A 72,089-nucleotide genomic window follows, 5' to 3' on the forward strand; every position below is an offset into this window, starting at 1 on the left:
TTCATTTCAATAGTTTTCTACGGAACTATTGTGGTTTTTGGTTACATGTATAAGTTCTTTAGTGGGGATTTCTGAATTACTGGTGCAGCCATCATCCGGGCAGTGTTCATTGTACCCAGTGTGGAGCCTTTTATCCCTCACCACCCTCATTCTTCCCCACAAGTCCCCAAATTCCATTGTAACATTCTTGTGCCTTTGTGTCCTAATAGCTTAGCTCCTATTTATAAGTGAAAACATATGATATTTGGCTTTTCATTCTTGAGTTATTGCACATAGAATAATGGTCTCCAACTCCATCCAGGTTGCTGCAAAGGCCATTATTTTGTTCCTTTTTATGGCTGAGTCATATTCCATAGTACGTATATAATATATATGTAACTCATATATATACACATGTGTATATATATGCCAACATCTACTTTTTTTAAAATTTTTAAATTATGGCCATTCTTGCAGGACTAAGAATGGTGAGCTGGTATCACATTGTGGTTTTGATGTGCATTTCCCTGACCGTTAGTGATGTTGAGCATTTTTTCATACGTTTCTTGGCCATTGTATATCTTCTTTTGAGAATTGTATATTTATGTCCTTTTCCCACTTTTCAATGGGATATATATACCACATTTTCTTTATTCACTTGTTGGTTGATGGGCATTTAGGTTGGTTCGATATTTTTGCAATTTCAAGTTCTCCTGCTAGAAACATGTGTGCGCAAGTGTCTTTTTCATATAATGATTTATTTTTCTCTGGACAGATATTAGGTAGTGGGATTGCTGGATCAAATGGTATATCTATCCTTTTAGTTTTTTAGGGAACCTCCATACTGTTTTCATAGTGGTTGTACTAGTTTATATTCCCATTGGAAATGTAAAAGTGTTCCCTTTTCACCACATCCATACCAACATCTATTTTTTTTTTATTTTTAAATTATGGCCATTCTTGCAGAAATAAGAATGGTAAGGTGGGATCACATTGTGGTTTTGACTTGCATTTCCCTGATCATTAGTGATGTTGAGCATTTTTTCATATGTTTGTTGTTCATTATATATCTTCTTTTGAGAATTGTTTGTTTATGTCCTTTGCCCACTTTTCGATGGGATATTTTTTCTTGCTAATTTTTTTGAGTTCCTTGTAGATTCTGGATATTAGTCCTTTGTTGGATGCATAGTTTGCAAATGTTTTCTCCAACTCTGGGTTGTCTGTTTACTCTGATGATTATTTCTTTTGCTGTGCAGAAGCCTTTTACTTTAAGTCCCATCTATTTTTTATTTTGTTGCATTTGTTTTTGGGTTCTTGGTCATAAGTTATTTGCCTAAGCCAATGTATAGAAGAGTTTTTCTGATGTTATCTTCTAGAATTCTTATGGTTTCAGGTCCTAGATTTAGGTCTTTGATCCATCGTTAGTTGATTTTTATATAAGGTGAGAGATGAGGACCCAGTTTCTTTCTTCTGCGTGTGGCTTGCCAATTATCCTGGCCTCATCTCTTGAATAGGGTGTCCTTTCCCTACTTCATGTTTTGTTTGCTTTGTCAAAGATTGGTTGGCTGTAAGTATTTGGCTTTATTTCTGGGTTCTCTATTCTGTTCCATTGGTGTACGTTCCTATTTTTATACCAGTATAGTTTGAAGTCGGGTAATGTGGTGCCTCCAGATTTGTTCTTCTTGCTTAGTTTTGCTTTGGCTATGTGTGCTCTTTTTTTATTTCATATGAATTTTAGGATTGTTTTTTCTAGTTCTGTGAAGGACGATGATGGTATTTTGAAGAGAATTGCATTGAATCTGTAGATTGCTTTAGGTAAAGTAATCATTTTCATAATATTGAATGATACCCATCCATGAGCATGGAATGTGTTTCCATTTGTTTGTATCATCGATGATTACTTTCAGCAGTGTTATATAGTTTTCCTTGTAGAGATCTTTCACTTCTTTGGTTAGGTATATTCCTAAGTATTTAACTTTTTTTTTTTTTTTTGGCAACTGTTTTAAAGGGGGTTGAGTTCTTGATTTGATTCTCAGCTTGGTCACCGTTGGTGTGCAGCAGTGCTACAGGTTTATGTACATTGACTTTGTATCCTGAAACTTTACTGAATTCATTTATAAGATCTAGGAGCTTCTTTTTTTTTTTTTTTTTTTGGAGACAGAGTCTCCCTCTGTCTCCCAGGCTGGAATGCAGTGGTGCGATCTCGGCTCACTGCAAGTTCCGCCTCACGGGTTCACACCATTCTCCTGCTTCAGCCTCCCTAGTAGCTGGGACCACAGGCACACGCCACCACCCCCAGCTAATTTTTTGTATTTTTAGTACAGACAGGTTTTCACTATATTAGCCAGGATGATCTCAGTCTCCTGACCTCGTGATCTGCCCACCTCAGCCTCCCAAAGTGCTGGGATTAACATAATCCTAGACTTCTTGGAGGCTTTGTTCATATTTTCTTTTTTTGTCTTTGTTGGATTGGGTTAATTCAAAGACTTTGTATTCGAGCTCTGAATTTCTTTCTTCCACTTGTTCAATTCCATTGCTGAGACTTTCCAGAGCACTTTGCATTTCTAGAAGTGTTTCAGGAACGTCGTTTCCTGAAGCTTTTATTGTTTTTTATTTACATTTTTCCTTAAATATTTCTCCCTTCACTTCTTGTATCATTTTTTGGATTTCCTTGCATTGGGCTTTGCCTTTTTCTGGTGCCTCCTGATTAGCTTGATAACTAACCTCCTGAATTCTTTTTTGGATACATCAGGTATTACTTCTTGGTTTGGGTTCATTGCTGGTGAGCTTGTGTGATTTTTTCAATGTGTTAAAGAAACTCTTTCTTAAATGAGAATAAAAAAGAAATCTATTGATTGCAAAGAGCAAATTGTAACTGCACAGTGGGGAAACCTGGCAGACGCCACTTTATCCAAATGATCAGAGTTAACATCATCAGGAATGGAACTAATCACTATCAAATGCCTTCTAATACCATGAACTGAGAACCATAACCGCCCTTCTATGGAATTCTTGCCAAAAATGCATAACCTGAATCTAATCATAAGAACACATGAAATGACCCCAAATCAGATACTCTGCAAAATAATAGGCCAATCCTCTTCAATAGCAGCAAACATATGACAAAGACTGATTAACATCTCCAGATTAAATGAGACTTAAAAGAAAAGAAAGCTCAATACAACGCATCATCTTAGATCAAATCCCGGACCAGAATTTTTTCTTATTTGCCATAAGACATTTGTGGCACAACTGATAAAATTCAATAAAGTCTATAGATTAGATAATACTATCGGGGCTAATTTACTGATTTTGATGATGGTACTATAAATGTCTTTTAAGGAAATGCCTACTGAAATATTTAGAGGTAAATGGGAACCCTGTCTGCTACTTATTTTCAAATGTCTCAGGAAGAAAAATGGTAGAAGGAGGCACAGGGACAAGGCAAGAGAAGGCCATCAGGATCATCTGTTGTCAAAGGACTCTGGGCACACTGACATCCAATACCCAATTTTAAACTTTTGATTGTTTTATTATTATTTTGTTAGAGATGGGGTCTTACTCTAATACCCAGGCTAGGATGCAGTGACACGATTATCACTCACTACAACCTTGAACTCCAAGAATCAAGCGATCCTCTTGCCTCAGCCTCTAGAATAGCTAGGACTGCAGGAGCACACCACCACACCCAGATAATATTTTGTTTTTGTCTTCTGGGGGGTGGGTATTGCTATGCTGCCCAGGCTGGCCTCATATGATCCTCCCACCTCAGCCTCCTGCTAATATATAATGTAAATATTTGCCTTTCACTATGCTCAAAGCTTTACTTAGCTTTGTTGGGCCAGGCGTTGACTGTTAATTTGTGAAATGAAAGATGTGACTTCTTTCCATGCTTGGGATACAGAGGAGCATAGAGGAGCAGAAGCTTAGAAAAGCCATTATGTCAAGCCAACTAGAAACTATCAGAGGCATTGGTACAGCACTTTATTGCAAGAAGTGGCCGGAGACTACCAGGACAGATCTGTGGAACGTAGAAGTGTTCCTGGAATTCTCAGAAATCTTAATAGAAAGAAGCTAGGTTTAAAAAACAAAAACCTTTGTCTATTTACACATAATGAGAGCTCAGACAATATTAGTGGGTACTAAATATCTCAGTGACACTGATACCTGGAGAATTTAGATACATTCCAATTTCAAATAACTAATTTTTTCTCCTATGAAGTAGAATAAGTTAAACCAATGTCTTGACCCTCCCTCCATTGCCCCTTGTGTCAAATCTAGAAGTAAGAGAAAGAGGAAACAGGTGCTGTGGAGTTGTTGGTCATATAGATTCCCAAAAAAACAAGGAGAAGTTCATCCTGGTGTTCAGAACCAAATCATATACATGTAAATGTGATCAATGCCTTGAACAGGGAAATAGCTAAGAAGTACATTTTGGGGAATGAGGTATTTACAGCCTTATGCAAAAGAAAATAAAAGGCTGTAGGAGAGTGGGGTGTGATAGACATGGGGATGCCCTCCCCAGATCCCCTTTTAAAGTACTTGCTACCCAGATATGGATAGGGCGCTCAGCAAACAGCCTGAAAGTGTCAGTTCCTTTGAAATCTGCCTCAACTGCAGAGCCACCTTGCCTGGGGTCACAATCCCTTCCCAGAAAGTTCACAACTGGGCCCTGAGCAGGGCTACATTCCTCCTCACATGGGGATCCAGGTTGACAGAAGGTCCCTGTCTGAGACATTGTCAGTCTTGAGGCAGAAAGAAACAAGTGTATGGAGAATCTAAATAGTGGCTCTGAAAGCTCTTGTTCAGGGTAGCACACATCATTTCTACTCACATTTATTTGGCCAAAACAAATCACATGGCCCAGCTTGATTGCAGTGGAGTAGGAAGTGTAATCCTAAGAGTGTAAGAAAATATTTTGGAAACGAATACAGTCAGCCAGGCATAGTGGCCCATGCCTATAGTCCCAGCTACTCAGAAGACTGAGGCAGGAAGATTGCTTGAGCCCAAGAGTTTAAGTCCAGCCTGGGCAACATGTCTCTTAAGAAAAAAAAAAAAACTATCAAGAATATTTACTCATAAATATTCACTTTTATTCCTTTTATATACCTTTCCTTCCTTAGAGAAATAACAAAAATTCCATTCCAATGCGATGTCCCATCATAGACAAAGTCCAGATCATGTGGTGGTCCTTCTATCAGGCCTGGGTATGACTCCTTTGGAGATGTATGACTTAAAATACAAGTTATCACGCATACACACACATTATACAATAGTGAAATAAATAGTAACAGAATAACATTTAATAATCCTCTCATTTGATAGGCCAGGAGTGGTGGCTTATGCCTATAATCTCAGCACTTTGGGAGGCCAAGGCAGATGGATCCCTTAAGTATGGGAAGTTGAGACCAGCCTGGGCAACATGGTGAAATCTTGTCTCTAAAAAATATTACAAAAATTATCAGGCATGGTTGTGTATGCCTGTGATCACAGCTACTCAGGAAGCTGAGGTGGGATGGATATTGCACAATGGCACTCCAGCCTGGGCGATAGAATGAGACCCTGCCTCAAAAAAAAAAAAAGCACCTCTCATCTGGGAAGGGGAAGAATGGGAGGCACAGAATAGTCTCTGGTCCATAGAAATTTTGAAATGTTGCTGGGCAGACACTGTGACGCACTGTTACCCAGGGGTGGGGACTGTTTCCTAAGTGGTTCTGATTCTAGTCAGTAGTTCCCGATGGCTTTTTCCTCCATTTCACTCCAGCTTTACTGAGGTATGATTGACAAATAAAATTGTGTATCTTCACAGCGTACAACATGATGTTTTGATACATTTATACACTGTGGAATGATTAAACCCAGCTAATTAACATATCTATCACCTCACATAGGTATGTTTTGTGATAAGAACAATTAATTTCTACTCTCTTGGGAATTTTTAAGTATACAATACATTATTATTCCTTGTAGTTGCCATGCTGTACAATAGATCTCCAGAACTTATTCATTTTGTGTAACTGAAACTTTTGACCATTTGACCAACATTTCCCCATGCTCCAGCCTCTGTCCACCATCCAGCCCCTGGCATTCTTTCTTTGCTTCTATGAATTCGACTTTTTTAGATTCCACATATAAGTGGAATCACGTGGCAGTCGTCCTTCTGTGGCTGGCTGATTTCACTTAGCATAATGTCCTTCAGGTTCATCCACGTTGTTGCAGATGACAGAATTTTCTTCTTTTCTAAGGCGGAATAGTATTCCCGTGTGTGTGTGTGTGTGTGTGTGTGTGTGTGTGTGTGATACTTTCTTTAACTATTCATGCATCAATGGACAGTTTGGTTAATTCCATATCTTGGCAATTATTAATAATGCTACAACAAACATGAGATTGTAGATACCTCATTGGCCTACTGATCTCATATCTTTTAGACATACACCCAGAAATAGGATTGCTGGATCATATGACAGTTATGTTTATTTTTAATTATTTTTAGAAATTCGATTTCACTCTGTTGCCCAGGCTAAAGTGCAGTGGTGGCATCCTAGATCATTGCAGCCTCAAACTTCTGAGCCCAAGTGACCCTCCCGCCTCAGCCTGCAGAGCAGCTGGGAACACAGGCTCATGCCACCATGCCCAGGTAATTTTAAAAAATGTTTTGTAGAGATAAGATCTTGTTATGTTGCCCAGGCTGGTCTCAGATTCCTGGTTTCAAGTGGTCTTCCTGCCTTAGCCTCTGAAAGTACTGGGGTTACAGGTGTGAATCACTTAGCCTGGCCTATTTTTAATTTTTTGAGGAACCGCCATATTGTTTTCTCTAATGGCTGCACTAATTTAAGTTCCCACCAACAGTGTGCAGATACTGCCTTTTCTCCACATCCTTGTCAACACTTATCTTTTGTCTTTTTAATAATAGCTATATGGGTATGAGATGATACCTCTTTGTGTTTTTAATTAATATTTCCTTGATTATTAGTAATATTGAACACTTTTTCATATACCCATTGGCCATTGAAATGTCTTATTTTGAGATATTTGTCTACTCAGAGCCTTTGCTTGTTTTTAAATTGAATTATTTGTTTCCTTGCTATTGAATTGTTTGAGTTCTTTTTATATTTTAGATACTAACCCCTTATTAGATGTATGGTTTGCAAATATTTTCTCTCCTTCTGTAGGTTGTCTCCATTCTTTTGATAATTTCCTTTGCTGTGCAGAAGCTTTTTAGTTTTGTGTCATTCATATGTCTTTTTTTGCTTTTGTTGCCTGTACTTTTGGGGTCATATTCTAAATATTCATTGCCAAGACCAACATCAATAAATTATCTTTTGGGTTTTCTGCCAGTGGTTTTACAGTTTCAGCTTTTACATGTAAGTCTTTAATCAATTTTGAATTTATTTTTATATGGTAAGAGATAAAGACCCAATTTCATTCTTCTGCATTGGATATCCAGTTTTCCCAACACTATTTATTGAAAAGAGTATCCTTTCACCATGTATGTTCAAGGTATCTTTCTCAAGGTTGCTTGGCCTATGAATGTGTATATTTATTTCTGGGATCTCTATTCTGTTTAATTGGTCTATATGACTCTCTTTATGCCAGTACCATGCTGTTTTGATTACTATAGCTTTGTACTACATTTGGAAATCAGGTAGTGTAAAGTCTCCTGCTTTGTTCTTCTTACTCAAGATTGCTTAGGCTATTTGGGGTCTTTTGTGGTTCTATAGAAATTTTAAGATTATTTTTCTATTTCTGTGGGAAATGTCCTTGGAATTTTGATAGAAGTTGTAGTGAATCTGTAGTTCACTTTGGGTGGAATAAACATTTCAACAATATTAATTCTTCCAATCCATGAACATGGGATATCATTTCATTTATTAGTGCCTTCTTCAATTTCTTTCATCAATGTTTTATAATTTTTAATGTACAGATCTTTCACTCCCTTTGTTCAACTTATTGCTAAGTGTTTTTTTTTTGTAGCTGTTGTAAATGGGATTGGTTTTCTTCATTTCTTTTCTTTCCTTTTTTTTTTTTTTTTTTTTTTTGAGACAGAGTCTCACTTTGTCACCCAAACTGGAGTGCAGTGGCTTGATCTTGGCTCACTGCAACCTCCACCTCTTGGGTTCAAGTGATTCTCCCATCTCAACCTCCTGAGTAGGTTGGATTACAGGTGTCCACCACCACGCCCAGCAAATTTTTGTATTTTTAGTAGAGATAGGGTTTTACCATGTTGGCCAGGCTGGTCTCAAACTCCTGGCCTCAAGTGATCCACCCACCACAGCCTCCCAAAGTGCTGGCATTACAGGTGTGAGTCACCATGACTGGCTGATTTCTATTTTGCATAGTTGTTATCGGACAGAAACGTTGCTGATTTTTGCATTATTGGTTTTGTACCTTGCAACTTTACTGAATTTGTTAATTGGTTCTAACAGTTCCTCTGGAGTTTTTAGGGTTTTCTTGAAGGGAAACGCCCTGAAACCATTGCTACAGAATAAAAGATGAAATGCTCCTGATTATTGTAAATACAAAATTGCATGCAGGATTGTGTAAAGACAATGCAATGTTGGGCTGCCAGAATGAGCCAACAGCGCATGATGTGCTTCCCCTGCAGAAAACCTATAAACGGACATGCAGTCAGGGAGGTTTCACATCACCAAGATTCCTATCCCAGAAAAGCAGATGTTCATAGCCCTGGGAATAGAATGCGACTCCTGTGGAGAGCCTATAAACGGACACATGAGGGTGCCTGTTCATATGAATAAGCTAGGGTTATAAACACCCTTATCTTGCCATGGCTCTTCTAGGTCTCTTTAGGGTTAAGGCATACTCTCGTCTGAGAATTTGTGGTCTAACCAGTTGTCTAGCTTCATGTCCTGTTTCTATTGATTGTTTGCAGCCAGCTTTTGCTGCAACTGTTAGTGCTGATTAATATCTTGCTAAACATAGGTTATGAATAGACTGTGTTTCTGTTTTAAGGCTCTATTAAAAATTGCTGATGCACACACTATATTGTAACTTCTTATCTCTGTATATTGCACTTCTGCATACTGTTAAAGAATTACTTCATCCCCATGTGACCATCTCACCTCATAATCAAATGACCTAAATCCCTCACTAACCTACCCCTGCCCTCACCAAACTTAATAATAAATGCTGGCATATCCAGTGCATTGGCAGCATCGCAGGACCAGAAAGCAGTGACTCCCCTGGACCCAGCTTTCACTATCTCATGTGTGTCTTTTATTTCTCGACCTGCCGATCTGTCTGGGAACAAAGAAAGAGCCCCATTGCAATGCGGGCTGCTGGCCCGATCCCGCAATATTTTCTATATATAATATCATGACATCTGCAAACACAGATAATTTTATTTTGTCCTTTCCAATTTGGGTGCCTTTATCTCTTTTTCTTGCCTAATTGCTCTGGCTAGGAATTCAGTATCTCTTGAATAGAACCCATGGTTCCTGCTTTCACTCTCAGGAGGGTGTCATTAACTTTTTCCTTTTTTTTTTTTTTTTTTTTTTTGAGACAGAGTCTCACTCAGTCGCCCTTCTTCCACTTTTAAAGTGGAAGGTTTCCCTTTTCTATTATTTTCTTCAACCACATTTAAAGCAGGAACTGGGGACTATACCTTCCTTTAGAGCTCACCATCTTTCTCAACCTACTGCTTGCCCAAAGAATGTTGGAGTTCAAGGGCTGTGTTAGGTCTCAAAGCATCACAGTTTTTGCTTTCTGGATTTTAAAAATCTAGGTCTGGCTCCTTGGCAATTTAACTTTATCAAAAACATCTTGTTGGTTTTTTTTCAAATCTGTATGGTCCCAGTTAACTCTGTGTGCTAATACAATTCAATATTTTTGAGACGTGCTTTTCTCTTTGGATTTAATTATATTACCTTGAATTAGCAGGCTTTCATCAGAAAGCAATGCACTCAAGCTCTTTTCTCTGAGCAATTTTGTCCACTGAAAGGATTTATTGACTGACATCTTAGTTGATTCAGAGGTTTCCACCATAGGTTTAATAGCTACTTATTAACTGCCTCTTTGCCAAAGACTGAGTTTGAATTTCTGTCTTTGTTACCCAAAGACATTCTCAGATTTTTTATTAGTTGAAGAAAAGAAATATTTGCAACTTCTTATTCTAAAAGTCCAAAAATGTGTAGACCATTTTCTTCCCTTCCTGCTTGCAGAGAGTTTAGTGCTTTTCCAAGCTTATTGTTCCTCCCACCTTTTGTATTACCCTACCTATTAGCAATCAAACTATATTACTAGAATCTGTGTCCTTACTTCTTCACTCAAATCCACAGGCTCATTTAATACATTATCTTCATTCTAAGTTATTAAAGGTGACTGCTTTGTCCAGTCTTTCACTACTACAAAACAGGGGTTGCTGTCTTCCCAGCCTCCAATAATATTTTCCCCATTGCTCACCACTCAGCCCTGGAACCAAAGCCACAATTTAAGTTATTTTGTTATGCAGCATCCCCCTCTAAGCACCAATTTCTGTATAAATCAGAACTAGCCAGATTTTGCCGTGGTAACAAATTATCCCCAAAGTTTCCGTGACTGTTTAAAAATAACAAATGTTAATTTCTTTCTTAAACGACATGTCTGTTGTGGATCCCATTTGGCTCTACTCTTCATTGTTTTCATTCCAGGACCCAGACAAAGCAGCCACATCTGGGTCATTGCCTATCTTATACCAGGAAGAAAAAAGAACATGGCAGAAACACTCAATGGTGCTTCAGAATTCTTCTTGGAAGTAACACACGTTACACCTGCTTATATTTCATTGATCATAACATGTCACATTGCCAAGCCTGACACCAATGAGACACAGAATATGACCTACTTCTGCATAGGGACATCAACCTTACCAAACAATATTTCAATTTACCACACCATCTTTTGCTCCAAGATGACTGTACCAGATTCTGGCATCTTGTCCACATTTCAGCCAGCAGAAAAGAGTTCACACTCTTTTCAAGGGCACAATATGAAAATTACACACATTACCTTCCAATATTCCATTGGCCAGGCCTTGGGAACAAGCCATATCTATCTGCTTTGGAGCATAGGAAATATAGTTTGTGGTTTTTTTGTTTTGGGGTATTTTTTTTTTTGGTCTATCTTCCCCACTACCCCCAAAATCACACAGTTCTTACCTGGGCACCCCGATAGTGGGTTTTTTGTTTTGTTCTGTTTTTTTTTTTTCTTTAATCTGGTCCAATAATTATGTCTTACTTGGAATTTAGTCTCAACACTATTGAATAAATAACAACAATCCAGTCTCCACTATAGGCTCTGCACAGCTGCCAACGCTAACGTGGAAGATGGCAAGGAGTCCTGTGCCTTGTCTTCTCACTCTGGGAACACAGGCTGTGAGTTAGAACGGCAACAAAAATGTTCTGTCTCCAGATCTGAAACACAGTGGGCATGTAGAGCTGGGACATGGAGTGCCACACAACTGCCATCTGCAGGGTCCAGGTGATGGATGCCTTTATTGGATGTCAAACTGAAAACAAGCAAGAGAACTGTGTTCTCATCTGAGGAGAATGTAATCACTCCTTCCACAACTGTTGCATGTCCCTATGGGTACAACAGAGCCATCACTGACCTCTCTGCCAGTAAGACTGGGTGGTCCAAAGAATCAGAGATGGAGAGTAGTAGAAGGCTTTCTTAGTGCACTTGTCCTGACCCCTGGTGGATCTTGTTATCAAGTGTCCAACAAAGGCTGGAACATTCCAGGGCATTAATTCTTCAAATAGGATGCCATGGATCTGTCTTTTGGAACTCCTCAAAGGCAGAATTTACAATTTCATCCGTTTTATTTTCAGAAATTCTCTATAATTAAGAAGATAATTTACTAAAAATGGTCTTTCCTACCTGTGGTGTGTCACACACACTGATTAGAAGTGCTATAAAAAAGAAAATTCCAAATCGAATGACCTTCAAAATTTGCCTATTAATATACAATGTGTTATGAAAACAGTTCCATTCATTCAGAGAACTTCTGCATGCTTATGGTTGATCAGGTTTTAAAAAAGAGAATAGTAATAAATAAAGTACAGTTTAAAACCCAGAATTGGCAGGGTATGGTGGCTCATTGCCTATAATCCCAACAGGTGTGACTAGGGTGAGAGGAGTGACACAGGGCCGGGCAAATGCAAAGTTGGATCCGTTCTTCATTTAACATTTTTATATTTTATTCATCAAAAATGTTTGCATTAATTTTTATTTTAAAATATTGTGCATCTTGGTCACTGAGAGGTGGTGTTTCTTTGGTGCCCCCTTCCATTTTGCACTAGCAGGTGCCTCACTCTCCTGCCTCTCTCTCCTTACCCAGCCCTCCCCATAGGCTCATTGTCTTAAGTGCGGTGATGATTTCAAGGGATTCTACATAGGTGGATATCCATCATTTTGTACACTTTAAACAAGTGCAATTTCATGTATGTCGATTACAGCTCAATACAGCTATTTTTATAGTAATATATAAAGCAATAGGGCACAGGCTCTGTGCACTGGTCGCCTTTCCCTGCAGCTGTGGTCTCAGGCCTAGTTTGTCGCATCTCCAGAACCCAGAGGCCAAGACAATCCCCCAAGGCAACGCCCTTGGCGCGGGACCTGAGACTCCTGCTGCAGGCATCTTCTTTGGCTCCTCCTGGGCGGGGTGCTGCGCTCAGAAGCTTAGGCCCGCACCCACCTCCCTACCCTACGCGCCTCCCCAACCCCCTGCTACTCGCGCGCTGCAGAGATTGATGCCCACCCACTCCTTTTCCGGGCAGGCGAGGATTAGACGGGGTCCAGCCCCAGGGGACGCTGGCCTTCACGCCCACCAACAACTGGTCAGGGTGAGGACCCCCAGACCCGCCGGGATGAGGGGAGAATCTGAAGTTCGCAGGGTCTGCGAAAGAGGCTGGAGAAAGCTCATTTGGGGGAAAAAAAAAAAAAAAAAAAAAAAAAAAAAAAGACGTACAAGTGTCTACAGGGCCCTCAGATGTGGTTTAAATTCTCCGCAAGGAAACCGAGGCGGGTACTGAGGTCGGTCTCACCCTTTCCAGGGCGCACAGTGAGGTCAACCCGGGAATGGCTGTCACCGCGGGAGGAGAGCAGCCCAGGGAACGAAAGATGCGTCCAGTTACCAGGGAAACGTCCTGGACACGTGTGGTCATCCCTGCGGGAATGAGGTTGAGTGATTCCTTAGGTCAGGCACTGCGGTTAAGTCCTGCAATCCCAGCAAATTCACGGGCAAAGGCAGAGGCGGGAGGATTTCTTTTTCTTTTTTTTTTTTTTTTAATTAGCCAGGCGTGGTGGCCCTAACCTATAGTGATAACTACTTAGGAAACTAAGGCAGGAGGATCCCTTTAGCTCAAGAGTTGGAGGCCGCAGTGAGCCGTGGTCGCGCCACTGCACTCCAGCCTGGGCGACAGAGCTAGTTCCTGTTTCAAAAAAGAAACAATTCCTCAAATGTTAATTATGAAATATTTCAGACGTACAAAAAAGTGTACCCACCGGCGCAACCACTTCCACCTTAGCAAGTGAAGCCCCACTACAATCGAAGCGTCAGGCGTATCCTCCCGGGCCTCTTTCCCTCCCTCCCAGGCCCTTCCCTCTCCCGATTTCCCTTCGGCCCCTCCTTTCCCCTCCCTCCCCTCCTGACCTCGACTTCCTTCCCTTCTCTGTCTAAGGGGCAGGGCGGAAGATCGAGCCTCAGCGCTGCCCCACACCCACGCTGGATTTAAAGCCCACGCAGTAGGCGTCTGTCTCCCCGTGGCAGCGTTTTCTTGTCCTCCCCGGGACTGGGAGAGGGCAGCGCTCCTCGTTCCCTTTCCTGCTGCAGGAAAGCGAGACCGCCTTCAGCCTTCTCTCTGCGCCTCCCAGACCCTCAGCTCTCCAGTGATTCTGATGGCCCTGCACTGGGAGGGGGTCACCCATTCAGCAAAAAGTCACCGAGGGCCCAAAATGTTTTGCCAGAGAACTAGGACGGCTGAAAATGTTACCCTGATGGTACAAACGGAATAACTCCGTAGGCGCACATAATTAGCTGTTTTCTGAGGATATAGAAAGCCACTATGGGTGGAGTGGCTCACGCCTGTAATCCCAGCACTTTGGGAGGCCAAGGTGAGAGGATCGCTTGAGGGGAGTTTAAGACGAGCGTGGACAATTCAGAGAGATTCCATAGCTACAAAAAAAAAAAAAAAAATTAGCCGAATATGGTGAGCAGGCCTGTAGTCTCATCTACTGAGGAGCCTGAGGTGAGAAGATCACATGATCCCAGGAGTTTGAGACCAGCCTGGGCAACAAAGGGAGACCTCCTCTATACAAAAAAGAGAAACAAAACTAACCAGGCCTGGTGGCCTGCGCCTGTAGTCCTAACTACTCAGAAGGCTGAGGTGGGAGGATCCCTTGAGCCCAGAGTTTCCAGGCTGTAGTGACTGCACTCCAGCCTGGGCAAAAGAGCAAGACCCTGTCTCAAAAAAAAGAAAAAGAAAAAGGAAAGGAAAGGAAGAGAGAGAAAGAAAGAAAAGAAAAGTCAATGCATACTGCTGGTGAGTCAAGGAAGTAACCATGTTCTCCCGAAGTAGCAACCATAGTTATAAAATAACTATCATATGATCCAGCAATCCCATTTCTGGATGTATATCTTGTTTTATATTAAATTTCAATTTTCTAGCACCCTTTTCTGAGTATATATCTAAAAGATATGAAATCAGTATGTCAAAGAGGTATCTACATTCCCGTGTTCATTGCAGTATTATTAATAATTACCAAGATATGCAATTAAACTGTCCATCTATGCATGAATGGATACAGAAAATGTGTTACATATGCACACACACACACTCTCAAGCACACACCACACAAAATGAAATACTCTTCAGCCTGAGAAAAGAAGGAAATCCTGTCATTTGCAACAATAAGGATGAACTCAGAGGACATTATGCTAAGTGGAATAATCTAGGCACAGAAGGACAAATACTGCATTATTCCAATTATATGTGGAATCTAAAATAGTTGAATTAATGGAAGCAGAGAGTAGAAGAATGCCAGGGGCTGGATGGAGGACAGAGGTCAGGGAATGAGGAGATGTTGGTCAAAAGATACAAGGTTTCAGTTAGGATGAATAAGTTCTTGAGATCAATTGTACAGCATGGTGAGTATAGAGAATAATAATGTATTGTATACTTAAGGGTATTAGAAAGCAAGATCTGGATCCTCATTGTTATTTATTTGTTTAATTTGTTGATGTTGACTGTTGTGGAATTTTTTTTTTTTTTTTTGAGAGAGTGTCTTGCTTTGTCACCCAGGCTGGAGTGCAATTGTGCAATCTCAGCTCACTGCAACCTTCGCCTCCCAGGTTCAAGCTTTTCTCATGCCTCAGCCTCCCAAGTAGCTGGGACTACAGGCTTGTGCCACCATGCCCAGCTGAATTTTTTTGTATTTTTGGTAGAGGTGGGATTTCACTATATTGGTCAGGTTGGTCTCAAACTCCTAGCCTCAAGTGATCTGCCCACCTCAGCCCTCAAAGTGCTGGGATTACAAGCATGAGCCACCATATTTGATCTGTTGTGGTTTTTGCCAGATATCCTGTATACGTCTAATACTAGAACAATCTGAGCAACTAAATAAACAATGTAGCATTGGAATATAATGCAAAGTATTAAATAAATATCTGTAAGTCCATTCTTACAAGTAAAGGAATAATTCCAAATAATTTATGTAGATAAATTATCTACATATTTGATAAATGATTATATATATATATGTATGTGTGTGTGTGTGTGTCCTGATTTACTTGATTTTTTTTTCTATATACTTTCATGGTTTGGTGGGCCATTGTAATGGACTGAATGCTTGCATCCCACCCTTCACCCCCAAATTCCCATGTTGAAGCCCCAACCGGTAATGTGGAGCTGGGGCTGCTAAAAAAGTAATTAAGGTTACATGAAGTCGTGGTGGGGCTCTGATCTGCTCTTGGTGTCCTTATAGGGAGAGACCCCAGAAAGCTTGTTCCTTCCCTCCCTGTGCATGCAAACAAGAGGGCCTGGGAGCACACAGAGAGAAAATCAAGTAAATAGAAAAAATATATATAAATGATAAAATATCATTTATGTGGATAAATTATTTTGCAGGATATGCAGATATTGGCCCCCTCAAGAAAGTGGAGCTTCAATTCCCACCCTTTTGAGTGTGAGCTGCCCTTAGCAACATGGGAGGAAGGGAAAGTAACTTCACTGTGGAGAAACCTGGCAAACACTTCCTCTGTCTGCTGGCCAAGGTTAATATCATCAGTGATAAGGCATGTTGATAGCATATACGCTTGATGTGATGTGATGAGAATAACTCTTCATTTCTGTGGTCTTCCTCTTGAAAACCTATAATCCCAGTCTGAGAAAAAAATCAGACAAACCCAAACTGAAGGACATTTTATTTGTAGATACCTGACCAATACTCCTCAGAACTGTCCAGGTCATCAAAAATAAAGCATCACAGGTCAGAGGAGGGTAAGGAAACATGACCACTAAATGTAGTATGGTGTCCTGGATGGGATCCTGGAATAAAGACACTAGAGAAAAACTGGAGAATCCAGGCCGGGCGCGGCAGCTCACGCCTGTAATCCCAGCACTTTGGGAGGCCGAGGCGGGCGGATCACGAGGTCAGGAGAACAAGATCATCCTGGCTAACATGGTGAAACCCTGTCTCTACTAAAAAAAAAAATACAAAAAATTAGCCGGGCGTGGTGGCCGGCGCCTGTAGTCCCAGCTGCTTGGGAGGCTGAGGCAGGAGAATGGCGTGAACCCGGGAGGCGGAGCTTGCAGTGAGCCGAGATCGCGACACTGCACTCCCGCCTGGGTGACAGAGCGAGACTCTGTCTCAAAAACAAACAAACAAACAAAAAACTAGAGAATCCAAACACAATGTGGGGTTTAGTTAATAGTCATGTACTAAGTAAGGTTTGTTCCTTAGTTATGATGAGTGAATCACAACAATATGGTAATAAAAAAGGGAACTAGCCACTGCAATGGCTCACACCTAATCCCAGCACTGTAGGAAGCCCACGCAGGAGGATTGCTTGAGCCTGGGAGTTTGAGACCAGCCTGGGCAACATAATAAGACCCCGTCCTCTACAAAAAAAGTTTCTAAAAATTAGCTAGGTGTAGTGGCATGTACCTGCAGTTCCAGCTTCTCAGCTAGTTGGGGTGAGAGGATCACTGGAGTCCAGGAGTTAAAGGCTGCAGTGAGCTTTGATCACCCAACTGTACTCCAGCCTGGGTGAGAGAGCAAGACCTTGTCAAAATAAAATAAAATAAAATAAAGAGGAAACTAAATGAAGGGGACACAGGAACTTTCTGTACTATCTTTGTAACTTTTTCTGTAATTCTCCAACTATTCTAAAATAATAAGTTAATTTAAAATATAAAAACACTTTGTTTCACTTTATAATGGCTGGGTAGGTTTTCAGATCTTTAATGAAGTACGTCCCAGATGTCTAGAGGCAGAGTCCAGAGACAGGCAGGCACCCAATTGAGCCTGGTGCACTGGCTCACGCCTATAATCCCAGCAATTTGGGAGGCTGAGGCAGGAGGATCACTTGAGCCCAGGAGTTTGAGGCTATAGTGAGCTATGATTGCACTACTGCATTCCAAACTGGGCAACATAGTGAGATCTTGTCTCTCAAAAAAAAATGGAAAGTTAATGTTGCTTAATCTTTTACTGGCTCGTTTTGGCTCTCGCATGGAGTCACTGGCCTCAGTCTTCTCCTTTTCCCCCATTTAATCATTTATTTTACAAGACCATTTTTTTTCCAGTTTAATGAGACACAAACTCTCAACTTTTTATTTAAAACAGAAATGCAGTAGATCTGTAAGCTAAATCTTTTGCCATTCATATGGAAACAAATATCAGTAATCCTCTTTGGTCTAAACAAAATTTCATAATTATTTATACATTTAAAAATATATATTGTTTCAAATATTGTTAGTGGGGCAATAAATCATAAAGAGATACAACCAGTCAAAATTAGACTTTTAAAGAATTACTCTCAACGACATTACAACAACTCCAAAGTCCAGGGATCTTATAAGACTAATTTATTAGGAACAACATTTACAAAGATAGCTTTTTAATGCTGAGTTGTACCTGATTTAGTGCAGTCAGAAAGAAAGAAGCAGCATTTTTCTCCTTACTTTGCTGATCTGTCAGATTTTGCTTAAGTTAGGAGAACCTACAATTTCAAGGCTAGATAACTGGAATTCCATGAGTTAACACAGAAAGACAGGAGAAAGGCAGGGAAGTTCAAAACTCACAATCTGGGGGGAAATCAGCAGAGTAAGATTATTAATAAGTGAAATGTTGGGCATATGATTTCTTAATTTCCATTAGTTATGCAAATTTTTTATTGTTAGTATTTAGATTAGTGTTTTAGAATGTTTTGTAGAGACTGAAAAGCAAATAAATAATTGCATTAGTATTGTTAAGTATCAGTGTTTTCTGTTTGACAAATAATCATACAGCTGTGTTCTCGGGCTGCAATAACAAAACAGCAGAGACTGAGCAGCTGAAACAACAGAAATTTGTTTCTCACAGTCTGGAGGCTGGAAGTCCAAGACAGAGGTGCCAGCAGCAAGAGTTTCATTGTGAGGGTTCTCCTCTTGGCTTGTAGGTGGCTGCCATCTCTCTGTGTACTCCCATGCCCTCTTGTTTGCATGCACAAGGAGGGAGGGAACAAGCTCTCTGGGGTCTCCTCCTATAAAGACACCAACCTTAGCAGATCACAGCCCCACCATCACTTCATGTAACCTTCGTTACTTTTTTAACAGCCCCAGCTCCACACTATAGGTTGGGGCTTCAACATGGGAATTTGGGGATGAAGGGTGGGATGCATTCAGTCCATAACAATGGCCCACCAAACGATGAAAGTAAATGGAAAAAAAAATCATAGTTCAAGAATGACATAAAACTTCACTAGGTGTGTTACAGAGCAATGCATAGAACTAAACTGAGAAGTTAAAAACATAAACTCATTGGTTTTTAAAGACAATCTTTCCCAAGTTCGGTTCACCTTAGGGCTGATACACACCTTCAGAACCAGATTTTGGTCTCTAATATTATCTTCCACTGAAAGCCAGGGCAAACAGGTTTCTGTTCATTTCATTTTGGCCTATAATTTCTCTTTAAAGTGACCATTAATGTTCACTATCACAATTAAGGCTTCGTCTGCGCCATTCTGAGAACAAGCTCTGAAGATCACAATTTTAAAGGATTAAATATTCACAACGGTATTCTTTGTTCTGACAAAATTATTAATCTGACAGTGATTGAATTATCTTCGGACTCTCCCAAGCCCTAAATGAATACAGCGAAGATGAATGTGAAGAATTCAGGAACAATTGCTTCTGCTATGGACAGTAAGCTCCTAACAGACCAGGCTTCTGCAGAAAACAATTCTGGACAAATTTTTAAAAACAACAAACTACATGAAGGGACTTAAAAAAAGAAGCCCAGCCTTGGAAGAAAGAAAGGCTACACACTGAGCTTCTTATTTTTATGGCTTTTACCCAAAGTGCAAGACACAGATCCGCGTCGTGCAGGGCAGCTAAAGTTCCTTTAGAAAGCCACCATCTTTCTGGCTGAAAGAGTCAGGGGTCAGAACGGGGGTAACCACCACTGCCGAAAAGAGTTGGGTGAGGAACCCTGAAAGGAGAGCCAGAAATGGGGGAGCTCCAAACTCTTTGTGTCAGCTCTGTCCAAATCTCTGACTTGTAAACTAAAAAGAAAGGTTTCTACCATCAGCAGACCGTCACCCATAGACATTTACAGAGCATTTTGGGTTGGAGTTCTTCCTAATGGCCACCCTACAGAAAAATATATAGGTGTTGTTTTGCCCTGGAAGCCAGACAGATCAGAATATTGGGTAAGATAGCTGGGTCAGTTGTCCTTGGATGGATCCCAAACACTATGTTCCTTTCCAGGCCTGAGAATCGCCGGACACTGTCCAAAACAATGTGATCACCCAACATATCACATGCATCTCTGAGCTGCACAACCCTTTTCTTCCTCATTGCTTTCAAGAGCTCATACTTATAGCGTTCCACTTCTTTTGCAGTGCTGACAAGCACAGCAACATCCTTTGGAGAATAGCCCCTTTCAAAGAAGAACCTGCAGGTGTCTGCCACAAAGGTCACTATTTGCTCCACAGTCAAGTGTTTCTTAATTTGTAAGGTTCCCTGAACACCCTGGGACCATTCAGCTTCAAGAAGTACCTCAAGGGAACCAGGGGGGATGTTAAATGAAGGATTATTTCTAATTACTTGCATTTCTTTTTGTAAGTACTTGGCTATTGGATCTGCATTGCGAACTATTCTGGTGAGCTCTTCTCTTGGATACTGGTCTGAGAGAAGGGGGAGGCCACTGCAATTCAAGTGGCTGGTCTGAAAGTAGTCCAGAAAGATCCAGAGAATTCCTGGGCCGTCCTTTGCTCTCCGAGTGATGGTTTTTGCCTTCCCATACCAGTCCCCATCCTCAGAACGGAAATTCTGAGCTTCGTCAATGACGATGTGTTGAATGTGTCCAAACTTTCCTTTTATGAAAGTTTTCCGGGTCTCTGCTTGGCAGATATTTTTATCACTGTAAAAATTAAAAGAACACACTCAAGTTTTATCCAAAAAAAGCAAGGGGAGAAAATGAATGTATCATGTTCCTCTGAGCACAGTATGTTATCACAGATGATTTTACCACTCAATTCTCAAGAAGGAAGGTGACTTAGCAGAAAAAATTAAACCCAGATTAAATAATACTTAGAGACATAAGATCCAACTGCTTACCTGATAAAGTTCCTCAGAGGCTGGTTTTCACAAATGTAAAGAATTCTCTTTTCCTCACAGTGAAACACATTCCTGATCTTCTCCATGATCTTCATGGCCATGATGGTCTTCCCTGAGCCAGGTAAGCCGTGGACAAACAATTCTCTGTTCTTGCGGAGGCTTCTGGAGAATATCTCATACTGCTGGGCTGTGAGCAGATTTAAAACCTCACAGCCGAGCTGGTCACTCAAGAGAGACCTGAAGCCGAGCAAGACAATCACGAGGGACTGCAGCAGGGCTTCCATGTGCTGGGTGCCTGCAAGTCTATAGGACGCGGGGTAATCCATAGGAGACACTGCAGCCTCCAAGGCCTCTGCACTGTTCTCAGGACTCAGGCAGAGGACCTTGGCCCTGACACACACCTTCCCGGTGTAGCCCCCCACGTTCACCAGGTTCTGCTTCAAAGTAAAGGCGGTGAGAGTGCAGTAGTCCTGGCCCTCTGCATCCTGCTCCCTGAGAACGGTGTAGAGAATGGGGGTGCTGTTCTGTGCTATCAGCAGAGCATCACAGATGACTCCTGGCTTCTCCTGCAAGTTCAGGTCCACAGCCCAGCTTCTAGAGAGGATCACAATTCCCTGGGAGAAAGGTTGCATTTGCTTGTTTATTAACTCCTGTAGTCCTTCGTGCTCTGAGGTCAGGTCCCTCCAGAGGGACTCCGGAGTATATCGCAAATGTCCTGGTGGGACTGTATGTGAAAAGAATGATAAATTAAGGGAAGAGAAATAACCCTATTGATTATGATGACTAATTATAATTAACTAATTGATTAACTGGATTATTACTTATGAAAGTTTCAAATATTATTTTATAAATATTAATTATAAAGGAAAAGAACGCTTGGAATACCTGGTATACTTCATCTAAATCCATGTGTTTTTTAAAAGTTACAACCTTGGGAAATTCCTTAACCTAAGACTTTGCTGTCTCATCTGTAAACCAGAACTAAGAATAGCACATTTCCGATGAGGAGGAATAAATGAAATAACATAAAATGTTTGGTTCATTGTAGCTGCTTGAGAAATGTTGGTTCTCTTCCTCCCCTTTCTACTTTCGAGGTACCTGAATCTCAAAATGCCCCATTGCTGGGAGTAGCAGGAGCCCCTCCCCCGGCCCCAGGAAGAAGGTATTCATTAACTCCATATTTGCGGGGCAGAGGGAGTCATATTAAAGCCTTTATTGGCAGCGAATTTCCTGCAGTCCTGGACTAGAAGATCCTTAAAGCTATCTCTCCTGAAGCAGAATTCTTGCATCACTTAAAGATCAACGTATGGCTCCCCACTATCACAAAAGTCTTCCCTTTGTCACACACAAACAAGAAATAATTCTGTGACATGAGAATATACTTGCATTGGAGGATTAGGAACTTATTTCAATGATCATGGGTTCCAAAGTTGGGGGGAAGATAACTATTGTCCTGTTGTGGTAGTGTTAGAGTACAAACCCAAATCAAGATTTGCAGTGGTAATTTCAAATGAAATTACCCAGATTTTATTGGTAATTGTTTATTGTTCATTGTTGCTGGTGCTTTGTCTTTCGTACCAGGTGCTCATACAACTTGATTATGCCTGCAACCTGGATGACAGTGAGTAGGAGATGGCATCTATCATGAGACACATCCAGATTTTAGAGATGTTAAAATATAGGGGGAAACACACATCTTAGAATGGATAAAATAGGATAACTGAGCATATGTTTAAAATGAAGCTTTGGAAGCCAAAGAAATGTAAAATAAGAAAATACACCATTTGTTGATTGTACCAGGGAATTTGCACGTATCTCTGGTCCTCACAAATTTTCCAAGGAATATATATTTATTCCCATCTTCATATGAGTAGATAAGGACTCAAAGAGGTCAAGTGAGAGCTGGGTGCAGCTACTCAGGAGGCTGAGGTAGGAGGATTGCTTGAGCCAGGGAATTTAAGGCTGCAGTGAGCTATGACTATACCACTGCACTCCATCCCGGGCGACAGAGCAAGATAGTGTCTCAAAAAATAAAAAATAAAAGAGATCAAGTGACTTGCCCAACATCACACCACTAGGAAAAGGCAGGGCCAGAGTCTGAACCCAAGTCTCTTGGACATCAGATCCTCTACTGTTTTTGCCCTGCCTGGCAAGTCACAGACTACTCCTGCCTGATAAATGGTAAAAGTCACTAAAACACTTGATATTTATTTACCTCATTATTGCATAGGTCTTCTTTTTCTTTAATTGTATAATGGAACATGCTTCTGAAGGAAATTATGGGAAGATCAGAAGTGTCTCTTTCATTTCTTTGATATTCCACATAACAGTAATGATAGGGACCAGACTAGATGTTCAATTAATGCCACCATTCCAGGTTCACCAGAGTAGTCATCACTCTCCATGTGATTTGAGGACTCTGTGCCTTTGCACAGGTTTGCTCTGAAACTCTGATGTCTTCTTCCACCTTGATCACTTGATAAACTCCTCATCCTCCCCAGAACTCCCATATTCATCCTTCTGTCCTTGGAGCTCCCACCTCGTATCCATTCTGGGAACTAATTTCAACCATGGATCTAGGGAATCTTTAGAAACAGCAGTTAAGGGTCCAGGGCAGTTGTTCTCAAACCATAAGAAATCAATCAGGTGAGGGAGCCTAAAGGTTTAGGACACCAAGAGGAAGAACACTGGGACTGGCTGATTCTGATCTGCTACACCAGGCCCTGAATATCTTTAGTGCCAGTAACCCCATTACAGACAAAATTTCTATTTGAGACAATCATTGCATTTATTCCAAGAGAAGCACTGACAGCATTGAATCCGAACCTAATTTATTGTCAATCAATGCTAATAATTAATGTGCTAAGAACATCTTTATTGCTTTTTTTAATTTTTTTATTATTATACTTTAAGTTCTAGGGTATATGTGCACAACGTGCAGGTTTGTTACATATGTATACGTGTGCCATGTTAGTGTGCTGTACCCATTAACTTGTCATTTACATTAGGTATATATCCTAATACTATCCCTCCCACTTGTCCCCTCCCCACAATAGGCCCCGGTGTGTGATGTTCCCCTTCCTGTGTCCAAGTGATCTCATTGTTCAATTCCCACCTATGAGTGAGAACATGCGGTGTTTGGTTTTCTGTTCTTGCAATAGTTTGCTGAGAATGATGGTTTCCAGCTGCATCCATGTCCCTACAAAGGACACAAACTCATCATTTTTTATGACTGCATAGTATTCCATGGTGTATTGTGCCACATTTTCTTAATCCAGTCTGTCACTGATGGACATTTGGGTTGATTCCAAGTCTTTGCTATTGTGTATAGTGCTGCAATAAACATACGTGTGCATGTGTCTTTATAGCAGCGTGATTTATAATCTTTTGGGTATATACCCAGTAATGGGATGGCTGGGTCAAATGGTATTTCTAGTTCTAGATCCTTGAGGAATCACCACACTGTTTTCCACAATGGTTGAACTAGTTTACAGTCCCAACAACAGTGTAAAAGTGTTCCTATTTCTCCACATCCTCTCCAGCACCTGTCGTTTCCTGATTTTTTAATGATTGCCATTCTAACTGGTGTGAGACGGTATCTCATTGTGGTTTTGATTTGCATTTATCTGATGGCGAGTGATGAAGAGCATTTTTTCATGTGTCTGTTGGCTGTATGAATGTCTTCTTTTGAGAAGTGTCTGCTCATATACTTTGCCCACTTTTTGATGGAGTTATTTGCTTTTTCTTGTAAATTTGTTTGAGTTCTTTGTAGGTTCTGGATATTAGCCCTTTGTCAGATGAGTAGATTGCAAAAATTTTCTCCCATTCTGTAGGTTGCCTGTTCACTTTGATGGTAGTTTCTTTTGCTGTGCAGAAGCTCTTTAGTTTAATTAGATCCCATTTGTCAATTTTGGCTTTTGTTGCCGTTGCTTTTGGTGTTTTAGATGTGAAGTCCTTGCCCATGCCTATGTCCTGAATGGTATTACCTAGGTTTTCTTCTAGGGTTTTTATGGTTTTAGGTCTAACATTTAAGTCTCTAATCCATCTTGAATTAATTTTCATATAAGGAGTAAGGAAAGGATCCAGTTTCAGCTTTCTACGTATGGCTAGCCAATTTTCCCAGCACCACTTATTAAATAGGGAATCCTTTCCCCATTTCTTCTTGTTTTTGTCAGGTTTGTCAAAGATCAGATGGCTGTAGATGCGTGGTATTATTTCTGAGGGCTCTGTTCTGTTCCATTGGTCTATATCTCTGTTTTGGTACCAGTACCATGCTGTTTTGGTACCAGTACCATGTTGTTTTGGTTACTGTAGCTTTGTAGTATAGTTTTAAGTCAGGTAGCATGATGCCTCCAGCTTTGTTCTTTTGGCTTAGGATTGTCTTGGCAATGCGGGTTCTTTTTTGGTTCCATATGAACTTTAAAGCAGTTTTTTCCATTTCTGTGAAGAAAGTCATTGGTAGCTTAATGGGGATGGCATTGAATCTATAAATTACTTTGAGCAGTATGGCCATTTTCACCATATTGATTCTTCCTATCCATGAGCATGGTATGTTCTTCCATTTGTTTGTGTCCTCTTTTATTTCACTGAGCAGTGGTTTGTAGTTCTCCTTGAAGAGGTCCTTTACATCCCTTGTAAGTTGGATTCCTAGGTATTTTATTCTCTTTGAGGCTATTGTGAAAGGGAGTTCATTCATGATTTGGCTCTCTGTTTGTCTGTTACTGGTGTATAAGAATGCTTGTGATTTTTGCACATTAATTTTGTATCCTGAGACTTTGCTGAAGTTGCTTATCAGCTTAAGGAGATTTTGGGCTGAGACAATGGGGTTTTCTAAATATACGATCATGTCATCTGCAAACAGTGACAATTTGACTTCTTCTTTTCCTAACTGAGTACCCTTGATTTCTTTCTCTTGCCTGATTGCCCTAGCCAGAACTTCCAACACTATGTTGAATAGGAGTGGTGAGAGAGGGCATCCCTGTCTTATGCCAGTTTTCAAAGGGAATGCTTCCAGTTTTTGCCCATTCAGTATGATATTGGCTGTGGGTTTGTCATAAATAGCTCTTATTATTTTGAGATACATTCCATCAATACCGAATTTATTGAGAGTTTTTAGCATGAAGGGCTGTTGAATTTTATCAAAGGCCTTTTCTGCATCTATTGAGATAATCATGTGGGTTTTGTCTTTGCTTCTGTTTATAGGCTGGATTATGTTTATTAATTTGCGTATGTTGAACCAGCCTTGCATCCCAGGGATGAAGCCCACTTGATCATGGTGGGTAAGCTTTTTGATGTGCTGCTGGATTTGGTTTGCCAGTATTTTATTGAGGATTTTTGCATCGATGTTCATCAGGGATATTGGTCTAAAATTCTTTTTTTGTTTTGTCTCTGCCAGGCTTTGGTATCAGGATGATGTTGGTCTCATAAAATGAGTTAGGGAGGATTCCCTCTTTTTCTATTGATTGGAATAGTTTCAGAAGGAATGGTACCAGCTCTTCCTTGTACCTCTGGTAGAATTCGGCTGTGAATCATTCTGGTCCTGGACTTTTTTTGGTTGGTAGGCTATTAATTGTTGCCTCAATTTCAGAGCCTACTATTGGTCTATTCAGGGATTCAATTTCTTCCTGGTTTAGTCTTGGGAGAGTGTAAGTGTCCAGGAAATTATCCATTTCTTCTAGGTTTTCTAGTTTATTTGCATAGAGATGTTTACAGTATTCTCTGATGGTAGTTTGTATTTCTCTGGGGTCAGTGGTGATATCCCCTTTATGATTTTTCATTGCGTCTATTTGATCTCTCTTTTCTTTTTTATTAGTCTTGCTAGTGGCCTATCAATTTTGTTGATCTTTTCAAAAAACCAGAACATCTTTATTCTTAATATCTGGAATCTATTTGTAAAACTATAAACATAATTTGTTTACCACTATTAATGTTCAAAATCTAATAACAATAACAATGTTCCAAAAGTGAAAAATGTCATTTAAAAAAAAACTTTGGTTAATATATTCCTATACCAAATACCCAAACACTCCTACTCCCATTTCTTAATATCCTGCCTTCCCAATCTCACCCTTCTCCCTTATCACAGACACTTTTAAGTTTCTTGCCTACTCTTCCGAAATTGCTTTATGCAAATACAAACAAATATTCTGCCCTTTCTTTCCCAACAGGTAGCAAACCACTCAGCAACTACTTTTCTTCACTTAGCAATGTATTGTGGAGATCTTTCTGTATCAATGCACAATTTCTTATTCTTTTCTTACAGCTATCTAACACAGATATGGATGTACCATATCTTGCTTGACCAGTCCCTATTGATGGGCCCTTTAGTTTTCCCCCCAATCTTTTGCTATTATGTTAACACTACAGCGAGTAACCTTGTATGTCTGGTATGTATGCAAGCATATGTAGCATACACACACACACACACACACAATAAAATCCCAAAAGTTAAATACATTTGTGATTCCAATATATTAATATATTGCCAAATTGTCCTCCAATGGAGTTGTACGAATATGGACTCCCACTAGCAATGTACAAGAAGGTGTGTTTCCCCACAATCTAGCAAATAAGAGATAATGTCAGGTTTTTTCATTTTTTAACAATCTAGTAGATGGAAATAATATCTCCTTTTAATTTACATGTCTCTTATTTTGATTAATATTTAGCATCTTTTCGAATGTTTCAGAGCTGTATGAATTTTATTTTCTCTGGACTATCTTTGTTGATTTTTCTGTTTGTGTGTGTGTGTGTGTGTGTCTGTGTGTGTGTGTGTGTGTGTCCTTATCAACTTCTGGAAGCTCTTTATATGTTAGAGACACTGGCCCTTTGGTTGTGATATGGGTTGCAAATATTTTTTCTACTTGATCATGGTCACTTGACTTTGTTCTTAGTGGCTTTAGTCATGCACAATACTTATTTGTATGCAGTGATATATATCAGTCTTTTATGGTTCACAGATTTTGAATCTTGATATTTTTAAGTCTAAAGCAAAAATTATAAAGATGTTTGCCTATGTTTTCTTCTAGAACTTTTCTGGCTTTTTGTTTTAAATTCTTGATCCATTTGGAGTTTATATTAGTATATGAAGTAAAGTATGAATTCATCTTTTAAAAAGTTAATTGCCACCAAGCTACCCTATATATTTATGAACATTTCTGTTTTTCTCTACTTATTTGCAAGGCCAGTTTCATGATAAACTAAATTTTAATTTATGTTTCTGTGTATTTCCAGATCCTACATTCCATAACTTTGGTCTAATTACATGCCAATACAACTCTTTTTATTACTTATATATATATACTAATTACATGCCAATACAACTCTTTTTATTATTTTTATATATATACTATATATTTAAATATATATAAATAATATATTATACATAAATAATATAAGTATATAACATATAAATATGAAATAATAAAATAAAAATGTATACTTATTTACATAATATATAGATATATAATATATTTTTTACATCTATATATTATAGTTATATAATTATATATTATATGTATTTATATATCTATAAATAATATATGTTATTTATAGATAGCCTGTCTTGTTTTTCAGGTTTTAATTTTCCACCTGTTCTTGCTCATTTAGTTTTTATGTTTAGATTTAAATAATCTCTTTTAAAATTGATATATAAAATAATTTCAGAATTGACAACTTTGTGATGATGATTCTTCCTTCAAAGTACATAACATTCCTTGATTCACTTATGCTTCTGTGTCCTTCAATATTAATTTAACTTTTGCTTTAGATAGGTTTATTGCAGATATTTTACCTTTTTGTTGTTATTGGAAATTGGGTGTTTTCTTTCATTATACGTTATATTAAAGATACTGAATTCTGCATATTAATTTTTATAGTTTTCTTATAATACTAATATAAGTACTTATATTCATTCTGAATTCTTTTACTGTTTACAGTAGCTTTTCATTTGATTCTCATGAGTTCTCCAGATATATAGTCCTATCTTCTTCCATTTAATCCCTCTAATTTCTTTCTCTTATCTAACTGTATTGGTCAATTAATATGACATTGTACTTGTAATATGCAAGTGGCTGTTTTGTTCCTGAATTTAATAGAATGCCTATAATCTCTCCCAATTAACATGATGTTCTTGGTGGATATATATACATATATATATGTAAATATAAATATAATATTAAAGCACTATTTATAGGTTACTGTTTTGTTGAGGACCTTTAAAAAAACAACATGTATTGAGCTTTACAAATGCCTTTTTGATGTATTAGAAGACAAATATATAATTTATCTGCATAGATACATAGAAATGATGAATTACATTAACTCTCCAAATGCTGATACATCCTTGTATTTCTGGAATTCTGTCTTTGCATCCTCATTAATAAGTAAGATTAGTCTGAGTTTTTTTCTTTTTTTTCTATCTTTAACAAGTTTTATAATTACTATTTCTCACACTTAAAAAATAGCTTAGGGTTGGACACAGTAACTCATGCCTATAGTCTTAGCTTCTCAAGAGACTGAGGTTAGAGGATCACTTGAGCTCAGGAGTTTAAGGTTGCAGTGAGCTATGATCACACCACTGCACTCCAACCTGGGTGACAGAGCAAGACCCTGTCTCAAAAAACAATGACTTGGGAATTTTTGTTATTTTTCTATGAATCTAGAACAATGCAAATAGTCTAAAATATGCCTATTCTTCAAAAGTTTGGTAGAAGTTTTAGAAAATTGATTTTTTTAATACCAGAATAATAGGCTGCTCCTCTATGGGCATATAGCTTATTATTTTGTCTTAGTTATAATTTATTCCATGGTAATAAGCTCTACTAAAATGAATCTATTGAGCTTAAAAAATGATTAGCAGTGCTTAATAGGTTTACTCTTAGATTACATTGTTTATTGTGGACAGTTTCTAAAATATAAGTTTGATACGTAAATGAATGCAAGGACCTTGGATAAGGGAAAAAATGAAATTGTAATGGGGCAATCATTATCTATTAATTTAATGATCCTTGACAGATATTTACACATATATAGGACATTTATGTATCAATTACAGTGCCAGATAAGCCACTGACTTACTGCACAGATTTAGGCAAGTGGTTTTCCCTCTCTGGGATTCTACAAAGAAGACAGCAATGGATTCCTAAACAAAGCCTATCATGGGAGCAAGGGATAAGAGTAGAGAAAAGGCGTTGACCTTGGTCCTGAATTATTGTGTTTGTGCTGCTACATGATTGTCCTAAACCCAAAACATGGGAAGAAATGCATAATCCATCTCCATTTTAAATGTTTTGTTTTCCATCTTGACCTAGATTTATATTCTTTTCTCATATTTACAACCACCACTCCTCTGGAAAATCTGGCAAGGGTAGGCAGTTTTTTGGCTGCTCTCTGGTGCAGTGTATGACTAGTTTGACTAGATAAAAGTTTTCCAATCTAGATTAGCATAAAATCATGAGGGTAGTTTGAGAAAAGTGCACATTGCAAGCCACTCTTCCCAGGTATTCCAACTTGTTATGAGTGGAGGAGGAACCCAGATATGTGTCCTTTTAAAAATGACCAGAAACACTGATGATCAGCCAGAGTTGGGAACTACAAGAACAAATAATCTTTAAGGGAAATAATGTTCCTGGATTCTATGTGTGGTACTCCCTTAGCCAGTGGGGTCAGTGAGGGTTCATTTCTAAACCACTTATCACCAAGAGGATTGTAACATCATCACGTCTTATCTATGGGTTTGCAGAGCACTTTCAGGACTTTACAAAACAAATAAAACAGTTTAATCTCCCTTTATCCTGACATAGAAACTGGCTGGTGTTGAGAAGACAAACCATAATTACCTGAAAATAAAAGTTGCTGGAGTTCCTTTTTATGTTGAAGGCCTTTCTTGGAGTACACCGGTCTGCTAAGGGGAGGCCCACTAGATAGACTCAGCTGACATTCAAAATCTTCAGACAACTGTAGAAGATCTTAAGAAAGAAAATTCACATTATTCTGACATGTTAATCTCTTCATACTGAAAGAGGCCTTATCAGTAGGTGGAATGTGTGACTTTCTAAATAGTGTGACTTGAGAGATAATATCAAAATAACTCTCCACTCACTGTCTAGATAAGTGCCTTTATTGCATATCAAGGTTGCCAAAACCCACCCTGAAAAGCCATTATTTGGAAGTTTAAATGTATTGCTCCATTCAGTGTAATTCTTCGTTCTCTGTATCAGGACAGCATTTTGTTTGCACACCTCTTATGATACCTAGCACATTCTTTTAGTACTGCTGTCTGTGCATGTATCTTATTTTACATCCCCTCTCCAACCGTTACCACCTCTCCTGAACCCAACTCTCATCCCTGTTAAATATCATCTCATCACTGATTTGCAATCACCGTTACTCACACTTAAAAAATAGCTTAGAGCTTGGGCACAGTAGCTCATGCCTGTAGTCTCAGCTACTCAAGAGACTGAAGTGAGAGGACCACTTGAGCCCAGGAGTTCAAGGCTGCAGTGGACTATGATCGTGCCACTGCACTCCAGCCTGGGCGACATTCTGACACCTATGCTTATTCCTGATGTTAAAATGAGACACTGTGTGAAATCAAAGGACGTTATAGAGTGCATTAACTTTTTCATGTGCTTTGGAGATTGGAATCGGCTTTATAACATCTCCTTTCCAAGTACACATCCACTTTACTCAGAAGACTGTGTCCCAGTTTTTATGTTCTCTCTGTATTTCTACAGGCTTAGGGTGTTCTCAGGTGTTCCAGAGACACTGAGATAGCCCAGCAGCCTGCCAAATTATAGCATGATGGGGTATATACAGAAATATGTTTGGGAAGCAGTAGTGATGCAAGGCAAGAAATATTTCAAACTGTTAGGAGCAGAGGGGTAGAGCAGATTATAGCTGCTGGCATAGAGCATAATGGATACATGGTGATGAGTGGAAGAAAAGGCAAAATATCAACAGGATAAACAGAGACACAGAACAATATGAAAGGGTGCTGAGGACAAACCTTGAATACACCTCTATCCCCATGACCCTCCTCACCCTGAAATACATTCTTTTAGTTTTGAGACAGGGTCTCACTCTCACCCATGCTGGGGTGCACTGGTGTAATCATGGCTCACTGCAGCCTCAAACTCTGGGGCTCAAGTGATCCTCCCACCTCGGCCTCCCAAAGTGCTGGAATTATAAGCGTCAGTCACCACGCTTGGCTCTGAGCTGCTTTCAAATTTTCCTGAGCTACAAAATCAACAATGTCCTCAAGGATCAAGAGATAAACTACATCTTAATTTAGGCAGGGTACTATTATGAGGTGATAGCAAACTTCAATCTAAAGGGATTTTTTTTTTTTAGACAGAGTCTTCCTCTATCACCTAGAGTGCAGTGCAGTGGCACAATTTCGGCTCACTGCAACCTCCTCCTCCCAGGTTCAAGCAATTCTCCTGCTTCAGCCTCCCAAGTAGCTGGGACCACAGGCACACACCACCACGTTTGACTAATTTTTCTATTTTCAGTAGAGATAGGCTTTCGCCATGTTGGTCTTGAACTCCTGCTCAGGTGATCTACTCACCTCGACCTCCCAAAATGCTGGGATTAGAGGCATGAGCCACCGAGCCCAGCCCAAAGGACTTTTAATACTTCAAACAAGCAACCCCAGAAAGCAGTACTATGCTGGTGATGGTTTGATAAACAGATCTAGTTGAGAAGAGATCCCTCGTTCATAGCCAACTGCCAGTTTCGGTGTTATAAATCTTCCCACCACAGACAATTTCAAGCTCCTGATGGATTATCACTAAATACAGCGTTGGAAAGCAATGCACAATAGCACTCCATTTTATAGTATTACTACCACAAAGATACAATAGATGTAAATAATCTCTCAAGCAAAGATAATGGTAAAATGTAGCAAATAATTAGGAAGTGGTGAGTTTGAATTTATTACATTTGTTTCTGATACAATTTATTTAGGTGCAAGAATATAAAACCTAATTTTTAGTAATAACTGTGTTTAACAACTACCTCAAAAATTCCTGAAAATTTAATAATTGATTCTAAAGCCAGTAAGAGCCATTCCAGTACACCACTGCAAGGGTGGCCATTCTCAAATAATTTTCTGTTCAGTTACGAATGTAGAAAATCACCACTTATAGACATGTGAGTTAGGTTTCTAATCACCCAACAAAATTTTCTCATGTATGAAAAGTAGGATACTTGGGGATTCAAAATAAAGTGTTTGGTGGATGTAAGATATTCAAAGTCATAGGCAGCAAAGGAAAATTTAATATGGGAGGTCCCAAGGATGTAGAAAGGACAGGAAGGGAGGAGCTTTCTCCCTCTTACCTGGATCTGTGTCTGTCATCATGCCTACCCATTTCTCAGTTGTCAGGCTGCAGACGTACTTGTCCTCCACTATCCATGAATTGGGAGCTTCAGAGAACACTGCACAGCAAAATGGCTCTACTCTGATCATACAAGCATAACCATGTAGCTCTCCCTTAGCTAACACATCCACAATTTTGAGTGTGAAGGTTATCTGGCACTGGGCTTTGCAAAAATGAACACAAGGTAGTTTGTGTATTGTTTTTACTATTTCACTTCTCAAAGAGTCAGGGTCAACATTTTTTTTTGCACATCCCAGAACTTTCTTACTCTTATCATCCACTCCAATAAAAAGATAGCCTCCATCAGTGTTTGCAAATGCAGGGACGTATTCTGGAATTATCTTTTTTACATATTCTTGGATGTGTTTTGTAGAGAACTGTTTAAACTCTACTGATTGAGACTCAGGAAAAGGTAGGATTTCACCATATTCGAGATAGTCTTTTTGGAAAATTGGGTCAGCAGGATCTGAGTTACGGAGCTCTTGGTGTATACCCTTGTGAACTTTGTGAAAAGGTCCTTCTTCCAAGATTTTTGCATTTTTCTTTTTCTTCAGGAAACAAAATGCCTCTCTTGAGTTCATGAGAAGTATAGATGTCTGAGATCTACGGCGTAATGAAGAACGGAGGCTGCAAAGGCGGGGCTTGACAGAGCCATCTTCAGATAAAAGGCCACTGCTCCAAGATTTAACAAAAATGTAAAAACACCTTCCTTGTTGCTTGGTCTCAAAGAAAGCCTGCAAATCTGAAGACTGAATAAGGTCTCTCAAAGACATTTCTAAATCCAGCCCCATGTCCACGAGATGCTCATCCTTCTTGGCCATCCGAATCACTCCTCCTCCTGAGTTTAATAAAGCACATGCAGCCCGTAAAACTCTCTCCTTCTCTTGGTCTCTCTGAACTTTCTGCAGATTGTTTCTGTTTTCTTCTCCAAGGGTCACTTCTCCTACATTGATGACCAGGTCTGGGTAAGATGGTTCCACCACCAGGGAGCACTGATTTGCCTCCATGTTGAACTCACAGCTGAAACTATTAGAAGACATGAATTGTTACATGCATGCAATTCATTTATTAATATATTATTTTCTGTCTAATATGTGCTGAGAGAAGGCAATAAACTAGCAAGCAAAACAGGAGCAATCCCTTCTCTTTAGGAGGAGAATGGTTGGCAAGGAAGGGTGCTAATGAAATTAGCATTTAACATCATGTATTATATGAGTTATGAGAAAAAAATACACTAAAGGGGTATCTAAACGAATCTGGAGACGATGGTTCAACAAGACTTCCAAGGCAAAGGTGACATTTAATCAAGACCTGAAGGATGCCTTTGAATTGGCTGGGTGAAGTTATCAGCATTGAAGAATGGAAGCGGTGGATCACATGAAGGGCATGTGTACAATGGAATGAGACTATCTCAGTTTAGATTGTTGATGTTCCAGTGAACATTGACTTTAGGGGATGAGTAAAAGAAGACAACATTGAAAAGGAGACTGTAGAAAGGACTGACTGTGAAAAACCAGAGGTAGGAGAAAAACCAAGGGTATATGGTATTAAGGAAGCCCAAACAAAATCACCTGCGCAGAGGTCTCAGATCTATGATATAATGAAAAACGGAGGCTGCAAAGGTGGGGCGTGACAGAGCCAAGGTGTCTAATACTGCTGACAGGTACAGCTAGGTGATGACTCGAACGTGTTATTAGGTTTAGTAAAATTAAGGTTATTGGTGACTTTGAAAAATGCTGTTCAGACACCTGGGCAGTGGGCACCAGGAGGCAATAAATCACAGGCTAAGGTCTTAGAGACTAGAGTTAATGGAGATGGCTTGAATTCCACTTGTCATTAAATGTATTGTAACATTAACCTAGATATTTAATCTTTCTAACTCTGTTTTCTTACCTATAAAACATGGTGCATCCACCTTAATATGCCTGTTATTATGAGGATTAATTGAGAATAATTCTCAAAAAGGATTTAACACTATGCTTTGGTTCACAGGTGTTTAGTAAAGGAATCTATATTAACTGTCCATTTCACAATGAGTCAAAGAATGAATGGGAGGTTAGGAAATAGTATCACCACATATATACAACTTGTTCACTATATGAAGCTATAAAGGAGAGAGGTAAAAAGAAATGTAGCTGGAGGAAAAGAAGAAGCTAAAGAATTTTATTAAGATGGGAAAGGTCTAAACATATTTAGATGGGAAGAAGCTAGTAGGGAAGTGAAAATTTAAAGAGATAGAAGGAAGTTAGGATGATTGAGACAATGAAGGCCCTGAAAAGAGAGGTAAGGAAGGAAGGTGATCCAGGATGCAGAAGAAGGTCAGGAGGAGGAGAAACGGAGATAACTGGCATGGGCGAAAGGTAGGCGTATCGCTTTGGTGGGAGGAAGCTGAAAGAGTCCCCTTCTGATAGCTTCACTTTTCTCTTTGAGGTAGAAAATAAAGTCACTCCCTGAGACAGAGGCACTTGGTATAAAAACAAGACAAAAACATTTTGTGTGTGTGAGATGGGGTCTCACTCTGTCATCCAGGCTGGAGTGCAGTCACAGCTTACTGCAGCCTCAAACTCTGGGGCTCAAGCAATGCTCTCACCTCAGCCTCCCGAGTAGCTGGGACTACAGGCGCACAGCAACTATACCCAGCTAATTCTTAAAAAAAATTTTTTTTTTGTAGAGATGGGGGTCTCCCCATGTTGCCCAGGTGGGTCTCAAACTCCGGCTCAAGCAATACCCCTGCCTTGGCCTCCCAAAGTGCTAGGGATTAGGCGTGAGCCACAATGCCCAGCTGACAAAAACATTTTAATAACAGAACAGAGACAGTTTGAAACAGACATTATAAAGAACAAGATAGATATTTGACATGGGAAACAAACAACTTACAATGAAGGATTAATACAGCAGACAAAATAAGTAAATCATATCTTCAAGCATAAATATAGATAAACTCACAAAGCATGATAAATTTTAAAAGCAGGTTTGCAGAAGATAACACACAATAGAATAGCATTTAGATTAAAATATTTTAAAAACCATAATAAATATGTTTATGTTTCGTAAAAGGAGAAAAACATCGTGAATAAAGATGCACTTTTTTTTTAACAGAGGTTACAAATAAGTATGGAAAAGAATGAGATTAGAGAATTAAGAAACCTTTAGCTGTACATACAATGCTATAAGTTCAGAAGAAAAAGCACCTGTACTAAATACATCTCAGAGGTGAGTGGGACATAAATTTTTGTTGTTTTCTTCTCTTTGCATTTCTGGAATTCTGAGTTATTACGACATTTTTTAAAAGTCATCCTCTTTCGAATTAAAACGGTAGTCGGGGGAAGGGTAGGATTTTATCACGGAAGTAACTGAAATCTGGACTACGCATTCTAAGACAAATAGGTCAGGGAGTGAGGGTGGCAGGGATCTCATTGACAGGAACAAAGTAAAAAGGTGAATGGATTGTAGGTCTCAATAAGGGAAATAAAAAAGAAGGAGAGTGAACTTTGAAATAAAAATTACGAATAATCAAGATTAAGAATTGTTCAAAAAGATCAATATAATCAACAAATAACTGATATCATTATTTGAAAATTATTATTTAAAATGAAATTGTAAAAAACCAGTACAATCAACAAATACTTCACATCATTATTTGAAAATTATTTTTTTAATAAATATTTTAAATACAATCAACAAATACCTTGCATCATTATTGGAAAATTATTAAAATAAAATAAAACTTAAAGCAATCAGTATATTTATAACCTATTTTGAAGTCATCAAGGATATATACAATATGTAGAAGCAGACTATCACAGCCTTATTTTCCCTTCCTACAAAAATCCATCCTACACTAAAGGCTTGAAATTACAAGTCTGAGTGGGTGCTAGTAACTCTGAACAGATAAGGTGGATGTTGATGCAGGTGACAGAAGGAATGAGATGACTGAGGTATGAAGACATTTAGAAGAAATTTGTTAGATAAAAGTGAAGGCTGGGCCAGGTTCGGTGGCTCACGCCTATAATCCCAGCACTTTGGGAGGCTGAGGCAGGCAGATCACTTGAGCCTAGGAGTTTGAGACCAGTCTGGGCATCATGGTGAAATCCCATCTCCTCAAAAAATACAAAAATTAGCCAGGTGTGCTGGTGCTCACCTGTGGTCCCAGCTACTCAGGAGGCTGAGGTGGTAGAATCTCCTGAGCCCTCGAGATGAGATTGTGGTGAACCAAGATCGTGCCACTGTACTCCAGCCTGGGAGTCAAAGTAAGAATCTGTCTCAAAAAACAAAAAAAAAAAAAGGAAGGCTGGTGGCACATCCACATTCTTACCATCTTGCCTACTTTAGACCCTTGCCTACAAATTTATATTTCTCAAAATTCCATTCTGCATTCCAAGACCATTGAAACATTTTTATCAAGTTATTTGTAAAATACTCCTTTTGATATATAGGGATTTCATAGTTAAATACTTTCTCTGCCCCATAAACTTTATTGTCAAAGCCAATAGATGCTGATTTTCACTGGCAACTGTATTTAAACAGCAACTCCACCATCTGCTTAGATTCTTTTGCAGGCAAAAAAGGCTTAGAGAGCTCTATCCCTAGCTGTTTCCTTAGGATTAAAGGAATTATAATCAGCATCACTTGCACATTCTTTGTAAGGTAGAGATATTGTCCCATACAAATTTGAAATCCTAAATAAAATTAAACTAAGTTAATAAGAAATTAAGAATTAAGAAAAGAAACTCAGGACACTTACCAAAGCACTTCAGAAACAAAAGCACCTGATTCTAGTCGGTTTACAGGATAACTTTCTCAAACCTTTCAGTGCAGCCAGTGTTCCCACCAACACAGTGAATTAGCACCACATGCTCTCTTTCCACCAAAAGCAGTCCTGAAGGCTCTGTATACAGAAACCTATGTAGACAGAGGTAGCAGAGTTCAAGGATTAAGACTCAGATTTCCTAGGTTCAAATCCCAGTTCCACCATTTATTAGCTGTACGGTTTCCATTTATTAGCCGTATGATTTCCATTTATTAGCTGTCCCCATTTCTCCCCATGCCCCAGGGGTCCTGTAGGACCCCTGATGGAACAGTGAGTCTGACATGAACACGCGGGGACAACCACCCCCAAGCAGGGGGCTGAGTGGGTAGCATCTGTGCATTTCTCCCCTGCCAGGAAGGCTTACCTAATTTGCTCAGCAAACTCCCTAAAAGGTGAGGAATTAGCCTGGGAAAACTTTGCAATGTCAAATTGTCTAGTGGTGCCCAATTTTCTGTATGCTTCTGGATGGTTCTTATTTTTTGTTTTACTTCCCCTTTCCTTCCATCCTCCCACCCATCTCCCCTAGATCACAGGGGATTGGCTAGCCTCAGATAGAAACTGAACAGAAAGGGAAATGGGAGGGCAGAACAAGGTGGTGTAATAGAAGACTCCACCTACCATCCCCCTTCTCCTACAGTGACCACGTGGTGCAGAGAAATCTGTGTGCTTGGAAAGGGAGGGCACAGCGATTTTAAGACTTTGCATTGAACTCAGTGCTGCCCTGTTACAGTGAAAAGCAAAACCAGGCTGAATCCATCTTATACCTGCCCATGAAGGCAGAATTTGGACCAGCCCTAGTGAGATAGAAATTGTCCATCCAGCAATTGAAACCTGAGTTCCAGCAAGCCTCGCCACTGTAGCTGAAGTGCTATGGTGCTCTAAATAAACTTGAAAGGCATTCTAGGCCATAAGGACTGAAACTCCTAGGCAAGTCCTAGTGCTGAGCTGAGCTCAGAGCCAGTAGGCTTGGAGGGCACACAACCTACTGAGATACCAGCTGCAGCAACTAAGAGAGTGCTTGCACCACACCCCTCCCAACCCCAGATAGTGCAGCTCTCAGCTCCAAAAAGATCACTTCCTTCCACTTGAGGAGAGAAGAGAGAAGACTAAATAGGACTTCTGTCTTGCATCTTGGATGTCAGCTCAGGCACAGTAGGATAGGACACTGGTCAGGGTCATGAGACACCCATTCCAGACCCTATCTCCTGTACACTTCTAGACACACTCTGAGCCAGAAGGGAAACTGCTGCCTTAAAGGGAAGGACCCAGTCCTGGCAGGATCTATCACCTGCTGACTAAAGAGCCCTTGGTCCCTGGGTAATCAGCAATGATACCCAGGTAATATGCCGTGGGTCTTGGGTGAGAATCTGCTGGCTTCAGGTGAGACTCAGCAAAATCCCAGCTGTGGCACATACAGGCAGAGACACCTTTGCTTGAGAAAAGCAGAGGGAAAAGTAAAGGGGACTTTGTCTTGCACCGTATATACCAGCTTAGCCACAGGGGTAGAGCACCAAGTAGGCTCTTGGACAGCATTTCTGGACCTGCCCTGGGTCAGAGGGTAGTCCACTGTCCTGAAGAGTGAGTCCCAGACCTGGTAGCATTCACCACAAGCTGACTAAAGAGCCCTTGGGCTTTAAGTGAATATCAGCAATAGCTAACAGTACTCCCTGTGGACCCATGGTCATGATGGCCACAGGGTAATCTCCTCTGCCTGTGGAAAAAGGAGGGAAGAGTGGGAAGAACTGTGTCTCACGATTTGAGGGCCATCTCAGCCACAGTAGAATGGAACACCAGGTAGATTTCTAAGGTTTTCTTACTCTAGTCCCTGACTCCTGGATAGCATCCATGAACTCACCTAGGTCCTGAGGGAACTTGCCACTCTGAAGAAAAGAACACAGCTTGGCTGGCTTCACTACCTGTTTGTTGTTTGAAAAGACAAACAAAATTGACAAACCTTTACCCAGGTTACCTGAGAAAATAAGGTGAATACCCAAATAAACGAAATCAGAGATGAAAAAGGAGACAATACAACTGATACTGCAGAAATTCAAAGGATCATTAGTGGCTACTATGAGCAACTGTATGCCAATAAATGGTAAAATCTAGAGAAAATAAATTCTTAGACACATACAACCTACCAAGATTGAACCATAAAGAAATCCAAAACCTGAACAAACCAATAAGAAGTAATGAGAATAAAGCCATAATAAAAAGTCTCCCAGCAAAGAAAAGCCTGGGACCCGATGGCTTCACCACTGAATTGTACCAAACATTTAAAGAAGAACTAATACCAACCTTATCAAACTATTCAAAAAATAGAGAAGGAGGGAAGACTTCCAAACTCATTCTATGAGGCCAGTATTACTGATACCAAAACCAAAGACATATCAAAGAAAAAAACACTACAGCAAAATACTAGCAAACTGAATTCAACAATACATTTAAAAGATCATTTATCATGACTAAGTGCTATTTATTCCAGGGATGCAAGGATGGTTCAACATATGCAAATCAGTCAATGTGAAACATCATATCAACAGAATGAAGGACAAAAGCCATATGATTTCAACTGATGCTGAAAAAGCACTTAATAAAACTCATTACCCCTTCATGGAAAATCCCTCAAAAAACTGGGTATAGAAGGAACATACCACAACATAATAAAATCCACATACGACAGACCTACAGCTAGTAGCATACTGAATGGGGAAACACTGAAAGCCTTTCTTCTAAGATCTGGAACACTATAAGGATCCTCACTTTCACCATTGTTATTCAACATAGAAATCCTAGCTAGAGCACTTAGACAAGAGAAAGAAATACAGGGCATCTAAATTGGAAAGGAAGAAGTCAAATTATCCCTGTTTGCAAATGATATGATCTTATATTTGGAAGAAACCTAAAGACTACACCAGATAACTATTAGAACTGATAAATTCAGTAAAGTTGCAGGATACAAAATCAACATGCAAAAATCAATAGCATCTCTATATGCCAACAGTGAACAATCTGAAAAAGAAATTAAAAAAGTAATCCCACTTACAATAGCCACAAATAAAATTAAATACCTAGGAATTAACCAAATAAATTAAAGATTTCTACAATAAAAACTGTGAAATCATGATGAAAGAAATTGAAGAGCCAAAATACGGAAAGATAGTCCATGTTCATGGACTGGAAGAATCAATATTGTTAAAATATCCATGCTTCTCAAAGCAATCTACAGATTCACTGCAATCTCTATTAAAATACCAATGACATTCTTCACAGAAACAGAAAAAAAATCCTAAAATTTATATAGAACCACAAAAGAACTATAATAGCAAAAGCTATCCTAAGCAAAAAGAACAAAACTGGAGGAATCACATTACCTGACTTCAAATTATACTACAGAACTGTAGTAACCAAAATGGCATGATACTGACATAAAAACAGACACACAGACCAATGGAACAGAATAGAGAACCCAGACACAAATACACACACCTACAGTGAACTCATTTTTCACAAAGGTGCCAAGAACATACACTGGGGAAAAGACATTCTCTTCAATAAATGGCACTGGGAAAACTGGGTATCTATCTGCAGAAGAATGAAACTAGACTCCTAACTCTTGTCACATACAAAAATCAAATCAAAATGGGTTAAAGACTTAAATCTAAGACCTCACACTGTGAAACTACTACAAGTAAACATTGGGGAAGATCTCCAGGACATTGATCTGGGCAAAAATTCATTAAGCAATACCCCATAAGCATAGGCAACCAAAACAAAAATGGACAAAAATGGACAAATGGGATCACATCAAGTTAAAAAGCTTCTGCACAGCAAAGAACACAATCAACAAAGTGAAAAGACAACCCACAAAATGGGAGGAAATATTTGCAAACTACACATCCAACAAGGGAGTAATAACCAGAATATAACAGGAGCTCCAACAACTCTATAGGAAAAAATGCAATAATCCTGTTGAAAAATGGGCAAAAGATTTGAATAGACATTTCTCAAAAGAAGACAAATGTCAAACAGGCACGTGAAAAGGTGCTCAACATCACTGATCATCAGAAAAATGCAAATCCAAACTACAATGAGGTATCATCTCATCCAAGTTAAAATGGTTTTTATCCAAAAGACAGGCAATAACAAATGTTGGCAAGGATGTGAAGAAAAGGGAACACTCATACAGTGTTGGTGGGAGTGTAAATTAGTACAACTATTATGGATAACAGTTTGGAGGTTCCTCAGAAAACTAAAAATAGAGTTACCACAAAATTCAGCAATTCTACTCATAAGTATTGACCCAAAAGAAAGGAAATCATATATCCAAGAGACATCTGCACTCCTATGTTTCTTGCAGCACTGTTTACAATAGCTAAGATTTGGAAGCACCCTAAGCATCCATCACCAGATGAATGGATCAAGAAAATGATGTGCATGGCGGAGCAAGATGGCCGAATAGGAACAGCTCCAGTCTCCAACTCCCAGCGTGAGCGACACAGAAGACCGGTGATTTCTGCATTTTCAACTGAGGTACTGGGTTCATCTCACTGGGGAGTGCCGGACGATCGGTGCTGGTCAGCTGCTGCAGCCCCACCAGCGAGAGCTGAAGCAGGGCGAGGCATTGCCTCACCTGGGAAGCGCAAGGGGGAAGGGAATCCCTTTTCCTAGCCAGGGGAACTGAGCCACACAACACCTGGAAAATCGGGTAACTCCCACCCCAATACTGCGCTTTAAGCAAACAGGCACACCAGGAGATCATATCCCACACCTGGCCGGGAGGGTCCCACACCCACAGAGCCTCCCTCATTGCTAGCACAGCAGTCTGTGATCTACTGGCAAGGCAGCAGTGAGGCTGGGGGAGGGGCGCCCGCCATTGCTGAGGCTTAAGTAGGTAAACAAAGCGGCTGGGAAGCTCGAACTGGGTGGAGCTCACAGCAGCTCAAGGAAACCTGCCTGTCTCTGTAGACTCCACCTCTAGGGACAGGGCAATAACAAACACAGCCGAAACCTCTGCAGACGCAAACGACTCTGTCTGACAGCTTTGAAGAGAGCAGTGGATCTCCCAACATGGAGGTTGAGATCTGAGAAGGGACAGACTCCCTGCTCAAGTGGGTCCCTGACCCCTGAGTAGCCTAACTGGGAGACATCCCCCACTAGGGGCAGTCTGACACCCCACACCTCACAGGGTGGAGTAGACCCCTGAGTATCCTAACTGGGAGACATCCCCCACTAGGGGCAGTCTGACACCCCACACCTCACAGGGTGGAGTACACCCCTGAGAGGAAGCTTCCAAAGCAAGAATCAGACAGGTACACTCGCTGTTCAGAAATATTCTATCTTCTGCAGCCTCTGCTGCTGATACCCAGGCAAACAGGGTCTGGAGTGGACCTCAAGCAATCTCCAACAGACCTACAGCTGAGGGTCCTGACTGTTAGAAGGAAAACTATCAAACAGGAAGGACACCTACACCAAAACCCCATCAGTACATCACCATCATCAAAGACCAGAGGCAGATAAAACCACAAAGATGGGGAAAAAGCAGGGCAGAAAAGCTGGAAATTCAAAAAATAAGAGCGCATCTCCCCCGGCAAAGGAGCGCAGCTCATCGCCAGCAACGGATCAAAGCTGGACGGAGAATGACTTTGACGAGATGAGAGAAGAAGGCTTCAGTCCATCAAATTTCTCAGAGCTAAAGGAGGAATTACGTACCCAGCGCAAAGAAACTAAAAATCTTGAAAAAAAAGTGGAAGAATTGATGGCTAGAGTAATTAATGCAGAGAAGGTCCTAAACGAAATGAAAGAGATGAAAACCATGACACGAGAAATACGTGACAAATGCACAAGCTTCAGTAACCGACTCGATCAACTGGAAGAAAGAGTATCTGCGATTGAGGATCAAATGAATGAAATGAAGCGAGAAGAGAAACCAAAAGAAAAAAGAAGAAAAAGAAATGAACAAAGCCTGCAAGAAGTATGGGATTATGTAAAAAGACCAAATCTACGTCTGATTGGGGTGCCTGAAAGTGAGGGGGAAAATGGAACCAAGTTGGAAAACACTCTTCAGGATATCATCCAGGAGAACTTCCCCAACCTAGTAGGGCAGGCCAACATTCAAATCCAGGAAATACAGAGAACGCCACAAAGATACTCCTCGAGAAGAGCAACTCCAAGACACATAATTGCCAGATTCACCGAAGTTGAAATGAAGGAAAAAATCTTAAGGGCAGCCAGAGAGAAAGGTCGGGTTACCCACAAAGGGAAGCCCATCAGACTAACAGCAGATCTCTCGGCAGAAACTCTCCAAGCCAGAAGAGAGTGGGGGCCAATATTCAACATTCTTAAAGAAAAGAATTTTCAACCCAGAATTTCATATCCAGCCAAACTAAGTTTCATAAGTGAAGGAGAAATAAAATCCTTTACAGATAAGCAAATGCTTAGAGATTTTGTCACCACTAGGCCTGCCTTACAAGAGACCCTGAAGGAAGCACTAAACATGGAAAGGAACAACCGGTACCAGCCATTGCAAAAACATGCCAAAATGTAAAGACCATCGAGGCTAGGAAGAAACTGCATCAACTAACGAGCAAAATAACCAGTTAATATCATAATGGCAGGATCAAGTTCACACATAACAATCTTAACCTTAAATGTAAATGGACTAAATGCTCCAATTAAAAGACACAGACTGGCAAACTGGATAAAGAGTCAAGACCCATCAGTCTGCTGTATTCAGGAGACCCATCTCACACGCAGAGACATACATAGGCTCAAAATAAAGGGATGGAGGAAGATTTACCAAGCAAATGGAGAACAAAAAAAAGCGGGGGTTGCAATACTAGTCTCTGATAAAACAGACTTTAAACCATCAAAGATCAAAAGAGACAAAGAAGGCCATTACATAATGGTAAAGGGATCAATTCAACAGGAAGAGCTAACTATCCTAAATATATATGCACCCAATACAGGAGCACCCAGATTCATCAAGCAAGTCCTTAGAGACTTACAAAGAGACTTAGACTCCCATACAATAATAATGGGAGACTTCAACACTCCACTGTCAACATTAGACAGATCAACGAGACAGAAAGTTAACAAGGATATCCAGGAATTGAACTCATCTCTGCAGCAAGCAGACCTAATAGACATCTATAGAACTCTCCACCCCAAATCAACAGAATATACATTCTTCTCAGCACCACATCGTACTTACTCCAAAATCGACCACGTAATTGGAAGTAAAGCACTCCTCAGCAAATGTACAAGAACAGAAATTATAACAAACTGTCTCTCAGACCACAGTGCAATCAAACTAGAACTCAGGACTAAGAAACTCAATCAAAACCGCTCAACTACATGGAAACTGAACAACCTGCTCCTGAATGACTACTGGGTACATAACGAAATGAAGGCAGAAATAAAGATGTTCTTTGAAACCAATGAGAACAAAGATACAACATACCAGAATCTCTGGGACACATTTAAAGCAGTGTGTAGAGGGAAATTTATAGCACTAAATGCCCACAAGAGAAAGCAGGAAAGATCTAAAATTGACACTCTAACATTGCAATTAAAAGAACTAGAGAAGCAAGAGCAAACACATTCAAAAGCTAGCAGAAGGCTAGAAATAACTAAGATCAGAGCAGAACTGAAGGAGATAGAGACACAAAAAACTCTCCAAAAAATCAATGAATCCAGGAGTTGGTTTTTTGAAAAGATCAACAAAATTGACAGACCACTAGCAAGACTAATAAAGAAGAAAAGAGAGAAGAATCAAATCGATGCAATTAAAAATGATAAAGGGGATATCACCACCGACCCCACAGAAATACAAACTACCATCAGAGAATACTATAAACACCTCTACGCAAATAAACTGGAAAATCTAGAAGAAATGGATAATTTCCTGGACACTTACACTCTTCCAAGACTAAACCAGGAAGAAGTTGAATCTCTGAATAGACCAATAGCAGGCTCTGAAATTGAGGCAATAATTAATAGCCTACCAACCAAAAAAAGTCCAGGACCAGATGGATTCACAGCTGAATTCTACCAGAGGTACAAGGAGGAGTTGGTACCATTCCTTCTGAAACTATTCCAATCAATAGAAAAAGAGGGAATCCTCCCTAACTCATTTTATGAGGCCAACATCATCCTGATACCAAAGCCTGGCAGAGACACAACAAAAAAAGAGAATTTTAGACCAATATCCCTGATGAACATCAATGCAAAAATCCTCAATAAAATACTGGCAAACCGGATTCAGCAACACATCAAAAAGCTTATCCACCATGATCAAGTGGGCTTCATCCCTGGGATGCAAGGCTGGTTCAACATTCGCAAAGCAATAAACATAATCCAGCATATAAACAGAACCAAAGACAAGAACCACATGATTATCTCAATAGATGCAGAAAAGGCTTTTGACAAAATTCAACAGCCCTTCATGCTAAAAACACTCAATAAATTCGGTATTGATGGAACGTACCTCAAAATAATAAGAGCTATTTATGACAAACCCACAGCCAATATCATACTGAATGGGCAAAAACTGGAAAAATTCCCTTTGAAAACTGGCACAAGACAGGGATGCCCTCTCTCACCACTCCTATTCAACATAGTGTTGGAAGTTCTGGCTAGGGCAATTAGGCAAGAGAAAGAAATCAAGGGTATTCAGTTAGGAAAAGAAGAAGTCAAACTGTCCCTGTTTGCAGATGACATGATTGTATATTTAGAAAACCCCATTGTCTCAGCCCAAAATCTCCTTAAGCTGATAAGCAACTTCAGCAAAGTCTCAGGATACAAAATTAATGTGCAAAAATCACAAGCATTCTTATACACCAGTAACAGACAAACAGAGAGCCAAATCAGGAATGAACTTCCATTCACAATTGCTTCAAAGAGAATCAAATACCTCGGAATCCAACTTACAAGGGATGTAAAGGACCTCTTCAAGGAGAACTACAAACCACTGCTCAGTGAAATAAAAGAGGACACAAACAAATGGAAGAACATACCATGCTCATGGATAGGAAGAATCAATATCGTGAAAATGGCCATACTGCTCAAGGTAATTTATAGATTCAATGCCATCCCCATCAAGCTACCAATGAGTTTCTTCACAGAATTGGAAAAAACTGCTTTAAAGTTCATATGGAACCAAAAAAGAGCCCGCATCTCCAAGACAATCCTAAGTCAAAAGAACAAAGCTGGAGGCATCACACTACCTGACTTCAAACTATACTACAAGACTACAGTAACCAAAACAGCATGGTACTGGTACCAAAACAGGGATATAGACCAATGGAACAGAACAGAGTCCTCAGAAATAATACCACACATCTACAGCCATCCGATCTTTGACAAACCTGACAAAAACAAGAAGAAATGGGGAAAGGATTCCCTATTTAATAAGTGGTGCTGGGAAAATTGGCTAGCCATAAGTAGAAAGCTGAAACTGGATCCTTTCCTTACTCCTTATACGAAAATTAATTCAAGATGGATTAGAGACTTAAATGTTAGACCTAATACCATAAAAATCCTAGAGGAAAACCTAGGTAATACCATACAGGACATAGGCATGGGCAAAGACTTCATGTCTAAAACACCAAAAGCAACGGCAGCAAAAGCCAAAATTGACAAATGGGATCTCATTAAATTAAAGAGCTTCTGCACAGCAAAAGAAACTACCATCAGAGTGAACAGGCAACCTACAGAATGGGAGAAAATTTTTGCAATCTACTCATCTGACAAAGGGCTAATATCCAGAACCTACAAAGAACTGAAACAAATTTACAAGAAAAAAACAAACAACCCCATCAAAAAGTGGGCAAAGGATATGAACAGACATTTCTCAAAAGAAGACATTCATACAGCCAACAGACACATGAAAAAATGCTCATCATCACTGGCCATCAGAGAAATGCAAATCAAAACCACAATGAGATACCATCTCACACCAGTTAGAATGGCGATCATTAAAAAGTCAGGAAACAACAGGTGCTGGAGAGGATGTGAAGAAATAGGAACACTTTTACACTGTTGGTGGGATTGTAAACTAGTTCAACCATTATGGAAAACAGTATGGCGATTCCTCAAGGATCTAGAACTAGCTGTACCATATGACCCAGCCATCCCATTACTGGGTATATACCCAAAGGATTATAAATCATGCTGCTATAAAGACACATGCACACGTATGTTTATTGCAGCACTATTCACAATAGCAAAGACTTGGAATCAACCCAAATGTCCATCAGTGACAGATTGGATTAAGAAAATGTGGCACATATACACCATGGAATACTATGCAGCCATCAAAAAGGATGAATTTGCGTCCTTTGTAGGGACATGGATGCAGCTGGAAACCACCATTCTTAGCAAACTATCACAAGAACAGAAAACCAAACACCGCATGTTCTCACTCATAGGTGGGAACTGAACAATGAGATCACTTGGACTCAGGAAGGGGAACATCACACACAGGGGCCTGTCATGGGGAGGGGGGAGGGGGAGGGATTGCATTGGGAGTTATACCTGATGTAAATGATGAGTTGATGGGTGCAGCACACCAACATGGCACAAGTATACATATGTAACAAACCTGCACGTTATGCACATGTACCCTACAACTTAAAGTATAATAGTAATAAATAAATTTTAAAAAAAATATTAAACCTAAAAAAAAAAAAAAAGAAAAAGAAAATGATGTGCATATACATAGTGGAGTACTATTCAGCCATAGAAAAGAATGAGATCCAATCATTTGCAACTACACGAATGGAACCGGAAATCATTAGGTTAAATGAAATAAGCCCGGCACAGAAAGACAAACATCGCATGTTCTCACTTATTTGTGGCATCTAAAAATCAAAACAATTTTATTCTAAGAGCAGAAGGATGACTACCTGAGGAAGGGTGGTAGAAGGGAAGGGATGAGGTGGGGAGCGTTAATGGGTACAAAAAAATTAGAAAGAATGGCCGAGCGTGGTGGCTCACGCCTGTAATCCCAGCACTTTGGGAGGCCAAGGCAGGCGGATCACGAGATCAGGAGATCGAGACCATCCTGGCTAACACGGTAAAACCCCGTCTCTACTAAAAAACACAAAAAATTAGCCGGGCGTGGTGGTGTGCGCCTGTAGTCCCAGCTACTCGGGAGGCTGAGGCAGGAGAATGGCCTGAACCCGGGAGACTGAGCTTGCAGTGTGCCAAGATCGCACCACTGCACTCCAGCCTGGACGACAGAGCTAGACTCTGTCTCGAAAAAAAAAAAAAAAGAAAGAAAGAATGAATAAGACCTACTGTTTGATAGCACAACAGTTATTACAGTCAATAATAACTTGATCGTATGTTTTAAAATAACTTAAAGAGTGTAACTGCATCGTTTGCAACTCAAAGGATAAATGCTTGAGGGGATGGATACCCCATTCTCCATGGTGTGCTTATTTCACATTGCATGTCTGTATCAAAACACCTCATGTACCCCATAAATATATACATCAACTATGTACCTACAAAAATAAAATAAGATAAAAAACTAAAGAGCATAATTGGATTGTTGGTAACACAAAGGACAGATGCTTGAGGTGATGGATACCCCCATTTACCCTGATGTGATTATTAAACATGACATGCCTGTATTAAAATATCTCATGTAACCCATAAACATATACATCTACTATGTACCCACAGAAATTAAAAATTAATTTAAAAAAAAAAGAAAAGAAAGAAAAGTGGGCTGCGACAGACGTGCCCTCTTGGAAAACTAAAACATAGAGCTCTTTGTCCTTCTTGGATAGCACGTGTATTCTACAGATCTTGTCCACAGGGAGACATTTTTCTCATTTCTCCCCTCTCTAGATTATAAACCTCCCCGCAGGGTAATGGCAATTCTAATTCTGCTGTAAGTTTCTATATTAAGGGACATAGTTTAGAGCGGTTGGTCGGTCACACGAAACCTGTAGAACTAGTTTCTCAAGTCTACAATACCAAGAACTCTGAAGCCTGAAACCTGCAGCCCTGGGAGCCACCAAGGTGCACTTGACCCTGTGACCTCCCAGGCTTCGGTTCCTGCTCCGCGCCCCCCAGAAACCGCTGCTCGCTGGCCAGGGGCTCTTCCAACTTCTAGCGGGAGCAGGTGCACAGGTCAGGCCCGCCCCGCCCCCAATGCCTTCCGCAGCCATTATCCACCCGCGCACCGCCTCCCAGTCCTCCATAGCCCGCTTTTCAGGCAACCTGCTGAGCAAACTAGCTGGGCCCCCAGGCAGGGGAGAAAAGCACAGATACCCCCACTCCACTCCACCCCCAGACCCTCCGCACCCCTCCAGCCCCTCCCCACACCCCCAACACCCCACACCCTGGCTGGAGTGAGGTGGGGCGGGTGCTGCTCTCTTCTCGAACCTGGCATTCGAGTTACAGCCCAACGGGGATTCAGCTGGACTAGACCCTGAAGCACGGGTAGAAACGGAACTCCGGAGTCCCAGGCTAGGGGCCGGGACCCTCTCTTACCTCTCAAGCTCCAGCGCGTCCGAAGCCCCCTTCGCGTTTCTCTGGAAGCGCCCAGGTCGGGTCCTTATATACTAGCGGGTTGGCGCCATCCTGTGCACTTCCCACGCAGAGGATGCACGCGCCAATGGGCGGGTCTACTAAGCCCGCGAACTCTGCAGCGTTTAATTTTCTGGAAGCTCCCAACTTCCTGACTGTTGCCACGTGTCTTAGTTTCGGGGAATTTGGGGATTTTTTTTCCTCCCCCTTCTTGCCACCCTTCCTCCGTCTCCTCGCTCCCTCCATCCAACCCTCCCTCCCTATCATCTGTCTATTGATCTATCTGGATTACACTAAAACAAAGAATAAAGATTATGAAGAAAGAGAAGAGCTTCCCAGGCCCACGCAGCCGTCTGCTCCTGCGCTTCCAACGGGGTGGGCCGGTTCCTTCCTCGCACCCTCTTCTCTCCCGGTGCCTGCGGTCCCACCTTCCAGGTACCCCTCGGAGAGTCCACCTGAGCTCTCGCTAGAGCTTTCCCATTCCAACCCGCTCGAATTGCCCAGACCCCAAGCTGAGCTTCTCTCCCCAACGCCCCAGAAAGTGGGTCTTGGAGACCGGGGCAAGAATTTGGGCCTCCGCTTCTGTTTCGGGCCTCCGCTTCCGTTCCCTTGCCAAATGGGGCAGGTGTGCAGATTGGTCCACTCTTGGTTCCTGGCTGGGTTTATGGAGTCTGCGGCCAGGGCAGGCTCCGCAGACCCCGAGCCAGAGTAGGATTTAACGGCGGCCGGTGCGCTGTGTTTGGTCAACCCCGGTAACTGTCACACTGCTCGTGATACGAAAGAAACCAGCCAGCGTTCTGCTTTTCTGCCCTACTGCAGTCTTTAGCACCCGCCCGAGTATTTAGCACCTGTCCGAGTATTTGGATTTTGTAATCCTCCTCTCTTTGGTCAACTCCCCATCCTTGGCCGAGAGCTCGCCCTTGGCCGGGCTCCGTGCTGCCAGCCTTGCGGGACCCTCGCGGATGTCCCGGGCGGCTCTGTCTGAGGCCCAGTTCTCACTGATGCTGAGTGGCCCAAAGGTGCGAGCAGCGGTTAATGCTGGGCTGATTAATACAGGCTCCAGTGGAGGCGAAAGTAAGTAAGTAAAACGAATTGCAGTATATATACACAATGTGTATATGGATACACGTACGTATATATTACACATATATGTATGTAACGCACGTTTGTTACAATGAGGTCATAATGTTCATGCTGTTTCATAACCCACTTTCTTTCAATGACCACCTTTTCATTTCAGTAAATCTTCGTATTCTCTCATTCCAGCTTCTCCATTTTTCTTTAACATGTTGTTTACAGATAGTTTGTGCAAACCTGTACCGAATCCGGAACTATGCATCTACAACGTGCTAAAAGATTGTCAACCTAGGATCCTATAACAACCTATAACAACCACAAAAAAAAAGAGACCTACCTAAATGGAGGCAAAGTAATGACTTCAGACAAAAAAAAGGAGTTCTGAAAATCTGAGGGAATTTGTCACCAGCCGATCTTTCTTATGAAAAAATATTAAAGGAAGTGTTTTAGGTGGAAGGAAAATGATACCTGAATGAAACTCAGACCTACAAAAAACAGTGAAGAGCCCAGAAGATAGTAAATATGTAGATAAATATAAAAAATCCTTTTGCACTTAAAATTATTCTTTTTTCAATACGACAAAATGTATTTTCATCGGATATTAATTATGAACCCAAAATGCATGTAAACTAAATACAATACCTCAAATCATTCTGCACAAATTACAGATCACATTTATTTAATAACAAAATGTCTAGTTTAATAAAACGTTTTTAGAAACTCATAATTTTCAAAAACAAAGAATAAAAATATTAAATACATCACTTTATGGCAGAGGACAACATAAATTTATTTCTGCAACACAGCAGGCAAACTGTTGTGTTTGCAGAGTGGAGAAAAAAATTAAAGCAAAAAGTCAGGAAATGAGTGTTCATAAATTTCTGGTTAACTGAGGCTCAATAGTTATTGTAAGAAACAGGAGCCTTTGAACATCAGATTTTGTTTATAAAAATAAAAACTTCCCCAAACGTCAGATTTTTTCACCTCAGCAAATGTTTTTTCCTTTGATAATTCATAATCCTGCTGTTCATTTGTCACTTTTATGAATATCTGGTAACTTCATAAACAACTACCAATGGCACACTTCAAATGCTGATTCTGTTGAATTTTCTTATATATTTTTCCCCCAATGAACCTAGGGCCTATGATAGAGAAGCTATTGAAACATACTAAGGTAACAATTGGTCTTAGAGAGACTTCACAGCAAGTGTTTAATGAAAGCCACTACATTTCCAGCTCTAAAAAAGAGCCAGACAGACACAATCCCTGCTTCCAGAGTTCACCATTCAGAATACAGCAGGGCAAGCACTGATTCTGAATCATTATGAGCTTTGATTTCATCTTTCAGTATTTACATAGATACTGATTTCTTCTGGAAGGGCAAATAAAATCTTCCCTTACATCATTCTTTGGATTCTCATAAGGGGTAGTTTGAAGTCTGTATGTTGACAAGGCCAGTAGATACTTAGTTTTCTCTAATTGCCTTCTACTACTTCAGACTATGTCAAGTATTTTGTTTTCCCTTTCAGTTCTCCCCAACCTCTACCTTCTGCAGTTTTGCCTATCCAGTCGGCTTTTCTGTAACACTTTGCTACACCTTTCTGTTCCCCTTCACTGCTTTCCTCTGTTGCTTTCCTCCTTAACAGAAGCCTGGTCATCTGGACTTCCCCATCTTTCCTTTCCTGGCTTCTTATTCACATGGGTGACTAATCTCAGAACTTCCTTAAAAGTTGGATCTTCAGTAAATATAACTCGTCAGCACTTTCGATCTGCATTTCCTTGAGCTTTTGTTGTTGCTTTTTTAATCATCAGATCTTCTGTGCAATAATATTATCGTCCTGAATGCTATTTAGAAATATTATCCTCGCCGGGCGCGGTGGCTCAAGCCTGTAATCCCAGCACTTTGGGAGGCCGAGACGGGCGGATCACAAGGTCAGGAGATCGAGACCATCCTGGCTAACACGGCGAAACCCCGTCTCTACTAAAAACACAAAAAATTAGCCGGGCGAGGTGGCGGCGCCTGTGGTCCCTGCTACTCGGGAGGCTGAGGCAGGAGAATGGCGGGAACCCGGGAGGCGGAGCTTGCAGTGAGCTGAGATCTGGCCACTGCACTCCAGCCTGGGCGACAGAGCGAGACTCCGTCTCAAAAAAAAAAAAAAAAAAAAAAAAAGAAATATTATCCTCAAAACACCAGTGGTTTCTTGAAGATACTTGTTTTAAAAGTTGTATCAAAAGAGATTGATAAAGGAATCTATAACTCAGCAAAGGATGCTTCTACTTTATTGTGAATTCCCACCATTACAAGTACTGGATTCTGCAAGTCCAACATTAAAACCTGGTATGAGACATCAATTTATACATATAAGAGTTAGATTATAATTTTAATTTTTTTGATGGATATTAAACTGAAATTTATATAATACATGAGGTCTGAATCTTTAAAAAAGTAAATTATAAAAATTTAATATAGTTAACTGTTCACTGATACGTCTATTGACTTCATCATAACCTATATATTTAATTAAAAATCAAACTATGAGTGTGCAAATCAGATGCTATCAAGCAAATTGCCATCTAAGATCCATAATTCTTTTTATATTTTTAACTCAGATGAATATATGACTCAGTACATTTTAATGTTCCAAATTGTTCTAAAAAATAAAATTATCAGAAGCTTCCAGTTAACACAGTTCCGCTAATTCATTTCCCCGCCCCTCCCACCCCCCCACCGTGAACTACCTGTTTGTGTTGTGAGGTAGCAATCAAAGACTATGATCTTCTGTGAGTGTAGGAGCCTTAATTCTTATGCATTACCTCTTCATATGGAAAGTATGGACCAAAAAAAAAAAAAAAAACAGATGAGTCACCTTTCATTGTTCATTGACTCTTGGTGTTTTCATAGTATGCTAAATGCCTGATTTCCACAAAAATACCAATATTTATTCTGAAAGGCAATCATAAGTTCCAAATCGTATGTTCCAAGTAGCAGATTTTTTTTTTTTTTTTTTTGAGACAGAGTCTCACTCTGTCGCCCAGGCTGGAGTGCAGTGGCGCGATCTCGGCTCAATGCAACCTCCGGCCCTCCAGGTTTAAGCAGTTGTCTGCCTCAGCCTCCAGAGTAGCTGGGATTACAGGCGCGTGCCACCATGCCCAGCTAATTTTTTTGTATTTTTAGTAGAGATGGGGTTTTACCATCTTGGCCAGGCTGGTCTTGAACTCCTGACCTCGTGATCCACCCACCTCGGCCTCCCAAAGTACTGGGATTGCAGGCGTGAGCCACCGCGCCCAGCCCAAGTAGTAGATATTCACAACTTCCAACATGATCTCTAGGAATAATCCGCAGTTCTAAACCCTGTTTTAGAAAAACATTTCCAGCAGTCTGTGCAAGATTTATTCCTATTCTATCATTGGTAATAACTGCACTTGTTGCAGCATGAACTTTAAATTCTTCGGCTGCAAACTTTAAGACTGCTGTGAAAGGTGTACTCTCAGGAACACAGAGTACTTTGTATGGCATCAGACATCGGGTCAGATGTCAGCATGATCTTAAAGGAAACCTTCGACATGGTGGTGCCAGGATGAATCTAGAACACACGCCAACTCTGCGGGGTAGCATTACTTCCTCCACTGTGCTGAAAATTATTCTTAAAATAATTAATTTTTTAAAGGAATAAAGCTATGTATTGTGGTGCTTATAATAGAAATATTTTATTTTTAGAAATAGAGGAAATGGGTGTGTATTGTTGTAAAGCTCTTACATAGTTCACAAAGTCATATACTATGACTAAACTGTGGTAAGTTGAAGGTGCAAATTGTAAGCCCTAGAGCTACCACTGAAGAAATGGGAACAAAAACATATAGATAATAAACCAAAAAAGGACTTTTCCTTATGACTCCTATATTCTTCCTGTTTTTATAAAAATATTATTTGTCCTACCTGTTTTTGCTTTATAAACATGCAATAGACTTTTTCCCCATAAGTTATTGCGGTACAGGTGGTATTTGGTTACATGAGTAAGTTCTTTAGCAGTGATTTGTGAGATTTTGGTGCACATACCATCCAAGCAGTATACACTGCACCGTATTTGTTGTCTTTTAATCCCTTGTCCCCTTCCCACACTTCCCCCAGAGTCCCCAAAGTCCACCACATTATTATTATGCCTTTGCTCCTCATAGCTTAGCTTCCACGTATCAGTGAGATTATACGATGTTTGGTTTTCCACTCCTGAGTTACTTCACTTGGAATAAGTCTCCAATCTCATCCAGGTCACTGCAAATGCTGTTAATTCATTCCTTTTGTGGCTGTGTAGTATTCCATCATGTGTGTGTATATATATAATATGTGATATATGATATATCTATTCCATCATATATATACATATCACATATATTCCATCATATATACATATCACATATTATATGTGATATATATGAATATTCATATATATGATTATTCCACATATATTATCCACATATATTATTCCACATATATAATTCCACATAATATATATGGAATATATATCATATATCATATATATATCCGTATATATGTGGAATAATCATATATACATATCACATATTATATATATACACACACACGATGGAATACTACTGTTATATGTATATCTATAGATATCACAGTTCCTTTATCCACCCATTGATTGATGGGCATTTGGGTTGGTTTCATGATTTTGCAGTTGTGAATTTTGCTGCTATAAACATGCGTGTGCAAGTATCTTTTTCGAATAATTGACTTCTCCTCTGGATAGACACCCAGGAGTGAGACTGCTGGATCCAATGGTAGTTCTACTTTTAGTTCTTTAGGAAATCTCCACACTGCTTTCCATAGTGGCTGTACTAGTTTACATTCCCACCAGCAGTGTAGAAGTGTTTCCTGTTCACCGCATCCACACCAACATCTAAAGAGTTTTTTGACTCTTTTATTATGGCCATTCTTGCAGGAGTAAGGTGGTATCGCACTTTGGTTTTGATTTGCATTTCCCTGATCATTACTGATGTTGAGTATTTTTTCATATGTTCATTCACCATTTGTATATCTTTCCTTGAGAATTGTCTATTCATGTCCTTAGCCCACTTTCTGATGGAGTTTTTTTGTTGTTGTTGTTTTTTCTTACTGATTTGTTTGTGTTCATTGTAGACTCCGGATATTAGCCTTTTGTCAGATTTATAGATTTTGAAGATTTTTCCCGCTCTGTGTGTTGTCTGTTTACTCTGCTGACTGTTCCTTCTGCTGTGCTAAAGCTCTTTAGTTTAATTAGGTCCCAGCTATTTATCTTTGTTTTTATTGCATTTGCTTTTTGAGTTCTTGGTTATGAAATCCTTGGCTAAGCCAATGTCTGGAAGGGTTGTTCCAATGTTAACTTCTAGAATTTTTATAGTTTCATGTCTTAGGTTTAAGTTCGTAATCCATCTTGAGTTGATTTTTGTATAAGGCGAGAGCTGAGGATCCAGTTTCATTCTCCTACATTGGGCTAGCCAATTATCCTAGCACCATTTGTTGAAAAGGGTGTCCTTTCCCCACTTTATGTTTTTGTTGGCTTTGTCAAAGATCAGTTGGCTGTAAGTATTTGGATTTATTTCTGGGTTCTCTATTCTGTTCCATTGGTCTATGTGCCTATTTTGATACTAGTACTATGCTGTTTTGGTGACTATAGCCTTATAGTATAGTTTGAAATCAGGTAGTGTGATGCCTCCAGATTTGTTCTTTTTGTTTAGTCTTACTTTGGCTATGCAGGCTCTTTTTTTGGTTCCATATGAATTTTAGAATTGTTTTGTTCTAATTCCGTGAATAATGATGGTGGTGTTTTGGTGGGAATTGCACTGAATTTGTAGATTGCTTTTGTCAATATGGTCATTTTTACAATATTGATTCTACCCATCGATGAGCATGTGATGTGTTTCCATTTGTTTGTGTTGTCTATGATTTCTTTCAGCAGTATTTTATAGTTTTCCTTATGGAAGTCTTTCTACTCCTTGGTTAGGTATATTCATAAGTATTTTGTTTATTTATTTATTTATTTTTGCAACTATTGTAAAAGGCGTTGAGTTCTTGATTTGATTCTCTGCTTGGTCGCTGTTGGTATATAGAAGTGCCACTGATTTGTGTACATTAATCTTGTATCTGGAAACTTTGCTGAATTGTCTTATCAGTTCTAGGAGCTTTCTGGAAGAGTCCTTAGGGTTTTCAAAGTAAATGATTATATCGTCAGCAGTGACAGTTTGACTTCCTCTTTACCGATTTGGATGTCCTTTATTTCTTTCTTTTGTCTGATTGCTCTGGCCAGGACTTCCAGTACTATGTTGAAGAGGAGTAGTGAGAGTAGGCCCCCTTGTCTTGTTCCAGTTCTCAGAGGGAATGCTCTCAACTTTTCCCCATTCAGTATTATGTTGGCTGTGGGTTTGTTATACACGGCTTTTATTACATTAAGGTTCATCCCTTGTATGCCGATTTTGCTGATATGTTTTATTGTAAAATGACACTGGATTGTGTAGATTGCTTTTTCTGCATCTATTGAGATGATCATGTGATTTTTGATTTTAATTATGTTTATGTGGTGTATCACATTTATTGACCTGCATATATTAAACCATCCCTGCATCCCTGGTATGAAACCCACTTGACCATGGTGGATTATCTTTTTGATATGTTGTTGGATTTGGTTAGCTAGTATTTTGTTAAGGATTTTAGCATCTATGGTCATTAAGGATATTGGTCTGTAGCTTTCTTTTTTGTTATGTCATTTCCTGGTTTTGGTATTAGGGTGATGCTGGCTTCATAGAATGAATTAGGGAGGGTTCCCTCTTTCTCTATCTTGTGGAATCGTGTTAAAAGGATTAGTACCAATTCTTTTTTGAATGTCTGGTAGAATTCTGCTGTGAATCCATCTGGTCCTGGACTTTTTTATTGTTGGTAATTTGTAAATTACCATTTCAATTTTGCTACTTGTTTTTGGTCTGCTCAGGGTATCAAATTCTTCCTGATTTAGGAGACTTGTATTTTTCCAGGAATTTATCCATCTCTTCAAGGTTTTCTAGTTTATGTGTGTAAAGGTGTTCATAGTAAGGGGGCAGACCACCCCTCATATTGTCTTATGCCCAATTTCTGCCTCCAAAGAAAGAGGTAAAAACTAAAAGGCACAAATGAAATCCACAAGCAGACAACCCGGCGCCACACCCTGGGCCTGGCAGTTAAAGATGGACCCCGACCTAATCGATTATGTTATCTATAGATTACAGACATTGTATAGAAAAGTACTGTGAAAATCCCTGTCCTGTTTTGTTCCATTCTAATTACTGGTGCATGCAGCCCGCAGTCACTTACCCTGTGCTTGCTCAATCAATCACGACCCTCTCACGCAGACTCCCTTAGAGTTGTGAGCCCGTAAAAGAGACAGGAATTGCTCACTCAGGGAGCTCGGTTTTTGGAGACATGAGTCTTGCCGAAGCTCCCGGCTGAATAAAGCCCTACCATCTTTAACTCAGTGTCTGAGGGGTTTTGTCTGCGGCTTGTCCTGATACACTTCTTGGTTCCCTGACCAGGAAGTGAGGTGATTAACGGACAGTCAAGGCAGCCCCTTAGGCAGCTTAGGCCTGTCCTGTGGAGCATCACTGCGGGGGACTCCGGCCAGCTTGAGTGACCCGGGTCCTGAGAGCGCTCCGGGATAGGCAATTGCCCTGGTGGAACGCCTCGCCAGAGCAGTGTGTGGCAGGCCCCCAAGAAGGATCAACACAGTGGCTGAACACCAGGAAGAAACTGGAACTTGGAGTCCGGACATCTGAAACTTGGTAAGACTTAACCACTCCATTTGAGTGGAAGCGTGACCTGTTCACCCACAGCATGCCTGTACCAGCACTTTAGTTTTTGTTTTTGACTTGACTTGGATTGCTTGATACTTTGGTTTTGATTTTGACTTGGCTTGGATTTTTTTTTTTTTTTAATGTATATACTTTAAGTTCTAGGGTACATGTGCACAATGTGCAGGTTTGTTACATATGTATACATGTGGCATGTTGGTGTGCTGCACCCATTAACTTGTCATTTACATTAGGTATGTCTCCTAATGCTATCCCTCCCCTCTCCCCCTACTCCACGACAGGACCCAATGTGTTATGTGCCCCTTCCTGTGTCCAAGTGTTCTCACTGTTCAATTCCCACCTATGAGTGAGAACATGTAGTGTTTGGTTTTCTGTTCTTGTGATACTTTGCTGAGAATGATGGTTTCCATCTTCATCCATGTACCTACAAAGGACATGAAATCATCCTTTTTTATGGCTGCATAGTATTCCACTTTGTATATGTGCCACATTTTCTTAATCCAATCTATCATTGATGGACATTTGGGTTGGTTTCAAGTCTTTGCTATTGGGAATAGTACTACAGTAAACATACATGTGCATGTGTCTTTATAGCAGCATGATTTATAATCCTTTGGGTATATACCCAGTAATGGGATGGCTGGGTCAAATGGTATTTCTAGTTCTAGATCTTCAAGGAATCGCCACACTGTCTTCCACAATGGTTGAACTAGTTTACAGCCCCACCAACAGTGTAAAAGTGTTCCTGTTTCTCTACATCCTCTCCAGCACCTGTTGTTTCCTGACTTTTTAATGATCGCCATTCTAACTGGCATGAGATGGTATCTCATTGTGGTTTTGATTTGCATTTCTCTGATGACCAGTGATGATGAGCATTTTTTATGTGTCTGTTGGCTGCATAAATGTCTTCTTTTGAGAAGTGTCTGTTCATATCCTTCGCCCACTTGTTGATGGGGTTCTTTGTTTTTTTTCTTGTAAATTTGTTTGAGTTCTTTGTAGATTCTGGATATTAGCCGTTTGTCAGATGAGTAGATTGCAAAAATTTTCTCCCATTCTGTAGGTTGCCTGTTCACTCTGATGGTAGTATATTTTGCTGTGCAGAAGTTCTTTAGTTTAACTAGATCCAATTTCTCATTTTTGGTTTTTGTTGCTATTGCTTTTAGTGTTTTAGACATGAAGTCTTTGCCCATGCCTATATCCTGAATGGTATTGCCTAGGTTTTCTTCTAGGATTTCTATGGTTTTAGGTCTAACATTTAAGTCTAGTCCATCATGAATTAATTTTTCTATAAGGTGAAAGGAAGTGATCCAGTTTCAGCTTACTACATAGGGCTAGCCAGTTTTCCAAACACCACTTATTAAATAGGGAATCCTTTCCCCATTTCTTGTTTTTGTCAGATTTGTCAAAGATCAGATGATTGTAGATGTGTGGTACTATTTCTGAGGGCTCTGTTCTGTTCCATTGGTCTATATCTCTGTTTTGGTACCAGTACCATGCTGTTTTGGTTACTGTAGCCTTGTAGTATAGTCTGAAGTCAGGTAGCGTGATGCCTCCCACTTTGTTCTTTTGGCTTAGGATTGTCTTGGCAATGTGGGCTCTTTTTGGGTTCCATATGAACTTTAAAGTAGTTTTTTCCAATTCTGTGAAGAAAGTCATTGGTAGCTTGATGGGGATGGCACTGAATCTATAAATTACCTTGGGTAGTATGGCCATTTTCACAATATTGATTCTTCTTATCCATGAGCATGGAATGCTCTTCCATTTGTTTGTGTCCTCTTTTATTGCATTGAACACTGGTTTGTAGTTCTCCTTGAAGAGGTCCTTCACATCCCTTGTAAATTGGATTCCTCGGTATTTTATTCTTTTCGAAGCAATTGTGAATGGGAGATCACTCATGATTTGGCTCTCTGTGTGTTATTGCTATATCAGAATGTTTGTGATTTTAGCACATTGATTTTGTATCCTGAGACTTTGCTGAAGTTGCTTATCAGTTTAATGGATTTGGGGCTGAGACGATGGGGTTTTCTAAATATACTATCATGCCATCTGCAAAGACTTGACTTCCTCTTTTCCTCATTGAATACCCTTTGTTTCTTTCTCCTGCCTGATTGCCCTGGCCAGAACTTCCAACACTATGTTGAATAGGAGTGGTGAGAGAGGGCATCCCTGTCTGGTGCCAATTTTCAAAGGGAATGCTTCCAGTTTTTGCCCATTCAGTATGATATTGGCTGTGGGTTTGTCATAAATAGCTCTTATTATTTTGAGATATGTCCCATCAATACCTTATTGAAACATTTTAGCATGAAGGCCTTTTTTGCATCTATTGAGATAATCATGTGGTTTTTGTCTTTGGATCTGTTTATATGCTGGATTACATTTACTGATTTGCATATGTTGAACCAGCCTTGCATCCCAGGAATGAAGCCCACTTGATCATGGTGGATAAGCTTTTTGATGTGCTGCTGGATTCGGTTTGCCAGTATTTTATTGAGGATTTTTGCATCGATGTTCATCAGAGATATTGGTCTAAAATTCTCTTTTTTTGTTTTGTCTCTGCCAGGCTTTGGTATCAGGATGATGTTGGACTCATAAATGAGTTAGGGAGGATTCCCTCTTTTTGTATTGATTGGAATAGTTTCAGAAGGAATGGTACCAGCTCCTCCTTGTACCTCTGGTAGAATTCGGCTGTGAATCCATCTGGTCCTGGACTTTTTTTGGTTGGTAGGCTATTAATTATTGCCTCAATTTCAGAGCCTGTTATTGATCTATTTAGGGATTCAACTTCTTCCTAGGTTAGTCTTGTGAGAGTGTATGTGTCCAGGAATTTATCCTTTTTTTCTAGATTTTCTAGTTTATTTGTGCAAAGGTGTTTATAGTATTCTCTGATGGTAGTTTGTATTTCTGTGGGGTCGGTGGTGATATCCCCTTTATCATTTTTTATTGCATCTATTTGATTCTTCTCTCTTTTCTTCCTTATTAGTCTTGCTAGTGTTCTATCAATTTTGTTGATCTTTTCAAAAAACCAACTCCTGGATTCATTGATTTTTTGAAGGGTTTTTGCTGTCTCTATCTCCTTCAGTTCTGCTCTGATCTTAGTTATTTCTTGCCTTCTGCTAGTTTTTGAATGTGTTTGCTCTTGCTTCTCTAGTTCTTTTAATTGTGATGTTAGGGTGTCAATTTTAGATCTTTCCTGCTTTCTCTTATGGGCATTTAGTGCTATAAATTTCCCTCTACACACTGCTTTAAATGTGTCCCAGAGATTCTGGTATGTTGTGTCTTTGTTCTCATTGGTTTCAAAGAACATCTTTAATTCTGCCTTCATTTTGTTATGTACCCAGTAGTCATTCAGGAGCAGGTTGTTCAGTTTCCATGTGGTTGAGCAGTTTTGAGCAAGTTTCTGAATCCTGAGTTCTAGTTTGATTGCACTGTGGTCTGAAAGATGGTTTGTTATAATTTCTGTTCTTTTCCATTTGCTGAGGGGTGCTTTACTTCCAACTATTTGGTCAATTTTGGAGTAAGTGTGATGTGGTGCTGAGAAGAATGTATATTCTGTTGATTTGGGGTGGAGAGTTCTGTAGATGTCTATTAGGTCTGCTTGGTGCAGAGCTGAGTTCAATTCCTGGATATCCTTGTTAACTTTCTGTCTCGTTGATCTGTCTAATATTGACAGTGGGGTGTTAAAGTCTCCCATTATTACGTGTGGGAGTCTAAGTGTTTTTGTAAGTCTCTAAGGACTTGCTTTATATATCTGGGTGCTCCTGTATTGGGAGAATATATATTTAGGGTGTTAGCTCTCTTGTTGAATTGATCCCTTTACCATTATGTAATGGCCTTCTTTGTCTCTTTTGATCTTTGTTGGTTTAAAGTCTGTTTTATCAGAGACTAGGATTGCAACCCCTGCCTGTTTTTTTTGTTTAGTTTTCCATTTGCTTGGCAGATCTTCCTCCATCCCTTTATTTTGAGCCTATGTGTGTCTATGCACATGAGATGGGTCTCCTGAACACAGCACACTGATGGGCCTTGATTTTTTAACAAATTTGCCAGTCTGTGTCTTTTAATTGGAGCATTTAGCCCATTTACATTTAAGGTTAATATTGTTATGTGTGAACTTGATCCTGTCATTGTGATATTAGCTGGTTATTTTGCTCGTTAGTTGATGCAGTTTTTTCCTAGCATCGATGGTCTTTACATTTTGGCATGTTTTTGCAATGGCTGGTACTGGTTGTTCCTTTCCATGTTTAGTGCTTTCTTCAGGAGCTCGCATAAGGCAGGCCTGGTGGTGACAAAATCTCTGAGCATTTGTTTTTCTGTAAAGGATTTTACTTCTCCTTCAGTTATGAAGCTTAGTTTGGCTGGATATGAGATTCTGGGTTAAAAATTCTTTTCTTTAAGAATGTTGAATATTGGCCCCCACTCTCTTCTGGCTTGTAGATTTTCTGCTGCGACTTTCACTGTTAGTCTGATGGGCTTCCCTTTGTGGGTAACCCGACCTTTCTCTCTGGCTGCTTTTAACATTTTTTCCTTCATTTCAACTTTGGTGAATCTGATACTTATGTGTCTTGGAGTTGCTCTTCTCAAGGAGTATCTTTATGGCGTTCTATGTATTTCCTGAATTTGAATGGTGGCCTGCCTTACTAGGTTGGGGAAGGTCTCCTGGATAATATCCTGAAGAGTGTTTTCCAACTTGGTTCCATTCTCCCCATCACTTTCAGGTACACCAATCAGACGTAGATTTGGTCTTTTCACATAGTCCCATATTTCTTGCAGGCTTTGTTCATTCCTTTTTACTCTTTTATCTCTAAACTTCTCTTCTCAGTTCATGTCACTCATTTGATCTTCAATCACTGATACCCTTTCTTCCAGTTGATCGAATCACTTACTGAAGCTTGTGCATTCGTCACGTAGTTCTTGTGCAATGATTTTCAGCTCCATTAGGTCATTTAAGGACTTCTCTACATTGGTTATTCTAGTTAGCCATTCGTCTAACCTTTTGTCAAAGTTTTTAGCTTGTTTGCAATGGGTTCGAACTTCTTCCTTTAGCACAGAGAAGTTTGATCATCTGAAGTCTTCTTCTCTCAACTCATCAAAGTCATTCTCTGTCCACCTTTGTTCCATTGCTGGTGAGGAGCTGTGCTCCTTTGGAGGGGAGAGGCACTCTGATTTTTAGAATTTTCAGCTTTTCTGCTCTGTTTTTTCCCCATCTTTGTGGTTTTATCTACCTTTGGTCTTTAATGATGGTGATGTACAGATGGAGTTTTGGTGTGGATGTCCTTTCTGTTAGTTAGTTTTCCTTCTAGCAGTCAGGACCCTCAGCTGCATGTCTGTTGGGGTTTGCTGGAGGTTCACTCCAAACCCTGTTTGCCTGGGTTTCAGCAGCAGAGGCTGCAGAATAGCAAATATTGCTGAACAGCAAATAGTGTTGCCTGATTGTTCCTCTGGAAGCTTCGTCTCAGAGGGGTACCCAGCCGTGCGAGGTGTCAGTCTGCCCCTACTGGGGGATGCCTCCCAGTTACACTACTTGGGAATCAGGGACCCACTTGAGGAGGCAATCCGTCTGTTCTCAGATCTCAAACTCTGTGCTGGGAGAACCACTACTCTCTTCAAAGCTGTCAAACAAGGACATTTAAATCTGCAGAGATTTCTGCTTCCTTTTGTTCGGCTATGCCTTGCCTCCAGAGGTGGAGTCTACAGAGGCAGGCAGGCCTCCTTGAGCTGTGGTGGGCTCCACCCAGTTTGAGCTTCCCAGCTGCTTTGTTTACCTTCTCAAGCCTCAGCAATGGTGGGCGCCCCTCCCCTAGCCTCGCTGCCACCTTGCAGTTAGATCTCAGACTGCTGTGCTAGCAATGAGTGAGGCTCCATGGTTGTGGGACCCTCTGAGCCAGGTGCAGGATATAATCTCCTGGTGTGCCATTTGCTAAGACCCTTGGAAAAGCGCAGTATTAGGGTGGGAGTGTCCCAATTTTCCAGGTGCTATCTGTCACAGTTTCCTTTGGCTATGAAAGGGAATTCCCTTAACCCTTGCGCTTCCCAGGTAAGGCAATGCCTCATCCTCCTTCGGTTCTCACTTGGTGGGTTGCACCCACTGTCCTGTACCCACTGTCCAACACGTCCCAGTGAGATGAACCCGGTACCTCAGTTGGAAATGCAGAAATCACCCGTCTTCTGCGTCGCTCACACTGGGAGCTATAGACGGGAACTGCTCCTATTCGGCCATCTTGGAACCCACCTCCAACTCAGCTTGGATTTCTTGATACTCTGATTTTGGTTTTGATTCTGGTTTGTTGTAAACTGTAAATGTGTGTGTGTGCCTTTTTTACCCATTCTTTGTTTTGTGGTGTGCGTGTGGGGTGAGTGTCATGTTTTGTCTTGGAGAAGCATGGGTCAGGCACAAAGTAAGCCCACCCCACTAGAAACTATGTTGAAAAATTTCAAGAAAGGATTTAAGGGAGACTATGGGGTACTATGACACCAGGAAAACTTAAAACTTTGTTTAAGATAGACTGGCCAGCATTACAGGTGGGTTGGCCATCAGAAGGAAGCCTGGACAGGTCCCTTGTTTCAAAAGTATGGCACAAGGTAACCTGTAAGCCAGGGCACCCAGACCAGTTCCCATACATAGACACTTGGTTACAGCTGTTTTTAGACACCCTGCCCCAATAGTGGTTGAAAGAACAGCAGCACAAGTGGCTGGCAGAGGCAAGGGAAGACCAGCAGAGAGAGAAAGAGGAAGAGAAAGAGAAACAAAGAGGGAGTAAAGGAAAGAGAGAGAGAGAGAGAGAAAGAGAAAGAGAGAGAGAAAGAGAGGCAAAAGGAAAGTCAAAGAGAAAAAGAGACAGAAAATCAAAGAGAGAAAGAAAGAGACATACAAGTAGTTAAGGAAAAAAACAGTATACCCTATTCCTTTAAAAGCCAAGGTAAATTTAAAACCTATAATTGATCATTGAAGGTATTCTCCATAACCCTATAACACTCCAATACCACTTTGTTGTCAGTGTAAACAAGGGCATATCCTGAAAGCACTGAGGCCTTCCTATCAAAAATCCTCAACCCAGTAACCTGCAGATGGCCCAGATGAATTCAATCTGTAGTGGTAACTGCTTTGCTAACAGAAAAAAGTTTAAAAAATAACTTTTAGAGGAAACCTCATTGTGAGCACATCTCACCAGTTCAGAAGTATCCTAAGGGAAAAAATAAATAAATAAAGGATTATTTAACATTAACCACTGAAAATTCCCTTAACCTAGCAGGTTTCCTAACAGGGGATCTAAATCTTAATTACAATACAAAAGTCCGACCAGACTCTAGGAGGAACTCCCTTCAGGACAAGATGATCCATGTCTCCTCCCAGGTAACTGAAGGGAAAAAAAAGACCATCTCTACCAATTCTAAGTTAATTTGGACAAAACAAAGTCTATTAATAGCAAAGGATAATTAAAATCCCAAACTTACAAGGTTTTCAACAAAAGTAAAGTTTGCTGAAAGTTAACAGTGTAACATGTATTATAGTAACTTCTAATCTTGTGGCCTTAGACAGTCTAGTCCACAGGCATAAAAGAAATTCGCTTTGAAAAAGAATGGTTATCATCTTCAAAAAAAAAAAAAAAAAGGAAAAAAAGGAGGGGCAGAATTTATGTAAAAAGAATGTTATATGGTAAATTCTTGTCCTGAAATAAATGGCTTTTTAAAGAAAGAAATGTTTGTAATAAGTCAGAAAGTTGAGGCATGTTGAAGAATTGTCTGTGAAAGTCATGAAAGAGAAAAATGTTATAAAAAATTTATGCAAGAAATTTTGCATAATTTAAAAGTAACTAGGCCTCCTGAATGGAGAACTATTGAAAAAAAAAAAAAAAACAGTTTATGTGCAAGGTGTATAAGAAAAGTAAAATATATCTTTGGTAAAAGGATTATCAGGAGGTGTAAGAATGTAAATTTTTACCTACAATAAAAGGTTAAAAAAATTTGTTTTGAAGGTTTAAGCAAGTATGAAAACATTAATTATAAAAAAAATTCTGTGTGTAAACATATTAGCTAAAGTTAAAGGGGTATCATCCAGTTTTTCTGTGAAGTGGACATTAAAGTAAAAACACAACAGGTTTTTCTTAAAGCACTAACCTGCTCTTTAACAAAGATTATAAAAGGTTAAAAAGAGTCTGTAAAAATCTTACCTTATGGTCTGACATTAAAAATTGAATAAATATGTATACAAAGTTTTATTAAAACTAAGTTTAACCTTAATAGCACACTAATATAAATGTGAATTTAGTTTATCTAGTATAAAAATCATACAGGAAGCATTATTAAATATAAAATGGTGTTAGGCTTCCTTCAGTCTAAAAACTAATAAAAATAGGTGCTAAAGGAAATTTCTCATAAGAAGGCACCGAAGACTATAAAGTCCACTGTTGATGTCCCCACATTTAAAACAAAAAGTCAATTTCTTAGAAATTATATACTTGGTTTATCTTCCACTTTCCTTTCCCTCAAAACTAAAAGTCTTTTAGCACAGGTACCACCCCTAGAATTTCCAGTAAACCAGCACCAGCCTGAAGGTACTTCTTATCAAAAGGTGCAAAGAAGAAAAACTCAAGCCAGCCTAGGAAGGACCCTACCTTGTGCTGCTAGCCACCGAGACTGCCGTTCATACAGCAGAAAAGGGATGGACTCATCACAACCGAGTCAAGATGCCACCCCTTCCAGAGTTGTAGGCCACAGACCCAGGGGAAAACCCTACCAAACTAAAGCTAAGAAACATTTAACTCTTTCATCTATTCTATTACTCTTTCTTCTCTCCTCAGTCTATTGCTGACCATTTGGTTATTAACATAACCAAGTTGATTTCACCTCAAAGTATTGCATTTAATGCTTGCCTTGTTACACCCTGTGGGGACTTGCCAAGTCAAAGACAGCTCTCTACTTCAGAAAAGTACCTCTGTCCCTCCTGACTCTCCTTAGACTGGGCGTTAGTAAATTAGGACCATTTAATCTGGGGAAATTTCAATACAGACTCCAGTGTCAACCAGGAGTCTTGCTCCCCAATGTAGAGCTTTTATGCCATAGTTGGTCCAACATTCTGTGGACCACTAAAGAGCAAGAATGGAATGCCCCAACTGGTTTTTGTAATTTCCCAAAATCATACATTCATTTTACTAGAGGATCATAGAAGTTAAAGACTTAAAACAAGCTTTGGCAATTAAGACAGCATACCAAGATGCAAGTGCCTGGTTGGAATGGATCAAATATTCCATCCGCACATTAAACAAAAGGAATTGTTATGCTTGTGCACATGGCAGGCCAGAGGCTCAGATTGTCCCCTTTCCACTAAGGTGGTCCTCCAGTCAACCAGGCACAGGCTGCATGGTAGCTCTTTTCCAGGATTCTACAGCCTGGAGTAATAAGTCGTGCCAAGCTCTCTCTGCTATATCCCAGAGTCCAGCACCCTGCGGGTCAGCCCCTGAGGGCCATCCAGCCTCCATCTCCCAACACTAAATTCACTTAACCACAGGGAGGAAACTTAGGATTCCTTGGAGACCTGAAGGGATGCAGTGAGCTTAAAATTTTTCAAGAGCTTATCAATCAGTCAGGCCATGTTCATCCCTGAGCAGATGTATGGTAGCATTGTGGTGGACATTTACTGCGCACTCTGCCAAATAACTAGAATGGCACTTGTACTTTAGTCTGATTGGCTATCCCTTTCACCCTGGCATTTCATCAACCAGAGGGAGGAAAAATAAGACATTCAAAGCCTCTTATGGGTCTTTTGACTCTCACATCTATTTAGATGCAATCGGAGTCCCACAGGGAATACCAGATCAATTTAAAACTTGAAATCAAACAGCTGCAGGATTTGAGTCGATATTTTGGTGGGTGCCAGTTAATAAAAATGTAAATTGGATAAACTACATCTATTACAACCAACAGCAATGAGTTTTTCATGAGTTAAAAGGAAATCTCATGTTGGCCCCAGCCCTGGGGCAAACTGACCTGACAAAACCCTTTACACCCTATGTGTCAGAAAGAGAAAACATGGCAGTTGGAGTTTCAACCCAGACTGTGGGACCCTGGCCAAGGCCAGTGACCTATCTCTCAAAACAACTAGATGGGGTTTCCAAAGGCTGGCCTCCATGTCTAAGGGCCCTGGCAGCAACGGCTCTGTTAGCACAAGAAGCAGATAGACTAACCCTTGGGAAAAACCTGAATATAAAGACCCCCCATGCTGTGGTAACTTTAATGACTACCAAAGGACATCATTCATTGACAAATGCTAGATTAACCAAGTACCAAAGCTTGCTATGTGTAAATCCCCACATAACCACTGAAGTGTGCAACACCCTAAACCCCACCACCTTGCTCCTGGTATCAGAGAGCCCAGTTGAATATAACTGTGTAGAGGTGTTGGACTCAGTTTATTCTAGCAGGCCCCAACCTCTGAAACCATTCTTGAACATCAGTAGACTGTGAGCAGTATGTAGACGGGAGCAGCTTTGCCAACCCCTGCAAAGTGACTCGGAAGAAGATGACAAGCCCTGCTCCAGTCACACCCAGAAGCTGACTGGTCCACGCACAGCTGAAGCATGAGAAAACTCATCGCGGGACTCATTTTCCTTAAAATTTGGACTTGTACAGTAAGGACTTTAACTGACCTTCCTCAGACTGAGGACTGTTCCCAGTGTATACCTCAAGTCACTGAGGTAGGACAAAAAGTTGCTACAGTCCTATTATTTTATGATTATTATAAGTGTACCAGGACTCTAAAAAAAACTTGTTTGTATAATGCTATTCTATGCAAGGTATGTAGCCCAGGAAATGACCAACCTGATGTGTGTTATGACCCATCTGAGCCTTCCATGACCACAGTTTTTGAAATAATATTAAGGACTGAGGACTGGTGGGGGCTCATAAACAATAAAAGTAAAGTGTTAGCCAAAACAAAGGAAAAGGGGTGCCCAAACAGGTCACCTTGAAGTTTGATGCCTGTGCTGTCATTAATAGTAATAATTTAGAAATAGGATGTGGTTCTCTTAATTAGGAAGGAGGCTATGTGGCAGAAAATAAATACATTTGTCATGAATTAGGACTATGTGGAAATGAATGTGGATACTGGTCTTGTGTTATTTAGGCTATTTGGATAAAAAATAAAAAGGATCCTGTCCACCTTCAGAAAGGGAAAAGTGGCCCTTCCTGACCAGTGGTCAGTGTAACTCCTTAGAACTAGTAATAACCAACCCCCTTGATCCTCACTAAAAAAAGGGGGGGGGAGCGTGTAACCCTAGGAATCAATGGGGCTGGACTGGATCCTCGAGTAAATATTGTTGCTTGAGGAGAAGTTTATAAGTGCTCTCCTGAACAAGTATTTCAAACCTGGTATGATAAACTGAATGTGCCAATATCAGAAATTCCAGGAAAAACAAGAAATTTGTTTTTGCAATTAGCTAAGTATGTAGCCCAGTCTCTCAATATCACTTCATGTTATGTATGTAGAAGAACTGTAGTAGGAGATCAATGGCCATGGGAAGCCCAAGAATTAGTACCTACAGACCCAGTTCCTGATGAATTCCCAACTCAAAAGAATCACCCTGGTAACTTATAGGTCCTAAAAGCCTCAATCATTAGACAATACTATATAGCCAGGGTGGGGAAGGATTTCAGTCTTCCTTGGGAGGACTCAGCTGCCTTGGGCAAAAACTGTATAATAATGCTACAAAAAGAGCCACCGAGTGGAGTTCAAACTACACTAAGAAAAATCCATTTAGTAAATTCCCAAAGTTGCAAACTGTGAACCTACCTGGAGTCCCACCAGGACTGGACAGCCCCCACTGGATTATACTGGATATGTGGGCATAGAGTTTACACCATATTACCCAACCAGTGGGCAGGTAGTTGTGTTATTGGCACTATTAAACCATCTTTCTTCCTACTGCCCATAAAGACAGGTGAACTCCTGGGCTTCCCTGTCTGTGCTTCCTGCAAAAGGAGAAGCATAGCTATAGAAAATTAAAAAGATGATGAAAGGCCCCCTCAGAGAATCAGACAATATTACAGGCCTGGTACTTAGGCATAAGACAGCTTGTGGGAATACTCGACCCCCATTTACATGCTCAACCAAATCATACAGTTACAAGCTGTCTTAGAAATAATCACTAATAAGACTGGCAGAGCCTTGACTATTCTGGCCTGGCAAGAAACTCAGATGAGAAGTGCTAACTATCAAAATAGATTGGCTCTCGGCTACTTGCTAGCAGCTGAAGGAGGGGTCTGTAGAAAATTTAACCTTAATAATTGCTGTCTACACATAGATGATCAAGGGCAAGTAGTTGAAGACATAGAAATATAACAAAACTGGCACATGTGCCCATGCAAGTGTGGCATGGATTTGATCCTGGGGCCATGTTTGGAAAATGGTTCCCAGTGCTAAAAAGATTTAAAACTTTTATAATAGGAGTTATAATAATAATAGGAACGTGCTTACTGCTCCCTTGTTTGCTACCTGTACTTCTTCGAATGATAAAAAGCTTCATCGCTACCTTGGTTCACCAAAATGCTTCAGCAAAAGTGTACTATATGAATCACTATTGATCTGTCTTGCAAGAAGACATGGGTAATGAGAATAAAAGTGAGAACTACCACTATTGAGTGAGATTTTCAAAGGGGGGACTA

The 72,089-nt window shown here is 40.1% G+C and overlaps 1 protein-coding gene across 4 annotated transcripts; it reads right to left on the reverse strand.

Moving 5' to 3' along the window:
- Positions 1–18,044: 18,044 nt before the first annotated feature.
- Positions 18,045–50,629, reverse strand: LOC105485140 (schlafen family member 11). 4 transcript variants are annotated; one of them, XM_011747347.3, is made up of 6 exons: positions 50,487–50,629; positions 37,917–38,074; positions 33,132–34,198; positions 30,632–30,760; positions 20,793–21,516; positions 18,045–20,595 (listed from the first exon to the last, which is right to left on the reverse strand). In XM_011747347.3, the coding sequence occupies exons 3-6, from the start codon at positions 34,177–34,179 to the stop codon at positions 19,824–19,826; spliced, it is 2,673 nt and encodes an 890-aa protein (XP_011745649.2). In that variant the 5' UTR covers positions 34,180–34,198; positions 37,917–38,074; positions 50,487–50,629; the 3' UTR covers positions 18,045–19,823. The 4 variants fall into 4 exon arrangements, with proteins under 4 accessions (XP_011745649.2, XP_011745646.2, XP_024649675.2 ...); XM_011747344.3 differs by having other exon boundaries at positions 50,379–50,546; XM_024793907.2 differs by lacking the exon at positions 50,487–50,629 and adding an exon at positions 39,838–40,912.
- Between the last annotated feature and the right edge of the window lie 21,460 nt (positions 50,630–72,089).

Source organism: Macaca nemestrina, chromosome 17, assembly GCF_043159975.1.
Source record: "Macaca nemestrina isolate mMacNem1 chromosome 17, mMacNem.hap1, whole genome shotgun sequence".
In the NCBI taxonomy this organism is placed as follows: domain Eukaryota; kingdom Metazoa; phylum Chordata; class Mammalia; order Primates; family Cercopithecidae; genus Macaca; species Macaca nemestrina.

Bases quoted from the DNA above. Each gene is read 5' to 3' on its own strand.
- LOC105485140 (XM_011747347.3), bottom strand. From the start codon at position 34,179: ATGGAGGCAAATCAGTGCTCCCTGGTGGTGGAACCATCTTACCCAGAC. The intron at 30,761-33,131 runs GTAAGAGGGAGA...TTCTTTCTTAAG, and splicing joins GATGACAGACACAGATCCAG to ATCTTCTACAGTTGTCTGAA. The intron at 21,517-30,631 runs GTAATTATGGTT...TTTCACATACAG, and splicing joins CCAGCAACTTTTATTTTCAG to TCCCACCAGGACATTTGCGA.